The following is a 50,608-nucleotide window of genomic DNA, read 5'->3' as shown; positions in this document are numbered from 1 at the left end:
AAGTCTTTTCCCTGGTAATATATATATATATATATATATATATATATATACATATCTATGCATATATGTATATATATGTATATACTTCCATATTTATATTTATATATATTTATACTGTGTTTACTATTTGATAATATTTTTCTTGGATTATAATTATATATAATCGATTGTTAACAGTTGCATCTGTAAACTTCCGCTGCAACAATATTTCCTTCTTTTTCCCTTTCTTTCTTCCTCTCTCTCCCTCTCTCTCTCTCTCTCTCTCTCTCTCTCTCCCTCCCTCTTTTTGTCTCTTTCGTTCCACGCACTCACGTTTTACACTCTTTTTTTTCTTATTTTGTATTACTTCTAGTAATATTAAAATATGTAGACTCGAAAGCTAAGTACGTCGATAAGGTTATAATTGCGTCGTGTAATGACTTTCGTCAGGGTGTCAGGTGTGTTTTGTGTATTCAGTGTCTTTCTCCCTTTGCGGGAGAATTCTATTTAATAAAATTTACAATGAGTCGATAAATTTTATTGAATAAAATTCGATGTGCTGCTTCCTGAGGAAGAGGGGAGTTTCTTCGCGGGGATCGTGGAGGGATTTACAAAGTATAATCTCTATACGATGAAACGCTTTTTCTCTCAATGATCTACGTATGTTATCGATAGCGAAGTAAATGCGAAAGAGCGATATCTCTTCGAGAGAGGCTTAAACACTAATCAATAATGATAGTAATAATTATCTTTTATATTTCACATGACTGGTGTGCGAGCTCCTCTCTATCTCTTCCTTTCTCCCTTTCTTCCTTTCCTACCCCACCTCTCTCTCTCTCTCTCTCTCTCTCTCTCTCTCTCTCTCTCTCTCTCTCTTTCTCTCTCTCGTTCCCTTTCTATCTCCCAGTCCGTGTATGTGCTTTATTGTTACCTTGTTTTTACTTTACCACCGTGCCCCCGAATGTTCTCTTAATTTTTTCAGGGGCCGAGGAGGTCAGCGCTGGGTTTTCGGCGCAGGGCCTCCGGAAAAGAAACTACCAAGGTGAGAAAAACTTAGGCACTGCAGTTCACAAATCAAACCACATCGCACCAATGTATAGAAACGCACGCAAAATGGCAGCAGCCATTGTGCGGTACAGCGTTGTGTAGATCACGCGAGTCCGAAGTCGTCTCGAAGTCGCGCGTCTCGAAGCTGCATCATCGCCCCCAAAGAATTAAGCCGTTCGCATCGAAAGTCCGCGCGCCGGCCGCGTGTTTGAACGACGTCGTAAATATGTAGAACGTCTCATGCAGAGTGGTAAAGGCGAGCTTACATACGGCTCCTTCTCCGCTGAAAACGGGCCTTTCTCCACGCGAAGTCACTGCCGACTTTCTGCATCCACTATTTCGCATACGTATACGCCTCAGTACACGCAATTACAGCCGCGTAACTTCCGCTCAGGATCGCAAGTACACTTGCTTCCAACACAGTTTGGACGTTTTTCTCGCCTTCGACAAGGAAAGCAGTACGCAGGTGATGTCCAATGAAGGACTCGTCTACTGGGAATTCCCAATTAGTGATCAAGTGAGTGTTCATCGTGGAAGTTAATAAACTAACAATACGCATATCGAGTTAAGTACACCAAATTGATTCTCTTGAAAATTATGGACGTTTCGGATGTCAGTCGTATTTTATTTTGTTTCATTTATGAAGAGCTTCTAATTTACTTACAACACTTTTTATTAAAAATGTCTAAAGTGCCATTCAGTGACACGACGATTTAGTTTTGTTTTTTCATATTAATAGTTCAGTCCTGAGATACTTTAAGGAATATATTGCATAGATTTTAATATTCTATAATGTCGGAGAGTAACTGTCCGAATTATTGCCATTAGCAGTCTGCTTGTAATTATGATGTTTCAGTGTTTATTAAGGATTTTAATTTCATTCGAAACTTGTTCTAATTGATAATATATAAGATTTAGAATAAGAGTATATGTTTATAATAAATTTGGACCCGTACTGGTTGATTTATTAAGGGAAACGCGTACGATTGTCAAAAATTCTGACACTATTACTAACTTGGGACGTTCTTTTTACACAGAAACAAATTTTCCCGTTGGACATCAACCGCGTTTCGAAATATATCAAGAAAAAGATAGCGAAAATTTTTCAAAAACGTCTTAAAGACATCTTAAGAACGTTTCAAAAACGTTCTATTTTTTCAGATATCATCTAGATACTTTTAAGCGTTTTTAACTTCTCTTCATGACTACCAATAACGTATGTGAACGTTCAGACACGTTTAATCTTTCAGCTTTAATTCAGACATTGTCTACAAAGATATAACTAACATTACTGTGGATAGCACAAAATTTCAAAAAAGAAAAGAAAAGTGTAAACGTCATCATATGATTAACAGATGTCACTTGAAAATAAAACCATCCCGCATTGTCCATTCCTCCTGAAAGTTCTAAGTGGGCCATAACCAGGTACCAGCAAGCTACGCATTTATATCAGTCTTGCAATACTGTTCCACGAAATTTACCGGACAGGTGCCGAAACCTCGTCGAAAATTTTATTTTCGATTTGGGTTAACTTGATATAGGTATCACTAAGGCCGTATTGAGAGACCACATGCGCCTGCCAACGAAACGAGTAGACAACCCGTCGTACTGACCTGTATGTTGATGCAACACTCGTACGTTTAAATACTCAATTTTGCTATTTTAATTCAAACTTCCTCTAGTATCGACAATATCAGTCATTGTTTAAAACATTGTTTTAATTGTCGAAAATGTTACATATAACGAACCGTGCAATAGATAAATATTTCCTACAGAAGTCTAAACGAAAGAGGGAATCTTGTCACAGGACTGACATACGTCTCATGTCCCAACTTTGTTTTAAAATTAAATAAACTCTTTCTTTTGAACAAATTCGTCCCTGAGAAGCTTAAGACATCGCTTAGAAGTTTTCGCTACTTTGGAAGCGCTCAAACTGTGTTGAAACCGAGTATACGCTCCTACGAGCGTACAGTATTCGAGGAGTTTCCGGCGAACTTGAAACAAAAATACATTCTACTTTGTTCTCTATATACAATCGCTCGTGTCGCATTCGAACGCGATCTGCTGCTTCGTTGGTCGTCAGGGGATCGACAGCCGATAGCTGGTCGCGACAGACGCGAGTCTACGACGACATGCGTTCAATGAGAGCGAACGTGTAAAAATCGTAAGTAAAGGGGTTCGAAAAGGTTCGAGAAACGATTTTTGTACTCTGCGGCACGCAGCGAGAAACGACGAGACGGAGATCTCTCGAAGAGTCCGCGAAATGCACTCTGAACGGGTGCCGCGAAATGATACACACATATATATATATTATATTATATACGTATACAAGGTGTTTGAAAAACAGGGTTTATAACTTTAAGGATAGGTAGAAAAATGGAGGAAGAAAGTCCTCATGGATCGAAAAATTAATACTGTCGGAGTTATGAACAATTATTTATTTTTGTTAAAGCAAGCGACCTACTCGCTTCTGGTGTTTACAAAGTTTACACAAAATGTTCTGCATGTCCTCTTCTCTCTTTACATACGCTTCACATCTTCGTACCACAAAATTGCGAACTCTTTAAAAAATTTCCTACTTTGTTCTAATTATTATATCTACTTATTTGACAGGCATCTTGTATTTTCTAATATAATTTGTCCACGTCATTTATCGGTAAAAAGTATACCATGTTCTTAAGAAATCCCCATAAAAGAAACTCCCGGAAGTTAAAATCAGGAGAGCCATGAAACTGGTTCACCCCATCTAATCCATCTTTCACCGAAGGACCTATTTAAATGTTAAGCGAATTATATCAATGAATATAAAATACCTGTTAAATTAAAACAAAGTCGGGAATTTTTGAAAGATTTCGCAATTCTATGGTAGATGTGAAACGCGCGTAGAAATCGGAGGAGGTCATGAAAATCTTCTGTAAATTGTGTAAGCACCAGAAGCAAGTAAATCACTTGCCTTTATTAAAATAAATAATTATTCATAACTCCGACAATATTCATTTTTCGGCCCATGTTTTGTTAGGACTTTTTTCCTCCATTTTGTGAGTACTATCTGCCTTTAGGATCTTCAGCCCTCTTTTTTAAACATCCTGTATATATATGTACTTATATTAAATTTGGATGTTGAGTCTCCATAGAGATTCGTTTGGCTGGACTTCGACCGCGAAGTACGCCGCTCTTATTACAGTTTCGTTCGTTTTCACTCTCGGTGACTGTGCCGCGCTGTATCGCGATGTAAATAGAGATAATTAAGGAGGGAGACTTCATCGTATATGCTGTATATGCATGTGCGTATATGTGTGTGTGTGTGTGTGTGTGACTAATCATAAGAATGATCTCGACGGAGAAACGAAGTCGTCCGTTCGGCCGACGTCGGCACGGACCGGTCGGTGATCGTTCGACACGACGAGCTCCAGCTCTGGATCGATGAACGTCTCGTGAGATACCGGAGAGTGCGAACCAAATGCGGTGAAGACAACTTAAAAGCTAATCTCGTGTCTACTATCGACAATATCGACGACTTATAAAAATACGAAACAGTCAGTCAAACGTCGTGAACGTACGAATGTAAAGGAGAAGATTCGTCGCCAATGCCGACACCGAGGTCTCCGCAAAAAGCATATCACAGCGATCCGATATATCCGTAATGAGCGAAATACAAGAAAACGCCGAATATAATTGGTTTCTTCTTGGATCAATGCAAGTATTCCCGCGCGAATGAACCGAATTGCCTACGATGCTCGTGATGCGTGATGGGGAGGGGCGGGGGCGAAGGTACATATATGTGTTGTATAATGTATACATATAAAAGTAGAAAATTTGGCGGCAGTATGTAGAGATCGCGTGTTGAAGTGTGAGAAACGCGGTGAAAGGAAATGCGATTTCGTGAAAACTTTAAGAACTCTGTCGCTTTTTGTGCTTCGTCCGCGCCGAAATCGGCGAAAGCCTGTGCCCGATCGGTCAGATTCCTTCACGGGGTCGTCGATCGTCCAGACGTCATTGGTCGTCCGTAACCTCCTCGCGCCGACCTTACCGACCAACGCTAAGACAACAACGCAATGAAAAGGAGAAGAAAAGATCAAGAGGGGGGAAGAAAAGATGAAGAAGAAAGAGGAGATGTAGATGTACCACGCGGAACCGAGCGAAGAGGGTAGTAGAAGTAGAAGAAGAAAGGACGAAAGAAAGAAGAAGAATCCGTGTGACTCGACACGATGTCGTGTCTGGTTCCATTTAACCGCTTAAAGTTCCTCTTCGAGGATGCTCAAGATCGACACTTTGATCGTATCGCTCAAGTGTCTTTCTTCGGATAGAGGGTGCTTCAACTAGATAAATCTCCGACTTGCAACTTGGATTCTTGGGAATTCCAATTCTTAACAATTATCAACGACTTGGGTATCAATCTATCTTCTTCATTCGTGCATAACGGGTATGTCGAGCACGCTATTCTATATACGTTTGATTATTCCGGTTTCGACCCGCTCTCTGCCTCGCCAGTTCTCCCATCTAACGAGCTATCTCGCCGTCACTCTTCGACTCATTCGCCTCCTTACCAAGACCCGAAATCGATGTACGCGATCGAGATCGTCGAGCACCTAGCGACCACCCGCTCGCTCGTTCTCTTCTTTCTCTCTCTCTCTCTCTCTCTCTCTCTCTCTCTCTCTCTCTCTCTCTCTCTCTCTGTTTCTCTCTCTCTCTCTCTCTCTGTCTCCAACCGACGACCATTCCGGACGATTGACCATAACGAGACGATTCTCCGTGTTCGTCTACTCCAGACGCGCCTTGTAGCTGGTCTTCCAGATCTCTGCGAACGTCACGGCACTATGAAACCTATGAAAGATGCACAGCGGCAAGGTGACCCTCTGCACGATCGCCCAGGCGAGGAAGCCGTAGAAGTCGAGCTGCACCGGATTGGCGATGACCTTCTGAGTCTCGAACGTATAAATCACCCACATGGTCACGTTGCAGATCAGCAGGAACGTGACGACCTGCCTGCCAGGCTTGCTGCGGTCGTGTTCCGGCAGGTGGACTCTCCTGCGCGACACGTCAGCGATGAACAACATTTGCAACACTACTTGGGCGACCGACAGCAATCCTGTTACCATTACTAGCAAATTCGGCTCGTGCGTGAACGCTGCCAAAGAGCCGGCGATCACGCTGAAAACCGCGTAGACGAAGAGGCCGAAGGCGGAGACGCGCAGGAGGATGTCGTTCAGGTCGCTCTGCTCCTCAGCTTTGAACTTGAGGCTCTGCACGCGGATGAAGCCGACGATAATGGCGACGATCGACAGCGCCATCAGGACACAATGCGAGACATCCGCGAGGTAAATTGCGAGCAAGCCGAGCTCCGGATGATGGATTAATACGAAGAAGAGTATCAAGCATATGAGAGAGCCCACCAGCAGCAGCAGCCCGAAGAAGAGACCCTTGCTCGCCCCCACGCAGTCGACTCTAGCGTGACCTGATAATAATTTTTTTCTCTCTTTACAAGGAAATTCAGTACTCTCTGATGAACGAGACATTGTCTCCGCAGGCTACCGACGATTACTTCTTGACACTATCGAATTATCGTATGAATTTCGTCCATTTTTAAATAAAAATAATATTGCCCATGAATGCTAATCGCGCTGCTTGACGAGCGTCGCAAAATTGTCGTCATATATTTTCCTCTTTTCAAAATTTATTACATAAAGTATCAAGGAATGTTTCGATCGTACAGGTTCTCTTCGATTATCCTTTGATGCATAGTAATAACCCACGTTACCACCTAAACTTCTTTACTTTTTGACCATTTATTATCTAATTAACGCATTTAGATCGGTTTCTTGCATTTTACTAATATCTTAGAGATAAAAGAATATAAAAAAATAATTTAGGAGGACTTATTATTTATTGCAAAAGTTTTATAAATAAACAAAAAGCAAAAAAACCTATTCTTTCTAGAAAAAATTCATTTTTAACCGGGTTTTTCAACACTTTTGCTTGAAACTTCGTTTACAGAGATATTTGTGGTCGTTAATTACAAATCTAATGTCAAAATTCTGAGATTCGAAATGGCTGATCCAAAATTGCGGAAGTAAAATACATAAATTTAGCGAATTTCGGAGTTTTTCAGCACTTTTGCTTGATATACTGTATTATAAAGATTTTTTGGATCGCTGATTATAAATTCGATGTCAAAATTCCAAAATTCAAAATGGCTGATCTAAAATGGCGTAAATAAAATGCATAATTTAGCAAATTTCGGAGTTTGAATCCGCCATTTCTTAATTTTTTTTAAGAAATTTCAGAAGCTGAAATTTAAATTCTATGGTTCTTAAAACATTCAAATATTATTTCTCAGCTCAACAGTTGAATAATGTATTTCTAATTGTGATTTCAATTTTGCAATCTTGAATCCGCCGTTTTGAATTTCACTGGTTCAAAATTTGGATCTCTAATTCATAACAACCAACCTTCAAAATCTTAAAGTCCGAATTTCAAACTCAATCTATTTTAATAGAGAATTTTTGATCCGCCATCTTGAATCCTCCATCTTGGATCCAAAACTTTTGAACTCTGACCTCGGATTCATGATCAGCGACCCAAAAAAATATTGTATAATACAAATTTCATAAAGAACGGATCAATAGAAAAATGTATACTTCAAAAGTTAAGTTAGATATTAACAAAAAATATATATAATCGGGATCAAGAATCGTTAATTCCTTTGTCTCACTCTGGCACCTCTTATTCTTCTTTTCGAAATTGAAATGATGAGGAAGTTAGGAGAAGAAAAGTATCAAATACCTGCATGGGCGAGAGCGACGGCTCTTCTGGATAGCATAGCTTCCAGACGACGCTCGAGGTCCGCCTCGGCCTGATGAGGCCAACGGGAATGTCGACCGATGTGTTTCCACATGACGTATATTACAGCAGCTCCGATCAGACTGTACTCGATTATGAACGGGAACAAATACGGTGCAGCGTCCTGGACGATGGTGCCCATGATATTGACGCGTCCGCACGAATTGGACACTGTACCGTCCTCCGTTAAGGCTTCCGCGTAGATGCCCAAGTTCGGACTCCAGAATTCGCTGCTGTTCGTCAGGTTGCTCACGTCGAAGATCTGAGGGACCTGAAGAAGTCGTGGTTCAATTATTGTACGCTGTCACAAGGATCTTTGTTGTATCATGAAAAATGCAGGCTCTACAAACGAACGGCTCGACAAAGAGATCGATGTACTACAGTTCGCTTTTTAACTTCTTCAGAAATGAATTTATTAGAAGCTGTAGAAAATTATTTCAGTTTGAAGTGACATTTGTCACTTGCGCGAGACTTTTTCTTTCTCTTGTAGAATTTTGTGAATATTTATTTTCTTGTGAATATTAATATTTATTTATTCAATGATGTTCGTTATATCTTTGTCGACGAGATTTGAATTAAATAAAAAAGTGAGCGTACCTAAACCGAATTTTAACGGCAATATATATTTAGTTAAGTAGTACGACAGCAAGTTGAAAATAGCAATCCTCCTATATTTATAATCTCTATGTTGATTCGAATGACATCTCGAAAAGTTGAGATAAATGCAAATTCATTTCAGGCAATAATGAAAATACTCGCCACTCGGAGTGACACAAGAGCGAATGTTTAATTTAAACTGTGAAATGAAATTTTAATTCATACAAATAGATATCTCAGTTAGAATAAATTTATTTATTATATTTATTTATTTATTTATAATGGCGAAGTATGTCAGATTCACTCTTCAATTTTGAACTTTCAACTTTCAATTTTGAGTGAAAAAGTTTATTCGATTATTCAGAATGAGTGAATTCGCTTTACATGAGCGAGAAGTCATCTCTATTCGAGAGACTCATCATTCTGCTTTTTGAATGTAATTTCACTTGAAGAAATAAAAAAAAAATGTGATACGTAATCTTCCATCAGAAATAAATATTTTTCAGATTGTTGTCTCAGTATCTGAGAAAGCAATATTTTTTATTACTTTATAGTGTTTAGTAGTATTTAGTGGTAAGGAAAGCATTGTTTAAATATACAGGGTGTCCGGGATCTTTTAGAAACAAAAAATTGTCAATTGAAAATTAATTAAATTAAACTGAGAAGAAAGGTCAAGTACTATTTTGCAAAAATCACAATAGTTATCACTTAAAAGAACCTCTCTATATAATCATCTTCAATAATTAATAACTTAATAATTTCAAGTGAAAGTTTGGGTTATTAATTAAAGAACATTATTGCACGTTCAATCTTTCGTCATTCGTTAATCTTTTTTTAATTATTATAATAACTAAAAACCTGCATGGTTATCAAAGCAGTAGATGATTTTTTCTTCAGTTTAAACTAATCTGTAAGTAGACGGCGGCAGGAATCGCTACCGCAATGCGACTACTCGCCCTGATCTTTTTTAGTTGATAACTTAAAATGTTATTTATTATATTTTTTATATGTATATATATACTTGGTTATCCATGTCAGCTTGCGGCGCATTCATCAGCTCCATAATGAGCGACGAGAAAGTGCTGGTAGTCGGCATGGCGGTGGTGGTGGTGGTTGTAGTGGTCGTTGTAGTCGGGATGGTGGTTATCCTTTCGGTGGTTGTGCTGGTGGTGGTCGTCGTCGGCGTGAACGTGGTCAGAAGAGTAGACAGGGTCGTTGCCGTGCTGGTTGTCAGGTTGGGTAGCGTGAAAGTGGTCGTCGATGGTGTCGTCGTCGACGGGGTCGTCCAAGTGGTGCTCGTGGACGTCGGTGTGGTGACTACGTCTGCGATTGATCTCGCTGTTGTTCTCATCACACGACCCAAAGCAGCCACGGTCGTGCTGGTGGTGGTCATCGGCCCGATGGTTGTCGATCTCGAGGAGGCGGTGAGAGGTGCCTCTCGTAACTGTGCCATATCGCGCGGCTCAGTACCCAATATCGCCCCGGCGTTTCGCATTGAATGTTGCTTAATGCTCTCTGCAAGTTGGAGGAGCCAATTCTGGATACTTGTGTATGTCGAGTTTTATCTGAGGGGGATATTTTTCAACAATTTTTCCAATTATTCGGGCATGATATTTCTCGAGTTAGCCAGCTAGCCACGCTTGTGGAAACAGATTTTATCTGCGGACGGTATCTGCTAGCAAAGTATGATGATAGATTGATGGGAGGGGCTGAGTAGGATCTGTCGTTCCGTAAGCATCGAAGTGGAACTGTGCAGATCCTGCGGCGGTTTCTGCCGCCAGTCTGTTGTCAAGTTATGTCAGCAAACTCTGACGACAGAATGCGATCTTAATGCGGACACTAAATGCGGTTATTCGCTACAGTATTCTAATCCAATCTACTTATTGGGTACCTAAATACTCGATCCGCTAAGTATACCACCCTACGCAATTATTTATTCTCATTATCATTTCTTGAAGTAATTTTACGTATCGAAATATTGAAGTAAGCTCAGCGAGAAGCTTTAATTTCCAATGTCTGGCAAGTTCATTCTTTGCATTGATATTAGTCCAATATTTTTATGCACAGATTGACAGAAGAGCATTTTTCATATCAAGAGAAACAATTTCACGCTAAATTCTTGTTTTCAAGTTTTTTTTGAGATCAAAGTTTTGCCAAAAATTAGACTATCTGAATAGTGACCGTGAGTTTGAATACTCGGGTGTGCGAGAACATCCGGGTTATATTAAGGGAGGATTCACACCTTGGCAGAAAAGCAGAAAGCAGAAAGACAGCATCCAGAAGTCTCGCTGATAGTGTCTCTCTTGCGAGAAAGACAGACTATCAGCGTCTGTCACTCTCTTGGCCTCTGCTGTTCTCCTTTTTGCTCTTCTGCCAAGATATGAATCCGTTCTAACAGAGAACCGCTGCAAACATCGGACGTCGACTCGTTATCGTGCTGATGCTTTCGGCGTGGCATGTTTGCGACAATTGATTCTTTAAATAGATCTCGCTTACCCAAGATCCCCGCCTGAACCTGACCCAGTTTTTTGTGGTACTGAGTGATCTCCTTGAGACTCTCCAGAACCAGAGTTCGTATCCATACGCAGAGATTGGTCGCGACCACATGCATCAGGCCGAAGCGGGCGATGACTTTGAAGCGGTGGATGTTCAACTGCGGAGAAACATCGTGACGACAATTCATCTTTCGTCAAATTCGCAGATCATGCTTCTTCAATAAGGATAGTATTCGTTAACAACAGTAAAACGTCCTTCCGTCAAAAGGACGTACACACGAAAAGAAGAGAGAGAGTAGCGTGAGCACAAAAAATGAGGACGGCGGAAAACGAAAAAGATAAACGGACAGCTTAAACGACACAATCGATTGAATAATTAATAATAAATAATGATAAAAAAATAATTAACAACGATAAATATAACATTGTTATACAATAACAAATAAATAATAAACAAGCAACAAGTGAATGAAACGAATGAACGAGATAAAAGAGAACAACAACGAATAGCTTTCTCGTCACGATTCAAATACGTACTCGGGAGTTCATGAAGATGAAGTACATCTGCATGAAGGTGAAGATCATTTGGAGTACCGGGTTGACACCCTGTAATATCTGATAGCAAGGTGATGTGGGCGGCACCTCGAAGAACGCGCCGAATTCCAGACCGTTGTATACCATGGTACCCAGTCCGAAGGCTGACAAATCGTGCGAAACATCGTGATCAGTTCATCGAAATTGCCTTGCAATATAGACTTCGTATCGGCATCGTTGAAAAGTGTTTGGCTTACCTATCGCGCCGATTCTGAGGAAAAAGCTCCCGTGACTGTGATCGTTCTGTGAAGTTTTTCGTTTCCGCAGAGCCCGCGTGGCCACGCCGGCCTCGACATCGGCTGCATCCTGTCGAAACGCGATATCCTTCTCATGATAACGTCATTGATATTTAATTTTTTTCTTTCGAGTTTTGCGACCTTGTCGCAACGTCTTCAACCTTTCCTACGTGATAAAATGGCATACATGGGTTCTACTGATTTTAATTTTCTTATCGTTATAGAAACTTTTCTCCCGACGCAGCTGATCACCTCTCGTTTTATTAGACTTCGTATTTGGAAATTATCCGAAGCGTACCTCGAGAAATCAAACACGCTTTCCTGCGGCGGTTAGAGCGGAAGTAAGCTCGTCGAGATTTACATGTGATCGCGAAGACTTGGTTTTTCCCAAAAACATTGAAATCAATGTCTTGCTTCTTTTTCAAGTGTCTCGCATTGCGAGACTTGAGGCACAACGGAGGGTAGATCTTCGTTAAAATTGATCGTGCTAATGAGGAGCTATCGAGTCGTCAACGTTTGATTTAATTTCCGTAGAAGTTTTTAGCGAAGACGTTAGAGATACCGTTGGCATAAAAGACAAACGACAACAGCCATTGGCCCGATTACATCAGCGTCAAGAGTGGCCGCGTAACCTGAGTGTCACGCGCTAACGAAAATACATTTCATGGGAAACATGCCATTGCCGTAGCCGTGAAATCCGCTCGAAATAAAATTAGTAACCTGTTGCGGTGACTCACGGTTGTATACACTTCGTATCGGAACAGACTCTTAGAAATAACCCTGCAAATCTTTCGTCCAATAAAAACGATATTTTAAAAATCGAGAGATTTTTTTAGCAACGCTCGTGGAACTCTCTTCTTCATGTTCTCTCCTTATAAGAGCTGTGTCTAAAATCGATTCACTAATCAATTATTATAATATGTTAATATTTAAAATTGTTATTAATTAATTATTAAATGCCTTACTTTGCTGACACACATAGAATTATTAATCTCTGGATTATTGTCAGACAACAAATTAACTAGAGAGTGCTAATTACTTATCGATTAATTAATCGACGAGTTCGAAGAGAGTCATACGAGCGAACATTTCTCAATCGACTAGATTGAATGTTTCCTGCGAGAGAGTGATACATCAGGTTCACCGTGCAATTTCGAAAGGAAATATTTACTCGATCGTTCAGAATGGAGATGGAGAAAATTCACTCGGTATGAGTGAAATATCATTCGAATCTGAGCGCCTATCACTCTTCTTCCCGAATGACATTTCACTTCCCGAGAAATTTAGAGAGTGCAGATAGATCGATCTCTCGTTCCGCGACGATTTACAAAGAGATTCAAAGGACCTGGGTTTCCTTCTTGTTCTTCGGGGGTTTTTGATCCTTCTCTTTTTTATCCTTCTTCTTGATCTTATCCTTGGGCTCCTTCGGCACCCAGCCGGCTTTGGGCGGCCTCGGCGGCGGAGGCGGTGTGTCGCTGCCTCTGGCGCAGCAGGCGCTTTCTTGCAGGAGAAAGCAAAAAACGTACAACAGGAACACGATACTCATGCCGTACAGGTACGTGAAGAATCCCTCGTAATAGTAGAGGGGTAGCTTGTGTGTCACAACTTCGCTTATTACGTAGGCGATGCACACGACCACAAGCAGCTTCGCGTAAATGAAGCTCATGATGATGAAGAGCGACGTTCTGAAATAAGAAGTCCGAATTCGTTACCGTGAATTCAAATCGATTTGGCCGAACGATAACTGTGACAAGCGGGAAATTTTCGTTTCGTGCTAACAAGTAGAACGGGGATTCCCACCCGAAGGTGCGAAAAAACATTTTTGGGGATGCGAGGAAAAGTGATTGTAATTAATAATGATTAAGATGAATTCTGGGATAATCCGCATTTTATCATCAAATTAAAAAAATGTTATTAAAATTATGTTTTTTCACATATCTGAAACAACATCTGAAATATGTCTCGAGTCCTTCGAGTGCTGGCGGATATATTTATATAAGGATATATGTTGCATGTAATATCCTTGAAAACAAAAATGTTTTCATTCATCTTTATCTACGTCGCTTAACAAAACGTTCTCGAGGTATCTAATGATGGTTTGCTTGTCCGACAACATTTGCTTTTATTTTTTATACATTTGTTAATTCCTTCAGACAATTTCTTAATTTTATTCTGTTGAAACTGCTGAATTAAACTTTCGGAACGGTCATTATATCTGATACCCCTCTTAATTAAAATAACACTTATGTATTTTTAAATAAAAAAAAAAGCAGGACTCGGAGGTTGTTGAGTACAAGGAGGATGAGACGGACAGGATGTGTCTCTCCAGAACGTCTCCCGAACGTTTGTGTTGTCTGGAAAGTCAATCTGCGCGCGCTGTACACGCGATAAGAATCGGTCGCATCTGCCGGGCGGAAGTTTCGTTGGAATATTCGCGTGTCAAAGCGTCGTCAAAGCGTTTGTTCAGGTAACAACCGTTCCTCACCGTTTTCTCTGGACAATTTGCACCCTGCTACTCCGCTGCGGTAGCGTGTCCTTTCTGCCTGCACTATATTTGTCGACGAACGGTACAACCTCAATCTCCATGACGATCTTTACCGGAAACGTGGCACGCTGAGGTAACTTTAAGTGTGTCCTTGAATTCTTTCACTGCCTCGTTTCCAACGAGTTTGTCCGTACGTTCATTTGTTTACTTATTATTTGCGTTTACTCACACGTGAAACTTTTAATCTTCCGTCCCGCGTGCGCGATCGTGGTTTCGTTCTTAAACGGTTCCCTTCACGACACTCCGTTGCACATTACCGCATTTGCTTCGACAGTGTTAATTAATCAATCTTTTTTGATCCGATCCCTTTGTTATTTCTTGTTACTGGGCGTTCTTCACACGTAACCTACATCGCGTCCTATTTCGATTGTCAACGAACGCCGACTGTTGCGCCCGCAAGTCGATTCGCTCGCAGGCCAACTGAGCTATTTCTATTCCCGTCTTTCGCTTATTATGACGTTCGAACTCATCGAATTTTCATTGTTTTCACCGAATATAACTCTCCCTACCCGATATTCTCATTTAGCCTGCGCTGCGCGTATTATACTCACGGGTGTGTTTTTAGCGACGGCCACTATCGACTGGACGATTGTTTATAATAAAACTTGACCGAGCTCCGTGCAGGCTCGAATTACACGACGACTGTTTAATCTATCGCCCCAATTAAAAGCCTTAATTAAATTGAGACTGCGCGATCAAGTAAATTAGAAAGGCAAAGTAATTAGTTCAGTCGTTAGATTAAAGTGGACTCGAGGACTGAAAATTTCAAATGAAAAATTTCAAGTTCACGTATCACACGAACAACTCCTCGTCACACGAACAGAGTCGATAAACAAATTCACTCGAAGCCGCTTCACTCACTGAACGCATCGTTCGTTCATGAAACAGAAGTACTATAATTTAATTATTAATCACTATTTATTATAGGGACGAGAGACTGCTCGTCTGAAACGCAGGGACGACATTTTTCATGTCGCCTGTAGATACGTTACAATTTTACTTCAAATGTTACCAACTTCGGTCGAACAGTATATCTGCAGAGTACAGGGGCGAGAATTATTTGAAGCGTGCGAACTTCGCGATTGGACGTCGGAATTTCGGAAAACTTCCGTTTCGAGCACACTGCTTGATCTTGGAACGAGCGGCGCGACTGTTACCGGGAACGCGATAACAAAGGGGTCGATCTTCGGTAACAGTTGACCTGGTGCATTCGCTTTTAATCGACGAGCATGACTGCCGCTGGAACATCTCGGGCGGAGTTACCTGGCTTCATCCTTATCACGCTCTTTTTCTCGCTTAAAGGTTAGGCGGTGCAATCGATAGTCTATATATACACGTGTGCATGTGTGTGTGTACATACAGGGTGTCGGACGACGGCATGTAAACTTCTCGTGTACGCGTAGATTAGGTCAGGCTAAATAAAAAAAATTCTTCTGACATTTAGCGAACAACCACGTGTATTTTTGAGTCATCGACGAAAGAAGATTGACCAGTCATCACGCGCGATATACGGCAGACGAGCTGCGACTCCTACCGCCGTGTGTTTGCAGGTTAGGTGAGCCTGAAGAAAAAGCTCCGCGGGATTTTGCAAATAACCTCGTAGATCTCGAGTTATTAGTTAATTAAATAACAATAATATAATTAATAGCATAAAACATAAGTAATATAGTAATAAATAATATTTACACATGATGTTAAAAAAAGGGTTCAGGACTTCAAGAGTAGATAGTGCTCACAAAATGGAGGAAAAAAATGCTGATAAACATGAATCGCAAAATTAATATTGTAGGAGTTATAAACAATTATTTATTTCAATTAAAACAAGCGACATACTCGCTTCTGGCGCTTTTGTATTCTCTGACATAATTTGTCTACGTCATTTATCGGTCAAGAGAGTACCGTGCTTTAAGGGAATCTCTAAAAAAAGTCTCTTCGCTCTCTCTCGGAATGTAAATAAATGTTTTTCTTTTCCCATTTATACATACGCTTCATCAAACAATTGTTAGTTATATAACCTCGTTGCAAAAAGGCATCACAGAGTTTTCACAATACGGTAAGAATGACATCGTATTACTCTGATCAAAAAAATGGCGGAAATGCATTTCACACATGGCCGTGCAGCAGAAGCAAGTAAGTCACTCGCTTTAATTAAAATAAATCATTGTTTACACCTCCGACAATATTAACTTTTCAATCCATCAGAACCTTGTCAGAACTTTGTTCCTCCATTTTGTGCGTACAATCCGCCCTTAAAGGCCGGAGCTATATTTTTAAACGCCCTGTATATATAATAATAATAATAATAATAATAATAGCAAACAGTAATTAATTAAAGGACACCGGTATATTATTATTCATGACAGCATCCGTCGATCTCCTGCAATTCACAACAGCGAGACGCAGACGCTTAATCGCAAAATGGCAGAGCACTTCCCCCTCCGGCTCGACTTAATCTGCGACCTAATCACGACGGCAGGAATCGCCATCTTCCTGAATCGCAGCTTCCAACGCAGAGTCCTGTCGGCGGCTGCTCCCGGGAGAAACGCCGCATGAGAATTCTCCGCTCAGATTCGCCCGATCGTTTGCGCGGCAGACGGCTCGGACGAGAAAGAGAGACTCGCACGTCACCGCCAGACCACCCTGTATAATACGCGCGTGTGTATGCAATGCCGGTCACAAGCTCGAGGCGCGCGCGATCTCACCGGGAATCAATCGCGCGGGAAATGAGGCTTTCCACGGGAAAACGGGGCCGCGTGCGCGCGCGCGCGCGCGCGTACGCAGCGGTGCAATCGCATCGTCGAGCCGATCGTTGCAGCGATGAGCACAGCCGCAGCCGCGGCCGCAGCCGCAGCCGCGCGACGACACGTATGCGGTGCGTCTACGTCGAGAAGGGCTTAACCGCCCTTTGTCAACGTGGCATTTCAGGGGTTGGGGCGCAGACTTTATTGTGTCCCGCACGAGCCTGGTACACTCGCGTTAGGTATTTTTTTTCCCCTCCTGTCGGATGTGTCGAGAACGGGGCGAGGCGCGCGGGCGCGCGCGACGTGACAAAGAACCGCTGATATCTCCCGAGAGTCGGCCAGAGAGCGTGTCTCGGTAGACGGCCGCTTTTATTTAAAGCGTGCTCGGCCGCGCTCTCGTGGTGTTTACCCGCGATCGATCGGATACAGGTCGCGCTAGAATCAGCGGACACGCGTGTCCTTTAATCGCGGCATCCTCGATTAGCCCGACGACGACGACGAGGAGGAGGCTCGTGATTCGGCGCGCTTCCTCTCGATGCCGCAGATCGAGATGAGACACCGGCTCGTCCGCAAACGCTCGACTCGCGCGAGGAGGTATTAATTGCGAAGCGCAGATGCAGCTTCTCGGTATTAATTAGCCGCGGCAGCGTGTAACTATCCGTTTCTAATTGGATCGACCGGCGGACTTTGTCGCTATTGTCCGCCACAATTGGCCTGGCGAGGACGTTTCTATGGATGCGACGGGAGACAAGTTTCTCGTCTCGAGCATCGCTCTCGGTCTCGGCCGGGCGGCTTTCTAGCGTTGATCCGTGAGCTATCGGAAATCTCGTTAGGCTGCGTTCCTCCGAGAAAGGCTGAGGAGGTCCTTACAGATCCCGAAAATATCGCGGCTCGGGAAACTCGGGGTTGAAACGAGTAGAAACAGGGCTGACTGCTTCTCCGCTGCCGAGACTCCGCCGGATTATTATCCTCGGCGTTTCGCCGTCCTCCTTTCCTCCCCCCCTTCCCCCGCCACGATGGCGCGAATAATGCCGGGACAGGCTTTGTCACTCGACGGCTATTCCGCACGCGAGCGGGAGTGAATTCGCGGCGCAACGGCTGCTCCGAAATGAAAAGTATCGTCGGTGTAAACGAGACTGCCGGCGACGACGTCGAAGGAAACGTCGTTCCAGTCGGCCTTTTTCCGCTCGTCGACGAGGAGAGAACGAGAAAATGGTTACCGTAACGTGGACACGGAGCGGTCCAGAGCGGCTGGTCGATATCTCCAAGTACCTACTTTCGATGGCGGTACTCCTCCCTGTTTTCCCTCGCCCTCTTATAGTTTTACCCCGCTTCGTCTTTGTTCCGCGGTCGCTCCCTACCTCCCTCTCGCTCCCCCCCCCCCCAGCGAGGCTTCCGCGGGAGGCGTTTTAGCAGATGAATCGTCCGCCGCATGCTCCAATCGAACGCGTGACATTCGAAACGCGACGAGCGCGAGTTGGATTTTTCTCTTTCTTCCGCGGGAAGTAACTTTTATACATTGTGAGTAGGAAGTCGATCTCGGCGTATTCTGTGAGAAATGACAAGCCGATCTGTCGAAATGGCGTCGGCGGCTCGCGAAGTTTCCTAATTGTTAAGAAAAGGAAAGAAGCCGCCTGGAGAACTCTCTCAAGTTGCGCAACTTACTCGGCGATGAAAATAGATTGAAATGGAAAATGGAGCGCGAGCGAGCTCTTACGAAAGTTGTTTCCAAACGTTTCAGTCGTTATTCCGGCTTCCACCTCGGCGGCGGGAGGGAAAAAAATGAAGCGACACCGCCGTGGAAATGTTCGATCTCGAGATTGTCAGATGCTCAGGATTCCAGCGGGAAATCTCCGTATCTCTACTTTGCACTCTACACGCGACCCTCTTTCGTCTTCCGAGTCCTACCGAGAACAGACGCAGCTCGGCGATCGGTCCGAACAATTCGCCCTTTCGCTCCCAGCAGGACCAACGCGTTTGCTCTCCAAACGAAGGCAAAACGAGCGAGCGGGACAAGTGCTCCCGACCGACGGTAACTGGCTTTCCATCGATTGGCGTCACGGCTTTTCAACCGCTTGACTCTTCCTCCGCGACTCCGGCAATCATATTCGCCGGAGGGAGGCGGAGGATTTTTCTCTCGCGCGTCGCTAATTGCTACTCGCGTCTCAGGTCGTTCCGATTTGTCTCAGGCGACTATCAGGCAATTGTTTATCTCGCTGTCACGGCACAACACTGCATCCCGGAACCTCCCGTCGCGCCACGGCGGCAGGACACAGCCGGGGGACTCTAATTTCAGCGGATTAATCGAATTTCGCAGGAGCTCCGCGGGGAGAGAACGGGTGAGAGCTGTCCGCGGCCGAGCGGAAAGGTCGTTTTACAGCGGACACGGCACGGCGCAGACTGCCGACGGTGGCGTCGGGCTCGCGGGACCGTGTTAATGCAATTGCGACTGCGACTGTGTGGTAATCCGGAGACATCCATTGCTCCGTCGCCCGCGCGCGCGGGGTGCACGCGGGGCTGCGCGTTTGTGTCGTCAAATCAATATTAGTCAATTGAAAAGTAGCGCGCGGACTGTCCGATTTATTACTACCCGCGGCCTCCGTGTCGTCGCCATGCGGGAGGTGGGTGTCACCGGAGCTAACCTAGATGCCGGTCTCTCGAAGTTTTCCGCGGCGAAAAGCATCGCGCGTCTTATGCGGCTCACGAGAGAGGGTCTTGGTCCGTCTTCACCCTCAAAGGCTATTACGCGGTTGAAGTTTCACCCGATTTTGTCTTGGTCATATTTAACGTTAAATTATCCGCTGCGAGTAACTTTTCTATTTTTCATCCAACATTCGATAACAACGAAGCATTTAATTGCGTTGGTTTTTTATTTCTAAAATAAAAAAAGAGATATACTGGGGTGAAATTTCATTAGCCTGATTTTCTTTAATGACAGCCTTTAAGGGGGGAATTACATGCGGAGCAGGCCGTTTTCAAGGCTATTTGCACGAATATTTTAACGGAAATGGTGGGATCAATGGACTTGAAATTTTTACAATTTATTCATTAATGTATAAAATAGTATATATAAAAAATAGTAATAATGTATAAATAGTATGTATAAAATATTCAAAGTATAAAATAAATTTGTTACTATCTATATGGAAAGTACACATAAAACTTTAAATTTTTTTAAACATAATTTTATTTATGTTTATCTGGAAACACCATTTTCTTAAACTGTCAACAGGATTATGCAAAAATTACTGAACCGAATGACATGAAATTTTTACACAATATACAGTAGACATGTGGTTTTCGCTCCTACCTCGAACACAGTTATATTTTATTTTATTTATTTTTTTAAACATAATTACAAATTGAAAATGTTTCATTTTCGATACTTTTTTTTGTACAGTCATTATTTTCCCAAACTTGGCTTCACTGCCTTCAATTTAGTACGGCCTATAATGGCAACCGTATATTTTGAAAATCTTTCTCATTTCTTGGTTTCAGAGTAGTGAGAGGCCCGGAATTATGTCGATAGCAAACATAAAGCTCGCAAACGAATGACTTCATTTTTATCTATAATTATAAACTGGATCAGTACTTGTGATTCAATAAAATTTATTTTATACTTTGAACAGTAATAAATATACTGTGAAAATTTAAAGTCCATTAATCTTACCGTTCCTGTTAAAAAATTCGTAAAAGTAGCCTTGAAAACGGCCTTACGGTATGTAATTCCCCTTTAAGGATTAAAAGTAGAACTGGGACCGGAGGAGTCAAAGCGACTCTTTTATAATTCCTCTCTTTGTAATTCTTATGAAAATTGCTCCAATTTATAATGATTCATGGTCCGTATCTTCAACTGGCGTTGAATGAAACTAAGCGAAATGAATAAACAGTTTTTCATTAAATATTAAATTGTCCGCTGCGAACAATAACTTTTCATCCAACATTCAATGAGAATGAATCATTTAATTGCATCGGTTTTTGATTTCTAAGATAAAAAAACTGGGATATACTGGGCTGAAATTTCATTAGTCTAGTTTTCTTTGATGATAGCCTTTAAGGGTTAACGCTAGAACTGGGACCGGAGGAGTCAAAGTGACTCCTTTATGATTCCTTTGTAGTTCTTGTGTGAAAATTGCTCCAATTTATAACGATGCATGTTTCGTATCTTCAATTGAATGAAACTGAACGAAATGAATAAACAGTTTTTTCCCTGTGTTGCAAATATTCTGTTGTTATTTTGCTGTCGTTTTAACCGCTCCGGCAGAAGTGGGTCATTAATCGTCTCGGTGGTTCTCGATGCGACTCGTCCTTTTTCTCTTCTCCTTCGCTCAAATCACCGCCGGAATTGGGCCGTCGAGCTCACCGGAGACCGAATGGCGACTCCTCGTCCGCCGTACGCGTCGTCGGTCTCGTCAGTTGAGCTGCTCGCGGGTTAACGAACTACGTCGTAAATAGAAACGCCAACCAAAACTCGACTATTTCGTTTCCATTTCGAGCGGCGCGGGCGCTTGCTATTTCCCGAAGCGAGCCGGATATGCCGGTAACGCGGCCGTGTCTCTCAGCCTGCGTGCAACGGCAGGCGAGTCGTCGAAACTCTCGGCGGCGAGAATTCGGCGGCGAATTACGTAGCCCGGCGCCTGCGATCCGGCTGATGCTGACCCAATTACAGCTTTTGTCGCAAGTAACGAACGCGGGAGTGACGAACGGTCACGGTTGGACGATTATCCGCCAAGGATCAATGAAACGTGCTTGTTTTCACGCGCAGGGACAGCCAGCGTGTCCTCTCAGCGGAATTTCGGCTGGGCACTTTTTGGGACTGACAAGGGACATCCGCAAAATGTATGTCTTCGATTTCGATGAAACTTGGCATATTTTTGTGAAGCTGTCGTCGCGCTGATCGCCGGCAATGGCGGCGTTAAGCATGCTAACACTTAAAAGCTATCATCAGATATACCCAGACTCCAAGCTAACTTTTCTTATCATTATTTACAGCAAAATACACAGCGGGAATTGATCTGTTTGATCACAATGTCGTCACTATTGATAGTGCGAATAAATACCTATAAAATTAGTATCGTCAGTGTAGCTTTTAATGAGATCAAAAACTCGTATGGGGTAAAATTTCACCCATGGTAGTCTTTAGGGGTTAAATAAACAGAGTAGCCAAAAATAAGAAACCCATATTTTTTTATCGGCAACGGTTCAGGTTTAAGAGGTGAAATTGTCTCACAAAGTTTCATCCCCTTTATGCTACCTCGATAATTATTGCAGATAGAAAAAAACTTGTTAAACAAAAATTGTAAGGTTTCTTATGCCGTACAATTTTTGTTTAAAAAGATTTTTCCTATCTGCAATAATTATCGAGATAATATAAAGAGGATGAAACTTTGAGAGGCAGTTTTACCCTTTAAATCTGAGTTGCCGATAAAAAAAGATATGTGTCTCTTAGTTTTGGCTATTCTACAAATATGCCAAGTTTTGTCGAAATCAAAGACACATACTTCGCGGATGTTTCTTGTGAGTCTAGCAGACTATACCGCGAGTTCAAGTATGTTGTTTCTATTATTGCGCTTAAGCATGTAATTTAGTGGCAGGTCTTTTTGCACGTTTTTAAGTTGCGTCTAACGAGCTTAAGGGCGGATTCATACCCTGGCAGAAAAGCAGAAAGCAGAACCGCAGAAGCCAAGAGAGTAACAGGGAGAAAAATTCTCTCAAGAGAAAGGGACAGATTATCAGTGCGGTTTTTGGCTGGATGCTGCTTTTCTGCTTTCTGCTTTTCTGCCAAATGAATGTGAATCCGCCCTAACATTGGAGCTGCCACAAGACGTGAAAGATGAGCGATCTGTGATTTCGCATGAAAACTGCTCGGATTTATGCATTTTGTGCTTTCAGTGTTTTCAGTGAACGCTGAAAACAAAGCTATAAAAGATGAATGAACACTTACTTGCCCCTTGTGAAACGTACTTTTTGTGAAGCTGTCATCGCGCTGATCGCCGGCAATGGCGGCGTTAAGCGTGCTAACCCTTAAAAGCTACCATCAGATATCCCCAAATCCCAAGCTAAATTTTCTTGTCATAATTTACAGCAAAATACATGCACGCCAATGTCACTATTGATAGTGCGAATAAATACCTATAAAATTAGTATCATCAGTGTAGTTTTTTAATGAGATCAAAAATTCGCATGGAATGAAATTTCACCCATGGTAGTCTTTAGGGGTTAAATAAACAGAGTAGCCAAAAATAAGAGACCCAAATTTTTTTTATCGGTAATGGCTTAGGTTTAAGAGGTGAAATTGCCCTTCAAAGTTTCATCCCCTTTATGCTACCTCGATAATTATTGCAGATAAGAAACAACTTGTTCAACAAAAATTATAGAGCTTCTCATGCCGTACAATTTTTGTTTAAAAAGATTTTTCCTATCTGCAATAATTATCGAGATAGTATAAAGGGGATGAAACTTTGAGGGGCAGTTTTACCCTTTAAATCTGAGTTGCCGATAAAAAAAGATATGTGTCTCTTATTTTTGGCTACTCTACAAATATGCCAAGTTTTGTCGAAATCAGAGACTCATACTTCGCGGATGTTCCTTATGAGTCTAGCGGATTGCACCGCGAGTCCAAGTATGTTGTTTCTATTATTGCGCTTAAGCATGTAATTTAGTGGCAGGTCTTTCTGCACGTATCCAAGTCGCGTCGTCTAACGAGCTTAAGGGCGGATTCATACCCTGGCAGAAAAGCAGAAAGCGGAATCACAGAAGCCAAGAGAGTAACAGGGAGAAAAATTCTCTCAAGTGAAAGGGACAGACTATCAGCGCGGTTTTTGGCTGGATGCTGCCTTTCTGCTTTCTGCTTTTCTGCCAAATGAATGTGAATCCGCCCTAACATTGGAGCTGCCACAAGACATGAAAGATGAGCGATCTGTGATTTCGCATGAAAACTGCTTGGATTTATGCATTTTGTGCTTTCAGTGTTTTCAGTGAACGCTGAAAACAAAGCTATAAAAGATGAATGAACACTTACTCGCCCCTTGAAACGTACTTTTCGTGAAGCTGTCGTTGCGCTGATCGCCGGAAATGGCGGCGTTAAGCGTGCTAACCCTTGAAAGCTATCATCAGATATCCCCAGACCCCAAGCTAACTTTTCTTATCATTATTTGCAGCAAAATACATGCAAGAATTGATCTGTTTTATCTTAATGTCGTCACTATTGATAGTGCGAATAATACCTATAAAATTAGTATTGTCAGTGTAGTTTTTTAATGAAATCAAAAATTCGCGTGAGGTGAAATTTCATCCATAGTAGTCTTTAGGAGTTAAGTAAGGTGATTTAAAAAGACACGCGAAAAAAGAAGATACTTAAATGTGGGCTGAACCTTAAAGACTACCACGGGTGAGATTTCACCCCTTGCGAAAAGAAATCTCATTTTCATCTTATTAAATGATAAATTATCCCCGCTGCAAACTGCAACTTGTCCACTTCTCATCCAATATTAAATATTAACGAAACATCGAATTGCATCAGTTTGACACTTTTAATTTCTAAAATAAGAAAGGGTGTACTGGGGTGAAATTTCAGCAGTGACAGCATCAACGTGATTTCCTCTGACGATAGCTTTCAAGGGTTGCCGCTAGAGCCAGAAGCGAAGGAGTCAAAGTGACTCCTTCGTGATTTCTGTAATTCTTATGAAAATTCTCATGAAGCACACGTTCGCAAGCGAGGCAGGGGCGCGGGGGTGGTCTCGAAATTCAGATCTCTCGCTCTACGACGGCTCGCCATCGTCTCTCCTCGTCTACAGCGTGCGTCTTACTTTTTCGCAGGAGTCGACCGCACGTTCTTCAGTTCCATCTCTTTGTTCGCAGCGTTATTCTTCTCGGCGTTGTCCTGTGCATTCGGCGGCGAGTTTTGCGGGTTCAGAGGCCTGGTGACCGGAAGCGTCGCCGTATTGTCGCCAGCGGCGGCCGCCTCCACCTCCACGGTGGCGACCTTACAGTCACCACCACCCACCATCGTGGACTCGATCTCGTCTCACGAGTTCCTGACGATCGTCAAAAGATGTACACTCAACTAAATCGATCGGCCAGCCCATGCGAGCTCAAGTGCCCCTAAGCGCGGTGGTCGGTTTCGGAGCGTTGGTGCCCGCGCCGCCATTTTGGTGCACACCTTCGTCGTAATGAGGCCAATAGCGCGCGCTGTCGATGGAAATTGGGTTCTATTATCCGGCTCGCGGTCGCAGGCCGCGTGAGGGAACTTGGACTTGGCGGAACTTCCGGGCGGAAACCTTCAATCGGCCGCCGCGCCGTTCGATTATCCGTAGAACGACGTCGAGCAGATCCGTCGTTTTTCCGTCGGATTCTTGCGGACTGCCAATCGATTCGCCAAGCGGTTCCCATTTTCCCGCTCCGCACTGTCGAAACCCTCTCGCGTCCGGAACACGAGAACGGAGCGCACCCTTCTCTCTTGCCTGCGAGACGTACTCTCGACGGCCCCATTTTGAAGCGACCAACGCGCGACGCTGCGGCGTAAGCGTCCTCGAGATTTCCTCGCGGACGAGCTCGCGAACAGTCGAGTAACATTCCTCAACAACGACCACGTTCGATTTGTATCCGCTCTCGTCGAGAAAGAGGGCTCCGTTGTGTTCCAGCCTACGAGCCGCTGGCCGAATCGACCACGTAGGATCGAGAGGAACGGAGGAACCAGGAAGATCGTGCGTTGAGTCGGCATCAAGAGATGGAGGGCTGGGGGGAGAGAAAGGGAACAAAAGTATATATATGCGTGTATGAGTACGTGGGATGGAGAGAAAAAGAGTAAGAGGGGCATCAAGAAAGAAAGAAAGAGAGAGAGAGAGAGAGAGAGAGAGAGAGAGAGGGAGAGAGAGAGAGAGAGAGAGAGAGGACAAGAGATCCCTAAGGTCTCTGATCTCGCGTACTTGGTCGAACGAGCTAATGGCAAGTCCGGTGCACACACGAGCGCGCGCGCGGCTGAATCTCTCAGGATATCGGGCACTGCACGCTCCGCTGACCGGCGACCACCACTTTGAGCGTCGCGATGCACCCGCGACGACAGATGACAGGAGAGACTCACCTGCCGCAGAGAGACGGTTGGCTGAAGGCCCTCGCGCGGTGACTGCGCCCCGGCTTCGACGGAAAAGGGTGTGAAGCGTGGACGCGGAGAAGGGACGAAGGGATGAAGGGCGGATTGCGACGTGGAGAAAGAGAGAGAGAGAGAGAGGGGGGGAGGGTAGAGCGAAAGAGAGAGAGAGAGAGAGAGAGAGAGAGAGAGAGAGAGAAAGAGCGACAAAAAGAGGGATGGAGAGAGAATGTGAGAGAAAAATAGAGTGAAAGAGAGAGAAAGAGAGAACGGATAGACGGACAAACGCGGCGGTTAGAGGGTGGACCCGTTCAAGGGAGACAACAAGCCCAGGCTCTCTCTAGTCGCGCGCGTGAGTCGAGCGAAGAGCGCGGCGAGAGACGAGGGCTGATTCGAGTGGCTGGCTGCCGAGGAGCGAGCGCGCTGCAATCAGTTGGGCCGTGTTGCCGGAGCGCCACGAGAATGGGGGTAGAATCACGATCGCCGCCCCCAGCATCCCGGAGACTGAGGCTGGCCGGGAGGTCTCTTCCCGGGCAGCGGCAGCTTCTCGCACAAGCGCACTGCAAACGCGAGAGCTTTTCGTCTATATAGAACCATGGAGAGAGATGTTCCTCTCTCTCTCTCTCTCTCTCTCTCTCTCCCCTTCTTTCCCTCTCTCCCCCCTTTCCGCCGACTCTCCTCCTCGATTTCTCCGCCGCTCTTTACTGCGCCGCTCGCTTCCTCGAGACGACGTCAACCCGATGTCGTCGGTGTGTAAGACGCGAAAGCCCGTCTCAGGAATCCTCCAGCGCGACGACTTCGACGTCGAGTTTCGCGTCCGCCGCCGTGCCTCCGCGAGGATGGATTTTTCCGCGGCGCCGCGACGAGTGCGCTCCTCGAGAGAGAGAGAGAGAGAGAGAGAGAGAGAGAGAGAGAGAGAGAGAGAGCGTCGCACATTCGCGACGTGGCCGCTGGAAATCACAGCGGGTCTATTCGCGGCCGTTGAATGGGACGCGCCATTCGCGTTACACGGTCTTTTTACGGGGTGGCAAGAAAAGGACCCTCCGCCTTTCATTCTTGACCCTGAAGAGAACGGTCCCCCGGTCTCGCCAAGAGAGCATTTGCCACGTATTGTACATGCGCGCCTTTGTATCTTCCCCGCCCCCCTCCGCCGCCGCGCAAGGTCGGCCGTGCGGGTTGTGAGGCCTCTCTCGCGAATTGCGACGATTTTCACCGGCCGGCGCGCCAATTCCTCGGATTACTTCGCTCAGCTAATTTCGTCCGCACGTAGGCAGCTGGCCTGCGTAAGATTTTCCCGCGTTCGGAGGCTCATCGCCGATTCCCCTTTATGGTTCTATCTCGGCCCGAGAGTGCCCCGGTAGCAGTTTCTCTTTCAAGAAATCTCGCAATAGGTCATGAATTTTTCCTCGCGTCTGCAGGATGCAGCACATTCCTCCCCCGGCGCGGCGCTTCCGGCGAAATCCCTCGGAGTTGCCTTCAATCGACTACTTCTTACGAATGTTTCATGCCGCGTTATCCCTCCTCCCTCCCCTCTCTGAATTTTTTAGGTATATGTGTAGGTATATGCGTGCGTTTGAATTTTGACTGTTTCAAGCACAATTGGAGGGATCCTCTTCAAGAACGCGTACAGATAATTGAACATCTCGCGCACGTTTGAAACAATTTCCCAGACACCCCCAAATTTATCTGGCTTCTCACGAAGCTTCTCTCGCCGGGCTTTCTCGTTCTTTATCGCGAGCAACATTCTCGTTCTTCATTTCAAGCGAGGCCAGACCTACCCGAGGAAAAGTTCGCCTCGCGGAGCCGCGCTTGAACAGCCGCGCTATTCACCGGGGGGCAAGGGGGGCACCGCTATTCGCCGGTGGAAAATTCCGCGCAGGTGAAAGAGACGGACGGCGGAGCGCGAGGGGAATTTTCACCAGGTCGAGGCAAACCCGAGCGCGTATTCGCGCTACCGTTCCTCCCACGGGAAGAACCCACGCGGAGGAACCGCGGAGGGTGCGCGCGGGGGTGGCTGGTCGGGCGGAGGTGGGTGACCGGCGTGGGATAGCGCCGTACGCGAGGGGGGCTGCAGCAGCGGCCAGGGGGGCAGAATGCTCCGTGGTTCTGCGACCCACTGACCCGCTCGATAATGCTGCCACCGGCAGGTCACTGACCTTACTCTCGCATGAATTTCGCGGCGGGCGCAACCCTGCCGGCGCTGCTGGCCGGTTTGACTCGCGCCGTCGACTCGAGTCAAAGATCGCCTCGCCGAGCGCGAGCGGAGCGGCGCTTCTCGATCACACACACACACACACGCTGCAGCTCTGCCTGCCTGGCATCTCGACATGCCCGGCTCTCTCTCTCTCTCTCTCTCCCTCTCTCCCTCTCCCTCCCCCCCTCTCTCTCTCTCTCTCTCTCTCTCTCTCTCTCTCTCTCTCTCTCGATCGGTCGATCGTTGAATGGAGCGCACGAGCGGGAAGCGCGCGCGGCTTAGACGGAGATGAGCGACTGTCAATTTGGAATGCTGGAAATTGCTTTTCGATTGGCCGTCCGAGGATTCGGCCGGCGGAATTTATTGCGCGGCCGCGTTTCGCGCGGAGAGTCGGTCGGCCGGTGATTGAAAAGAAATTTCGCCGCTGGCCGGAGAAATGTGGGGACCCTCGTCGACTGCCTGTCGCGAGAGGCAGTCCCTCCTGTTCTCCTGTGCACGACAGAAACGCACACGTGCATGCGCGAGCTGCACACGTTCGTTAGACGATGCTCGTCGGATGTGCATGGAGCGACAATTAGGCTGCCGCTGTAACGGAAGCGCCGTATCTCTCTCCTTCACGAGCCAGTGAGCCGACGAATTTATCGTTTCGCTCGTCCCCGACGATCGGGAGACACACTTTTCTGCGGTATCGGCGCTTCTTTGTATGCAAGGCGAGAGGTCTCTCCTCCGTTCCGCGCTCTTTTTTCTCTCTTCTTTCTTTCTTTTTTTTCTTTTTTTTTTTTTGACACGACAATCGCGCTCTCCGAGAGTCAAGCGGCGCCCCAGTTTCGACACACGCATGTCTTTAAGCCTCGCACTTCTCTCTTCGGCTTTGTCACCTGTGCTCTCCTCGGCCTGTCGCCCGTCGTTAGCTCTGTCCGTGCGCCGATTAACGGCGGACCAGGAGACACGAGAGAGAGATTTCAGCGGGACGTACTGTAATCGCGCGATAATACGGCCCGTGTAATTGAATCGGGCGCAACAGCTCCGTTCGTCGTAGTTTTTTGCGTGCTGTAATATCGCGTTTCAAGGATTGCGACAAGTGAGACACTCACGCACAGCAGTATTGATTTCGAGACCCGCTGGCAGTGCTGCCACGATTCCGTGTCTCCAGAACTAAACACTGGATGAGAGAGCTTGCGAGAACGATGACGAGTTGAAATATATATCCCAGGCCCGGCTGCTTTTCCACCAGCGAGCGAAAGCAATTCCGAAAAAGCCCGACGCTCCCATTCTCGCGGGTATTCAGTTTGTGAAGTTGAAAATTTTCGGTTTGGAGAGGAGACATCTCAGAGGGACGACGAAATCGCCCCGAGTTCCAGCTAGCGGGAGAAAATCCTCACGGGGGATCCTCACGAACATGAAGATATCAGTCGTCAATCAATCGCTCTCTTGTTTAGCTCAAAGCACAGACGAGCGGATTAATTATCTGGATCCGAGCGTCGTCGTCGCCAGGCGTGTTTCCTTTTTGCGCCCGATATTGATCAATTTGCGCTCTGCGGGTTAAATAACTTGCCGTATAAATCGATCCGTGTAATTAGACGCGCCGGTCGAAAGCCGCTTCCAAAATGGAGGCTTTTTGCCTCCTTAGGAACGAATATTAACGAGGGGTTGAGCACCGCTCGGCCGTAAGTTGCTGCGCCGAGCGCTCTGGTCGCGGTGTTACGACGACGCATATATTCGATGATCTCAATTACGAAATCGTCTAACGTGATACGAATCCTACCTGCGATCTCTCTCTTTTTCTATCGCAGGCGCAGGAGATCGAGCGAGCGATCCTCATGGAGCGCTAATTGAATAATTTGCAGTCCGCAGAGTCGGTTTATCGAATTGTGCAATGAGTAATTTTTCCAGTAAAACGAAACGATTGTACACTGTCGTTGTGACGTAATTGTTTTATGAAACAATATACCGGGTGTCCGGGATATTTTGAGAACGAAAAATTGTGAAGATTAATCGAATTGTGCACAATAGGTAATTTTTCCGATAAAACGAAACGATTGTACACTGTCGTTGTGACGTAATTTTTTTATGAAACAATATACGGGGTGTCTGGAATATTTTGAGAACGAAAAATTGTGAAGATCAATCTGATCAAACTGAGAAGAAAAAATACGTAGCACTTTGTAAAAACCGCAGTACTTATTAAGTTATTAATAACTGTGATTGAAAATGACCACATCTAGAAGTTCTTTTAATCTTTTAATTGATAAGACCAATTAAAAAACGATTCAGGCTTCAAAGTTCAATGTATTTGTATCTATCTTTAGACAAAATAGCCGTCATATAATTGTAAATTAAGTCATTCTGAACAAAAAAGTCCCTTACCATTTTGCAAATAAATACGTAAATTTTCAAGTTATCAATTAAAAGAGCCTTAATAAAACTATTACGATTTTTGCAAATTAATACTTGCCTTTTCTTCTCAGTTTGATCTGATTAATCTTTACAAATTTTTCGTTTCCAAAAGATCCCGGACACCCTGTATATTCAGTATATATATATATATATATATATTTATTTGTATATTTAATATTGCTTATTGACACACAATCAACATTATTATGCAATAAGGCGTTGTACAGCCGCGACAGAGAATATAATCGTTTCATTTCACCTGGAGAATCCGAGATTACTTATTTACGCACGAATCTCATTTCGCGCGAGCGACTCTTCCATATCGGTTCCACTTTATTCCGTTATCAGAGTGTTTGTCAAGTGAATTGTTAAAGCGAATCGAGCGATGTCTTCCGTAAAATATTTCAGCTACGTAACACGTCGAAAACTACACCAGGGGCTTAATAAAAAAAGGGAAGGTAAGGCTAGAGATTCATAAATAAGTCGGAGCTATTACGAGCTGCTTGCTTGCTAAAAGTCAGAGTCGACAGGCTCGACGTCTGCGAGGTATCGACGATCGTAAAACGCGTAACTGCCTCGCGGAGCGAGTACTTCTAAGGTTATTTTAAGTCGCTCGAAGGCTCCCAGAAACTCTTTCGCGATAAGAAACGTTCTCGAGACACGATACCGGCGTTCCACGTGGCGTCATGATTTTCTGTTTAAGCCAACTGATATCCGCGGGGATGCTGATCCTCGATTTTGACGAAGTACAGAAACGCGAATCCTGTGATATCCGTCTCAAGTATCTTTCGGAGGGAGGGCGAGGAAATCGCGACTCCTTATTACCGACTATTCCAATATCGCAGTCTTAATGGCCCGCTTGAACGTGTTGCTTTTTGCCGAGGGAACTATGTGAGACATCCTCGCGAGACTCGCAGGATGGATGTCTAAAAATATCGCTCCGCTCGGAGCGGAGACATTGAAGTTTGCGTGCACCGAGCGCAAGTCGAGGGGGTCACTTTTCCAGACTTGTATTCGTCAGAATGTACTTACTTGGCATTCTTTGGCAGCGTGCCAGTAACTGGACCAGAGTATGTGGGCGTGAGGCAGAGGGGTGGATTGTTCGCATTTTGTGGCACTAAGGGCTGTCTCGCGTGCGCTGGCGACGTATGCGAGCCGTAGCCATCGGAATTCAGCTAGAAACACGAATTTACATATTCACGATCAAACTTTCGGCTGAGTTATTATGCACGCTACGAGATTATCGTTATGGCGAACTCAAGAAATTGCTGTTATCCAGTATCCTCCGCATCTGTACGCGCATCATATCCCGCACTATGGCGAAAACAAAATGGTTCGTATCATCGAAATTATAGTAATTTCCGGTGCCAATCGTATATATACAGGGTGTTCGGGATTTTTTGGAAATGAAAAATCATGAAGATTAATCAGAGAAGATCAAACTGAGAAGAAAAGTCATGTATCATTTTTCAAAAGTCGCAATAATTATTAAGCTATTAATGATTGAAAATGACTACATTTAGAAGCTTTTTTAATTGATAACTTAAAAATTTGCATACTTATTTGCGAAATGGTAAAGGACTTTTTTGTTCAGAATGACCTAATTTACAATTACATGACTGTTATTGTGTCTAGAGATAGATATGAATATATTGAACTTTGAACTCTGAATCTTGAATCTGTCGCTAGACAAAATAGCCGTCATATAATTGTAGATTAGACATTTTAAACAAAAAGGACTTTTATTAATTTGCAAATAAGTACGCAAAGTTTCAAGTTATTAATTAAAAGAGCCCCTGAATGTAGTCATTTTCAATCATTAACTATTGCAAGTTTTGCAAAAAGGTACATGACTTTTTTTCTCAATTTGATCTGATTAATCTCCATAATTTTTCGTTTCCAAAAGTTCCCAAACACCCTGTACATATATTTTTTTATCGAGTTAAACATTAGCAGATCTGTGAGAATTGACGCGGGATGATTATCGCGAGCACAATTTTTATCAATTTGCCTCATCTTTGGAAGCTTTATATTATTCTTTTAATCCGCTAAATATTTAACCTTTTTAGTAAATTAGAAAGAATAATATACGAAAAACTTCCTCTTAATAAAGCATAAAATAAAATAAAATAATTACACTAATCGACTGACGTAATTCTCGTAAACCGTATTAATGTTTCACACAATTGAAAATACATAAAAACTTTGAAATAATTATCCGTACTTGTTCTTCTGACAAACAAGCAATGATATAAATATAATATATGGTTATTGTTGTAATCACTATATATAAAGCACCACTTACTATATAATAAGTTACCAATTTTCTTAGCTACAAATTATTTAAACATGCAGACAGTAAACACTTCTTTCCCAATGTAGAATGCATCGTTTCTTACTAATTATCTCTTAATAATTATCTCAACGTACAATTGTGATGAATAACAAACAGCTTTTCTTTCTGCGCTGTAACGCTACGTTGAATTATTCACCTTGACGACGGTCCCGATCAAGGAATCCGGCGGCATTTCCGGAGGTTCGGGTATTACGCCCGGATTCGTTTGCGCGGGATAATCATTGTGCAGATTGGCCTCCTTAACAGGAGTACCGCCGTCGAGTCGTTCCATGTCCAAGCTGTCTGTTGGCGTCGGTTGATTGAGCAAACGCTCTTTCATCTCGTGGATGTATGGACACCGTTGCATCTCTTCAGAGTCTTTGTCCTTCTGACGATCTGGGGAAAAACAAAACTATGATCAGAGACACACCGGGTATACACGTGCCTTTTCTCCCCCCCCCCTCCCTCTCTCTCTCTCTCTCTCTCTCTCTCTCTCTCTCTCTCTCTCCCTATGATACGGAGATATAGGAAACGGAAAAAGGCGTCTCACAATCAAAGCAGGTTTTTCGTATAATGAAAGTTCACGGTTCTTGCGAAATTTATGTCACGGATATCAACGTAATTTTATCGAACAGATAGCGACACACAATCGAATGAAACGTTAAACCTAAAGTAAATCGTGCTTAATCCGAGCATGCGCACTAACGGCCGCCATTAGGCGAAACGAATACATTTTCGGAGCTATGTATAGCAAGAAAAAAAAATACGGTCAATCTCACTGCAATTATAGTCACTTTCGGTGTCAATCGTATTCTTGTGTAGCTCCCATAAAAAAATGGTGGTGTCAAGTACATGATGATCATCACTAACACTATAGTAGCACCTGCTACAAAAATATAATTTTCCTGACTATAAATATAGATCTAACTATACCAAAGTATAGTATTACCTGCGCTAACTGTAATCTCGTATCGTTCTAACAACAAAGTGACAATATATATATGAGATGATTATCATTAACACTATAGTAACACTATAGTATCGTTACTACAAGAATTACACATTTTTTTCTCGCTGTAATTAAAAATCTCACTGAAATTACATTCCCAGCGCTAACTACGTTCACGTATTGTTCCAACGAAAGAATAGTAGCAGCGACACGAAACGCGCACCAAGTGATTATCACTAATATTAAGCATCACTCGTCACAAAAGTGATTCTCCTGACTATAATTTCACCACACGGTTATACAGTCGCAAATACCACAAAGTACACTTTCTCCCCGGTGTGCGCGTAGATTCGTTAATCAAAAAGTTCACACGAGACGGTCGCTTTGATCTCCGCGACGTTAACAGAGCGCGACTATATCAACTGATTATACTATACATCACATCAAGCGTTAATGGCAATCCGTCAGACCTCGATGCATTCCGCCTTCGTTAAGATTCTACACACCGGCGAAAGTTTTCAGATTTACGCGAATTCGATTGAACTCGCGAGCTCGAGCAACTTGAATCCCGTGTGCACTATTTCACCGAGCTATCCCCGTGAACTGCTTCCGCGCCGAACTTACTTAAAGCCACGGTACCCATGGCGCACAGCCGCGCGCTTAACAGCCGAAAGAGAGGCGCCCGCGAGAAGAAGAAGTCGATGAATGGCGATCGAGAGCCCGCGAGGAGAGCCGGCAACGACGAGTGCAAACGCGATCGGATCGGTACTGTCCCAGAAGGAGGTCCCATCGCCGCATTAACTGGCTCTTGGCTCTCTCCCCATAGTGGAGATTGCCAAACATGGAGCTATGATTGGTGCGCTAGAGTGCGCCTCGTCTGGTCACGTGCGTGCATCTTTTCACGTGGATGCTCTCCGAGGTGCTCGACGGCCAATGCGAGGAAACGAACGAGCGTGTGTCGCGATTTGATTATATTGACGTCGCATTGACAGCCGGTGAGGTCAAACTGCGTTCACCGCAGATAGGCAGGCTGAAGGTACGTTCCCGAAGCTTGCGCTTGAAATTCTTTCGTGCTCGATCGCGGCAAAATGGTATTCGTCGGTACCGACGAGATCTCGCCGGCCACGCGTGATATTGTGAACAGTGCGATACCGGCTAACATGGTTTTTCAGTCACACGAAAGTGTTCGATATTTTTGCCGTTGCACGGCGAAGTGCAACTCGTATTTGTTGTATTCGGAAAACCCATTGCTTTGGCAAGCGCTACTATAGTATAGGCTGGCGATAACTTTACACGCATCTCGCTGCGACACTACTTTTCTGTCGGAATAACAAAAGAATATAGTTGCAGCCGAAAGTGACCCTAACTCTCGTATAGTGAAATTGATAATATTTTTCCCTCAGTTTAATTCATTCGCCCAGTTTCCTCAGTCGTTTGCTCAGCGTCCATCCAACTATTATCGGTGCACTGAGAAAAAAAGAGTTTGGTGCTCGTAACTATATATCGCATAGATTAACACAGTCAAGAGAAGCATTCAATTTGTAAATATTGCTGCAGCGAGATAATAATCTCATATGCGTATAGTTATTGGTACTATCTTGCTAGAGAACAACCGAAAGAGATATAGTTGATACAGCGTGGATATAAGAAAAACAAAACGAGAGTGTAATTTTGCCGAGGCTTTGCCTCTGCGTGAAATCACATCATCGGCCTTCATATCGGACTCTCGACGCTGATTATAAAACTGTGTTGTTCATTAGAAATGAAAATACACGCACGGCTCGCTTCGAATTGCCGCTCGGCGGTGAAAGGGCGGTGGGAGTTTGGAGACGGTTACTGACCTATCTCGCGTCTCACGGTTACAGTCTATCTTTGCAAGGACGAGGCGGGCGCAAAATAGCATCGGAGACGGGGACACGGAGCCATGATATTTTCGCGGGGGCAACCATATGGCAAAAGCACCCAAGCGTTCTCGAAATATCTTCTCGCGTGATATAATAAAATGACGCTTCTTCCAACGGCTCTTTCTTTTAATTTTATATTCATGTAGCGTCAAGTGTTTTCGATCCTTTGATCTCGCGTCGTGTGTGGTTTAAACAAGCGCAGATTCACTCGAAGCGGCAGAAAATCAAGGAGAGAAAATCCCCGCGATAATTGACGTAATCGACTCGAATGACACCGTGACGTCGTGATACTCGCTGCAAGCTCGCGATTATGCAAATCTTCTCCTCCGTCATCCCGCCTCTTTCTCCTTTTCTTTCTTTCCGCTTCTCTTCTTCTTAGCAATTTTTACCCCTTGTAAATGTATTATACAGGGTGTCCGGGATCTTTTGGAAATAAAAAATTGTGAAGATTAATCAGATCAAACTGAGAAAAAATGTCAAGTACCACTTTGCAAAAATCGCAATAATTTATTATTAGATTATTAATAATTGAAAATGGCTCTTTGCAAGGACGAGGCTCTTAAAAGCTCTTTTTATTGATAACTTGAAAATTTGCGTACTTATTTGTAAAATAGTAAAGGACCTTTTTGTTCGGAATGATTTAATCTGCAATTATATGACGGCTATGCTTATTATATGACGTGCCTAGCGACAGGCTCAAGATTCAGAGTTCAAAGTTCGATATATTCATATCCATGGCTAGATACAATAGTCATTTTCAATCAATAATAACTTAATATTGCGATTTCTACGAAATAATACTTGACTTTTCCTCTCAGTTTGATCTAATTATCTTCATAATTTTTCGTTTCCAAAAGATCCCGGACACCCTATATATATATATATATATATATACATACAAGGTGTTTCATATTTCCTGATCACCTGAAATGTTTCTAATGCATTTGTCAATACGAAGAATTGTCTGGAAAAAAAATTATACTGTTTAACGGAGCAATTATGATAATAGGAACATTTTTCCGAAGATTTCACAGTTAAGATCAATTTTTTAAATAGAACCATATACTTTTATTTGGATAATCTTATAACTGGCATCAAATGGATTTTAGCAATTTTAATAATATGACCAACAGATGATTCTTGACATGAAAAATACACATACTCGGAGAAGTCGAAAAAGTAAAGTTTATACTTTTCAACAAATGCTGGAATTTGCTGACCGACTCGATCATCAGATCTAAACTCAATAGATTTCTTTTTACGGAAGAGCATAATATGTATATAATTAGTATGTATGTAATTAGATTAGAAATAATAGAAAATGTAAGAAAAGAATTTCTTTCCGTACTCAAAAATATATTGAAGTCGATGGACATTGCTTTGAACACCTTTTAAAACAGCTCTATGTTGAAAAGCATAAATTTCTTACTTTCTCCTTCTTCTTGGATATATATATTTATTATATCAACACTCGTTTGCAAATTATATTGCTATAGGCTCAAGTCGTCCAATCAAAAATATATCCATAAAATGTATGATTCCATAAAAGAAAAGTATATATCTTGGCCTCGAAATCTCCCAAAAAAGTGGCTTTGAAAAAATAAAATGTTCCCGTTATTATAATCGTGCCTCTGAATGGTGCAACTTTTTCTTCAGGCAGTTTTTCGTATCACCAGACACAATAGAAATATTTCAGGTAGTCACGATAAATGAAACACCCCGTATACACAAATGTCTGTGTATATGTGTGTGTATATATATATATATATATATTTAGAAATCCGCGCTTTGCCGAGAACGGTAGCTTTAATTACGACCCGTTTGCGACTCAACGTTGTGTTCGTTCTTCTTTCAACACGCTGCACACTATTCGTTCCTATTCCTCCTCCTCCCTCCCTCCTCCTCTTCTCACTCCTCTCTATTTCTCTCTGTCTGTCTTTCTCTGCAGCACGATACTCTTTCCTCTTCGCGTGCATACGCGGAGACATGTACGCACATACACGTGGATAAATGCGGAATTATTTCTATCTTCCTTTCACTCTCCCTCTTGTGCGACGACGACGACGACGACGACGTCCCCAAGCGACGTTCGTACGGAAATGACGGCCGATTTTAGAGATCCCGTACTGTCGAGACGGGCGACATGGTCGTGGAGAACAATCGATCGCCGGAACGTGGGTTTTGATGAATTTGGAGATGTCCCGAGGCATTCCACTTCGCAGAATGCAGTTGAACTTGCTCGCTCCGGTGATATTAAGTTGTTATTTAACAAACGGAAATCGCGAACTCGTGGGAAGATTCACTGCAGTTTCAAGCAGACATATTTCATCGTTGATGTCCTTCTCATTCGCTGTAATCCAGGATCGATGAGCACGATCTTCCCACTTGTAATATACAGGTTAATTGACCAGCCCGATTAATCCGCACCACGAGGTACCGACAGAATCTTGTAAACAAGCGCGACATGCTTCGGTAACGCCTAATTTCGCACAGATATCAAGCTTAAATGACCGAGATGGCGCAAGGAAACAAGCGAGAAGTTATTAGGTCCAGTAGTTAATTCTTTCCGAAATTTACATAGCTCGGAGCAAATTTGGAAATTGAAATATTCTCCCGCTCTTTTGCGATTTAAAGTGTTGACATTTAGCTTTACGAAATGACATATGGTTTGGTGTTTAATGTCCATAACCTCAAATAATCGGTAGTGTTCACGATGGCTATCAATAAAGAGCATATTCGATACACGATATATTTTGCATTTTACTTAAACAGAAACGCTTCTGAAGCAGCCAAAATGATTTGTGTGCAAAATGGTGGCTGCTTCTAGAAAATATTATGACCAATCGCACACGCCGAAAGTGGTTTTCAAAATAGTGATTTTGATCTTCACGACCAACCACGCTCCGGTCAGCTAAAAAAATTCGAAGACGAGGAGTTGCAAAATCTATTGAATGAAGATACGGTCCAAACAAGAACTTGCAGAAAAGCAATTATAGGAAAGATAAAGAAAGAAGGGAAGTGGGTTCCACACGAGCTGACTATTGACGACAAAAATCGCCAATTGATCCATGCGTTACCTTACTCGCCGACAACAAAAAATATTTTTTTGCACAATTCGTAACTGGTGACGAAAAATGAATTATGTATGAAAATCCTAAACGCGAAAAATCATAGACCCTGGCCAACTGACAATGTCGACAGCAAAACCCAAACGTTTCGGAAAAAAAGTTCTCTATATATGGTGGGACCAGAAGAGTGTGCTGTACTATGAACTTTTGGAACCGGGTGAAACCATTAAAGTAGAGATTTACCAAGAACAATTGATACGTTTGAGCGATGCAATTGAGAAAAAAGGGCCATTTATTGGACAAGACAGATGTAAAAGTGATCCTGCTGCACGACAATGTTAAACAGCAGAAGCCACAGGCGAAACCATCTCACACTTGGATTGTGAAGTTCTCCCATACGTGGTGTATTCTCCAGACTTGGCTCCATCAGATTTTCACTTGCTTCGGTCGATGCAACACGCACTGTCTGGTGCACACTTTTCGCCAGTTGACGACGTACGAAATTTCATCGATGACTTTATAACCTCAAAACCACCAAGTTTCTATCATGTTGGGACTCGGCACCTGCCCAATAAATGGCGTAAGGTCATCGATAACAACGGGGAATATTTCAGTGATCAATCTTGTCCCATTAATTTCTAAATAAAGATTGGAAATTGTCGAAAGTCGGAAAGAATTATCTACTAGACCTAATAAAAATCTCGCATAGGACTGGCGCGTGCAAGTCCAGTATCCGTTTTGGGGTTGAACGCTTCAGTCGGCCGATGAGCACTTTAATCGCGGAAATGAACCAGCGACTGGTGGACGCACTTGGTTCCGAATAAGAGCCACGTTGTGATTACACACGCGCATATGCGTGCACGTGCGCAAGTGTGTGTTGTGCCAGCGAAGCAACACGTACCGAGCAGGAAGGGACCCGATGAATGGAGCTTATGGGGACCACGTAGTCGCGAAGTCTCGGAAACGATTCGGCTTCAACGACGAGAACACGTCCGACGCGCGGTATCTCCCGTTTTAATTGCGCGACTTATTTCCGATATCGAGATCGGAGCACACGCAGGATCGGAACTGCCGACGAGCGTCTCTCTCGGGAGAAGCCAAATATAATTCACCGAGTTATTAATACGTCGCGCTGGAAATAGCTCGGCGAGCTGCTTTTTCTTGCCTTTTTTCATCATCAACGTCGTTATTTATTGTCGATTATTAACCGATTATCTCATGCAGCTGCTGAAGAAGCCGCCTTTTTTATCATCATCAATGTCATTATTTATTATTAGTTACCGCCGGCTGCGTGATTATCTCACACACACGGCGTCGAAAATAACGGAGAGCCCCTCCCTCGTCTCACACATTCTCGTAAAATTCAACGCACGCTTCGACTCGCCGAGGAGTCGCCGGATCACGCGGAGACGAGAGAGAAGGACAGAACTGCTAACGCGACCGTGTCGAAGAAACGTCCAACGACAGCACCTTCACAATCCGCCGATGTCACAAGCAGCCTGACCGGGGTGGTCGACGCGACGACGACAAGGCGCGCGGTCCACAATTTGCACCGATGAGCACTCATATACACACAGCCTCGGCGGCGGCGGCGGCGATGGCGGCGACGACGACGAGCCTATATCGCGGGAGTCCGCACGATGACCGAACTCGCGGAGGAATTACGCGATCGGGGTAGCAGGTAACAGGGTGAGAGAGAAAGAGAGAGGCTGCCACGTCGAGGAGCACACACGCGGCAGGCGAGCTTGTCGCTCACACCCCCGGCTGCGGGGGGGGGGCGAGGGGGGGCGTGCGCGCGCGCGCTCACTCGCTCGCTCGCGTCACAACAAACGGAAGCCGGAAGTGGCCTCGGATCGATTCCAGCCCCGGTCGGTCGTGGACCTCGAAAAAGCGGCAGCCTCGTCGAGGCGCTGCCACAGCACCCGACACGAAACACGGCCAGACTGCGTGGCGACCACCTGTGAGCTTCCTCACCGGCGCCGGCGTCGCGACGCCCACGTACTATCCATCGACCGATCCGCTGTACGCGCCGCGGCTTCGCCGTAGAAGCCCGCGACCTCGCGTCCCCGGCGTCGAGTCGCTTGGTCAATGACACCCGCTCTTTCATACCGTCGGTAATTTTCTATCCCGGTAAGAGCCGGGGCTCCTCGCATCGCCGCCGCCGCCGTCGGCGGCTCTGGATTTTTCGCCGAGCGTCGCGAATCGCCGAAACCTTTTTTTTCTGCCCGCGCGTCGTCCGTCGCGCGACGCTCCAGATTTTTCTTCGTTTCTCGCCGTGATTCGTTTTTGCGTCTGCGCGTAGGAAAGATCGCGCGAATTAGCCTGGCAACGGAAGGACGCGGGGTTTCTGCTTCGCGGAGCCGAGAATCGGGAATCGCGTTTCCTCCTGCCGAAACGCGCTCGCTTCGTCTTGTGTTGTCGCGTTAATTCAACCGGTGCTCTTTTCTTCGCGCAACTATTTTTTTGACGACGAATTTTCTTGGATTCTTCACATTGGCAACTCTGTCAGGACTCGAAGAAGGCCACCCCCAAAGCGGTTCAACGATTCGTTCGATTTTAATGAGATTTTCGCTCAAGTCCTCTCCGATCGTCGGATCGATACGAACGACTGAATATTTTTTCTGCTGCAAACTGAAGATATCGATTCGAAATCTAGTGCTGCCGATCTCGGATGCAACCGGTGCAAAAAGTCTGTCGCGATTTTGCGCAGGTGTGTTGCATCGCGAAGGCGCTCGACGAAACGTCGAGCGTAAAACAGAAATGTCGAGACTCCGAGAGATGTACGAACGGATAAAACATTTCCACGCGACACGATTCCACCGGGATCGACATCACTCCGATTGTAGTTCCGCTGCATAGTAATCACTATAATTGCAGTAATTGCAACAGTCGTTCCCCTTCCGTCTGCGACTTTGTTATCTCGGAAATATTTGTGCCGGACTCGCTTTCGGCTCTCGATGTACGTTTCACGATATTCTTCACGATTAAACATGTAACGCGATTTTATGCACAAATATACAAATCTGTATTTTGATAACGAAAAAGTTAATATTTTGTTTTAATTTACTTTGGTTTTTAGTTTCTGAGATTTTCTAAAGATTCAGAATTAAAAAGTTCCGAACTCAACCGTGAATTTCGTTCCTCAATTGCTAAAATATTAATTAATCCATATAATGAGTATAAGAATATCTTGATAGAGGGAGGAATGATTAACGTTCATTTTTTTTCAATCCAGTCTCAGACTGCAAATATTTCGAGATGAAAAATTCCAAGCTCAATAGTGACTTTTTTCTCCTTCGATTGTCGAGGTATTAATTAATTGACGTAGCGAAAATATATAATAACGTTAGGTTGCTAAACAAAGGATCAATATCCAATGAATTTTAATCCTTCAAATTTTGTTAATATCTCAGAGTTGAAGAGATGTAAACAACATAAGTATCTTGATAGAAAAAGCCAATATCTATTTGTTTCAATTTTGTAAAAATTCCAAAATGAAAAATAACTCACATCTTTCCATGTGTTTTGCATTTCGTTACACGATAATTTGAATTAATCGATATAGCGAGTAGCAATATCTTGATGCAAAAATATTCTGGGAACATTTCCAAATAAAAGATTCCAGACTCAACCGAGACTGTCCTCGTTCTTCATCACTGAGTTCTTCATCAATATGGAGCGAATACAGCACACTCTCAACTTTGCAGCAGACTCTCAAGGGTTTACACACGCGGTAATAATCAGAAAAACCGAAGAAGCCGACGTCGGTCCTTACCTCCATCGTGAATCATGTAAATCAGCTGACGAGACTTTAAGCGCGCGTTGCGCCGTCGTTTCGAGTCGAGTGGCGATCAACCGCGAGAGCACAGTTGAACGAAACCGCGGTCGCCGATTTCACCAAGAAGGCGCGAAGGAGCGAAGAAGCACCAAGCCCGCAGCCGATTCTACACCGTCATCGTCGCTGCTTCCCTCGGCTTCGCGAGCTGCGTGTTTCGTGCGCGCTCGCGATCGATTTAGCGTCGCGGGCGATCGATCCGACGCCGAACGAGAATCGGCAGCGCGTCGCGCTTGGAGTTTCGCGCGCGAATAATCCCGGCTCTATGATGGACGCGCGTTAGCCCTTCCTTCCTCCGCGAGCCTTTCTCTTTCTCCGAATCCCGCGCGGCGCGCACGGCCGATCCCAGAGAGATCGCGCACTCACGAGCACTTGGCGCCGTAGCGATCTCCACCGTTGAATTCGGACTCACGCGGCGCCGGCGAGTTGCGCTTTTGTTCAATGTCAAATCCACGACGCAACCCGACGTGCAAGCGTGGCCGCCCTTCGGCCACGTGACGCACACGCACGCACGCACGCACGCACGCATGTATGCATCATGCGCGGCGCTCGCAGAGCCCCGGGAGCGAGTCCTCTCGTTTTTATTCGCCGGTCCTTGACTCGATTTTCGGTCGTTGCGATATAAACGCAGGCTGGTCGATAAGTTCAAGGTTCGCGCTCGGCGCGGCCGAACCGAAACCTCGCGCGCATTTATCAGCTCGTTAACCGCTCCCCCGTTCACGCTCGCTCCTCGGAACGCGCGCTTTTCTGCTCTACGCGAGATTAATTAGCGCGGCCGAGCGTACGGCAAGAGCGTGTCTCGCGCGAATGTGCGTCACCGGCGGATTTATGGTTTAATTGAGGGATCCCGTGTGCTGAGCGCGATGGATTTACGCGGTAGGATTCTCACGGAGTGTGCACCTTGCAGTCGGGCGAACTAGATCCGATCGAAGGAGAGTTATATGTTTTCTTTTCTCCGGTAATTTATGTGATATTAATTGTACGGTACGTCCAAGTAATTTGCGTTTCGTTTTCGCGCTCTTTGCACGGAAGGAATGTTATAGCTTTTTTTTCTTTTTTCGTAAGAATTCTTGCTGAGGAACACGGTAAATTTTTTAACAACAGGCTTTGGTTTCTGAAATGTGTATAAACTATTTTGATAAAGTAAGGCTCTTCAATAGCGTGCGTTACGGAAGAATAATTTGTGCGATGTTAAATGCATGTTGAAGTAATTTAAGTAATTTCGTTTGTGTGGCATTTTCGAGCTCTTTACACAGAGGGAGCGTTATAGCTTTCTTTTTCATAAGCATTCTTGCTGAAGAACGTGGTAAACTTTTTAACGACAGGCTTCAGTTTCTAAAGTTTGTATAAACTATTTTGATAAAATAAGGCTCCTCGATAATGGTAGAGAAGAATAAGCAATTACAAAAACAAGGATTTTGATCAACGAGATGTACGCAGAAATGTAAAAACTTTGCCGAAGTTGTAATGATAAATTTGTTTACAGTTGATTTTAGTCTCTGAAATGTTGATATGATACGAACAAAACGCAAAGCATAATAAATTAGGAAAAAATATGTTGATGTTTCGTCATTTCAAAATTATACAGGGTATATAAAAAGTATCGGGACGACGAGATATCTCAAAAACTAAGTATTTAAAAAAGATGTTTCAGACAAAAGTTGATGGTTTCAAAGAGGACACAAAATAACTATATCACAATGGTACTAGACTCTTTTACTCTATTTGGTCTCAAGAATATATTGTTACAATAGCGTCATGACTTTTGTTAATTTAATGATTTTGAAATTTTTAATGGTCGATAAGTTTAAAACGTCTAATTTTTTCTACTACAATTACTTCTTCCGACTACTTCGTATTATTCGTACTATTTTTTCTTCCGACAAATAATTAGCGAGATATTGTAAATTAAATATTTAAAGTTACGAAGTTTTCCTTAAATATCTCAAAAAATATTAGACAAATAAAATGTCACAAAAATCAGACAAACGTCATTCAAATTAATGGGTAGAAAAAGATGATATAATAAAAAATTGGGGTTTTCATTTAAGAAAAATAACGATCAGTGAATATCTCGAAAATGGCACCTTCTGTAAACAAAATGATATAGTTGTCTTATGCCCTCTTTAAAACCATATAACTTTTGTCTGAAACGTTTCTTAGTATCTTTCAATATATTTTTCAAAATTTTTGTCTGGTTGATTGAAAATAGGACACCGTGTATAGTAATGTCTGCTACAAAATTCTCTGTGTATTCTCTCGCTTTCTGCATCGTATCGTGCATTTCGATGATTCTCATGGAACTCCCGAGCCCATTATGAACGCACTCCATTCTGTACAATACTATTCCATGCGTTTACTACACGCAATCCACTTGGCAATCGATATCACTAGCACGAATTCGTTCAGTTAGAAGAACATTGGCCGAGAAACGCCATCGCGATATGTAGAGAGATGCGCTTTTTTAATTAAGATCAAGAGCCAAGCCATTAATTCTGTAATTGGCAATGATCGTTCGTGATGGCACAGAGAAGAACTGCAAACTCACAAACGCACAAACAATCAATCACCGATTGGCAGTCGAAAAAATTGCGCTTTCCCCTCATGCAAAGTTATACAATGTTGTCCAAAGTTATTCAATGCAAGATAATCGGCAAAATCGTACCCCGATAATTAGAAAAAATTTATCCGCGATTCCTTCCCATCGAGAATCAACTCGACAACAAAAATATAGAAGTTGCTTTCTCTCTTGACTCGCGCAAAGTTAGCGAACGCGGGATAATTGGCAAAATTATATGGAGAATTTGAAAAAATCGATCCATACAACCTATTTTACCAAATTAACGATAAAAATAACAAAATGCATTTTTAAATCTTGGCTATGCAAAGTCAAACGCAGAATAACTAGTAGAATCGCGTTGAGGATTTTGACAAAAACATTACCCGCGATCCTCCCTTTTTCCTCAACCGGCCGACAAACACTTGAAAATTATATTTTCCTGTAACTCATCGAATAAAAAATGATCATTCAAGTTTTGCCGAAAGCACGAGAAGATCCACTTGCGATCCCTCTCGCCAAGAACAAAATCTCGACGACTTGAGATTTGAAAATGGAAATTACTTTCCCGTGGCATAAGTTCAAAGTTCGTGGCTTAAATTCCAAGATGACTGATAAAGTCGTGTTGAAATTTCTTGATAAAGAATTTCACCTTCGCGCTTCTTCCGAGCGACAAGCAGCCGACCGCCGAAAAGCTGTTATGGATTGAAAATTCGACTCGAGACATAAGCGGCCGCCGCGCGCCTTTCAATCGCGATATCCCGATTTTGCGCTTACTGTTCCGTCGTGCGTCCCGTACAACCTGCTGCGCATTGTCCGACGTCGGCGTCGGCGTCGACGGCGGCAGTCACAATTAAGCCTTACCTATTTCCCGCGCGGCCCGTAACGCCGACGAGCCCAGCGGAGCTCCCCGGAAGTCAACACGCGTACAACCAGCAGCACAAACACGTGACACACAGGTCGCAGGGGCGATTGCCGCGCACGTAGCCCGCCATTCTCAACGCGCAGAGGAAGAGAGAAAGAGAGAGAGAGAGAGAGAGAGAGAGAGAGAGACAAAGACAGAGAAAAAGAGACAGGGAAAACGACGCACCATATCATGTACAAGCACTAGCGAAAAGCTCACATACACGCAGGCATACTCACTCGTCCATTAACCGAAAAGGCAACCCCGTAGCAGGGGCAAATCTCGCCCCTGACCGGCGAAAGTCGTCCTCAGGGCGGACTGTTCCCGCGCGTCCAAATTCACAGCTTCCCTCGGATATGTACGCGTTTACGTATGGATATGTTCGCGGATCCTCAGCGACGGTATCGCGCTATCGCGGAGCGGCTGATGACTCCTCGCCGCTAAAGCGGGTCAACGTGGCGGCGAGTCGAACGTCCGCGGAACGCAACGTGCTCGCAACGCTGCTCGGCGTCGGCCGGATGTAAACAAGGAGGTTCTCGAGCTTGCGCCCTCCCTTGCACGCTCCCGCCGGCAGTCTCTCTTTCCGTCCTTTCCGCCGGCCGACTTCTTCGTCTTCCCGCTCGGCGTCCCTCCTCTTCCTCCTCCTCTCCTTCTCCTCCTCCTCCTCCTCCTCCTCCTCCTCTTCCTCCTCGCCTCGCCACTCCTCGCGCGTGTGGTCGCGCGCGTGGTCCTTCTCCCCCGCGGAGAACGAGCGGCGAGCGGCGGGTGCGTGCACGATTTCCTCCCGGTCGTCGAGGAGCAGCAACGGGAGCGCGCCGGCCGGCTGATTCGTTTCTCCCTCAAAGTCCCTGTGACACTGCACTGCCGCCCATGGCGGCGTAATGGCGACGCTCACTTGGCTATGGGGGTCGCCGTGCGCGCGCGAAGCCACCCCCATGCAACGTGGAAAGGCGATCAATACCGAAGTCCCGCGATTCGCTTTTCCACCCTGTGGACGCTTCCCTGTCCCCCTTGGACGCGCGCTGCGTGCTGTTGTGCTGTCTATGTCGTCGTACGAAGCGGCGTGTTCGTACAGGGACGACGACGCCGACGTTGCTGGTACTGCTGTTGCCGGAGGCGGTGGTGGCGGCGGACGCTGCTGGTGGCGACGGTGGTGGTGGTGGTGGTGGTGGTGGTGGAGGTGGTGGTGGGCTGTTGCGTCGAAACTGCCTCGTGGAGCGTGCCTCGCTTCATCAGCTCTGCGTAGGGGTGGATGGATGGAGGCTTCAGGGTTATTACAGGTGGAATGGTAAGGTTAACGCGCGCGCGCGCGCGCTTGGGCTTTTGTCCTTGTTTTTTCTCGTGAGGCTTTCCAGAGCTTCGCTCGCTTTCGCAGGAGCGCGCGGTGACGGGGTAGCGGCGGCGAGGAAGTGGAGCACTTATTATCTCCTCGTGTGCTCACGCATACGTCATTCGATTTCTCGTGCAGTTGGGCGCTTAAAGGTCGCGACACTCTTTTCTCGATGAGTTTCGCAACGCGCTCCGTGTCCAATGGGAAGAGCTATCTCTCGTGGGAATCGCCGAGAAACAAATTCTCCCATTGGTCGCGCTCGCTACGGAACTCGTTCGCGAGAGAAGCGTCGCGCGACTTTCGGGGTGGCTTTCTCCGGAGTCTGATTCCGCTAAATGATCCGATTGTGGAATAATCGCCAATATCGGGGACGAAAGTTTGTCGTTGAAAGGAGTGAGAAATTCTCGTACTTCTTCGCTTCGTAATCTAGAATCAAGCGTCTCAGTCAACTTTTAAACGCCTTATTCCGTTAACTTACACGAATTTATTGATTTTTAGGTTATTGTCAGACAATTTGGAGATTACATAGTTAGGAATTGCTGTGATTAGACTGATCGGGGTTCGAAGAAAATTAGGCTTGATCTTTAAAAGCTAAAACATCGAATATCAAACTTGCTTTTCTTGTTATTATTTACAGTAAAGTATATATGCGAGGATATTTTATCATAATATTGTTTACTGATGATACGAATAAATATCTATAAAACTTGTTTGTTTGATCAGTGTGATTCTGCGTTCTTTGATAAGATCCAAAATCCGCATGGGGTGAAATTTCAACCTTTAAGGATCAATCATTTAGTTATGCGACGAAGTGGCGAATTATACGAGTCATTGCTCTAGCCGCGATTGACGGTTCTTAAATTGGAGACACAAAATGGAAAACAAATTATTTTTTTGCAACGTTTCGCTAGCTGCGGCGCTCAACAAGCGACGGGTGGCAAGCAAGCTAACGAAAGGTCGCTGCTGGTTGATTTTGCGAGATTAAATTTCTCTTCTGCAGATTTGTAAAATTCGACGAATCAGTTAGGGATGCTAAAAAATTTGCGACGGTTTGCAACAAGTGGCGACTCACTCGTCGGCCTGAAAAATATCCGCGCTAAATTTTCGACGCTCCTCGCGCGCCTCGCTGTTGAAGGATGCGCGAGTGGATTTAGGGAATGGTTCTATCGATTTTATACATTACGATTTAAGCGACTTGGTGTAACGATGACTACGGGCTTGTATCGCGCCGGGTTTGACTAAAACGCACCCCCTTCCCGAGCATCGAGCGCACACAGCCCGGCAACGCCGACGAGGGGTAGATTTAGCTCGTAATTACGGCCACTTCCCTCCGCAGACGATCGTCCAACATCGCCGGCTGGCCGGTCTAAACGAGATCACGATGCTTTGTAACGCATAATGGAGGGATATTGTTATTCCTTTGGCGTCTCGGTGGGGCATTCGCGAAACATGAATATTCGCGTGCCTCTTGTTTCGCTTTTACTTCACGGCAGACCGGCCGAGAGGATCGCGGCGATGTTATAACGAGGTTAATTTGCAAGCGAAAGTAGGCTAAACTTTTTACACGGTACCTCCCTCCCTCTTATAATCAACTCGCGCACTCGCGCTATTTTTATCGTCACGGTGCATTATAATTAAAGCCCGGCGTTCAGAATCGCCATCTCCGCTGCGCGTATCGATAATCTTTTGTTAAACGCGGAGTTTGCGTAATTAAATAATCTTTAATAATCGCGATATCCCTGCATAAAAGCTCCCTAGGCTTTTCTCATTTCGTTTATCACTTTCACGTTTGTCAGCGCGAGAAATAAAAAAATCGCATCGTATCAATAAAAGGAAATGATTGAAATTATAATAATTTTCGACGTTAAATATAGCATACAATATGCGTGCAAAATTACTATGATATAATAACGTTTGGGAAAATAGTTTTCCTGGCTGTAATTTCTTCACTATACTATTATAGTTGCAAATGCCAAACACCTTTTCCTCAGTATATGTACTAAAAAAGAAAATGTGGCTCATTAAATCAGGGTGAGTCCGGGACAGATAGACATAGTTTTTTAATTGCAAATAATTCATCTGTACTAATGCAATAAATAGACAACAACATGTTAACACATTCAGTAGAGGATAATGTTTAAGGTACAGAAGAATTTTTGTGGAAAAAAATTCATGGGACGCCAATAATAACAAAATGTTAAAAGTATTCTGTGAGGGATAGATGGTCAGGTGTCCAAGTTAGATGGTCATATGTCAAAGGATAGTTGGGCATACGTCATCTCTAATGGTAATGAATTTTTAGATTTAGTTAAATACAATGTTTTTTAGTCCTTTAAGGTCAGGTCTAATGTTATAACTCATAATAAACCTCATATATAATATACAATAAAACTCATATACAATAAAACTCATAATAAATAATTTCGCAAGATATTATTCCGACGTGTGAAACATTTTGGAGGTTAATAGAAACATAAAACAGTTATTTATAATACTCATAATAACAGTGTTTTTATGTATCAGGAAGAAACACACCTATTCGTGGTACATCCAACTCCGATTGACCGATCGGTGTTGACAAATTTGATATTTAATGTTAGATACCAGGGAAAAATGACAGTCGAATATATATATATATATATCTAGAAAATGTCAATCCGATGTCTATTGTTTGCTACTTCTCGCTAAGTAGGCTGCCCATCTGACCTTGAAGAAAGTGGACAATCTATCCCCGTTTGGAGAGTTCGCATAAAAATGCGTATACCGCGTAAAATGTAGTCTCGGTGACAAATTTCGAGATTAAATATGAAAATATGATGTCTTTTTAGTTGTTTAAGCTCAGGTCTAATGTTGTAACTTAAAATAAACCGCATTCGCAAGGTATTTTTCCGACGTGTGAAACATTTTGGAGGTTACTAAAAATATAAAACATTTATTTACTCACAATAGCAGTGTTTCTGGACATCAGGATGA

General features: G+C 44.2%; 1 protein-coding gene across 8 annotated transcripts; it reads right to left on the bottom strand.

Annotated features, from left to right (window-relative positions):
* Nucleotides 1–842: 842 nt before the first annotated feature.
* OtopLa (proton channel otopetrin-like a) lies at nucleotides 843–46,956 on the bottom strand. Of its 8 annotated transcripts, none has more exons than XM_025304063.1 (10): nucleotides 46,545–46,956; nucleotides 33,246–33,484; nucleotides 31,786–31,928; nucleotides 13,134–13,473; nucleotides 11,750–11,858; nucleotides 11,496–11,656; nucleotides 10,960–11,116; nucleotides 9,485–9,978; nucleotides 7,810–8,137; nucleotides 843–6,481 (listed from the first exon to the last, which is right to left on the bottom strand). In XM_025304063.1, exons 2-10 carry the CDS (start codon nucleotides 33,453–33,455, stop codon nucleotides 5,787–5,789), a joined length of 2,637 nt encoding a protein of 878 aa, XP_025159848.1. In that variant the 5' UTR covers nucleotides 33,456–33,484; nucleotides 46,545–46,956; the 3' UTR covers nucleotides 843–5,786. The 8 variants fall into 8 exon arrangements, with proteins under 8 accessions (XP_025159848.1, XP_025159847.1, XP_025159846.1 ...); XM_025304062.1 differs by lacking the exon at nucleotides 46,545–46,956 and adding an exon at nucleotides 42,785–42,953; XM_025304061.1 differs by lacking the exon at nucleotides 46,545–46,956 and adding an exon at nucleotides 40,480–40,756.
* Between the last annotated feature and the right edge of the window lie 3,652 nt (nucleotides 46,957–50,608).

This window comes from Harpegnathos saltator, unplaced genomic scaffold (assembly GCF_003227715.2).
Source record: "Harpegnathos saltator strain DR-91 unplaced genomic scaffold, Hsal_v8.6 scaffold587, whole genome shotgun sequence".
Taxonomy (NCBI): Eukaryota; Metazoa; Arthropoda; class Insecta; order Hymenoptera; family Formicidae; genus Harpegnathos; species Harpegnathos saltator.
This window is presented reverse-complemented; position numbering and strand designations above follow the sequence as displayed.

Coding starts and splice junctions, on each gene's coding strand:
- OtopLa (XM_025304061.1), bottom strand. CDS start 40,576: ATGAGTGCTCATCGGTGCAAATTGTGGACCGCGCGCCTTGTCGTCGTC. Junction 31,929..33,245: donor TGATCGGGACCGTCGTCAAG/GTGAATAATTCA, acceptor TCGTGTTTCTAG/CTGAATTCCGATGGCTACGG. Junction 11,657..11,749: donor CCTCAGAATCGGCGCGATAG/GTAAGCCAAACA, acceptor ACGATTTGTCAG/CCTTCGGACTGGGTACCATG.